Here is a 72,089-nt window from a genome sequence, read left to right as displayed (position 1 = left end):
ATGCGGTACCTTGTCAAAGGCTTTGCTAAAGGCAGAACTCGAGATGGATAAATCACCAGGCCCTAGGCTGGTAAAAGAAATCAGAGAGGAGATGGCAGAGTTTCTGGCTACAATTCTTTAATCTTCAAATATGCAAACGTTGTTATTGGACTGGAGAGTAGCCGATGTAACATTTTTTTCTTCACGAAGGGAGAGAAAGATAGCCGGCTAACTCGGCAAAGACCGGGAATTCAACCTTGGACCTTGTCCTTACTTCTGCATTTCCTTTACCAATGTACACTAGGGTTGGAAGCTGGGCCGGGGGGAGGCTTTAATCTTTTTACACAAACTTGCATTCCTGTATATTTTTTTAAACCTCGAGTTTCAATCCAAATGTGTGTTTTTTTTATTTCTTGTGTCAGACACACTGAGCAACAAAAATCAATGCAATAGCAGACGCACAACAGCATCATTTACATTATCTGTCAATCACTTCGAATACTCCTGGGTCGTGTACACAATAAAATAAAAAAAACAGGCAAAAGTTGCTTTGATTTTCTTTCTTTTTTAAAAAAGGTTAATTTGTTCCATACTGGCTTTCAGGTTTCTGCGATCAGTAATGGCTTGTCAATATTTCATTTCTTCTGTTAATTGCAGACCATCCAGGTGCAATCGCAACCTTAATGAGGCCCATCAATTGTACTTCCGGGTTTCGCACCCGGCAGCCAGCCTGATTGACTGACTGGCTGACTGGCTGGCCGGCTGGCTGTCAGGCAGGAAGGCCTGCAGCAGCATGCCACAGCCGGGGATCAGTGGGAGGGAGGGAGGGAGGGATCGTAGGCCAGGGAGAAAATCGGCGGGGGGCTGGGGAGATGATCGGGGGTGGTGGGGGGGGGGGGTGTCCGGGGAGATGAGGGGGTGGGGGTGCTGAGGAAGAGATCGGGGTCTGAGAAGATCGGGGGGGGGGGGGGGCTGAGAAGATCAGAGGTCGCTGGAGGTCGGGTTTAACAATCGATGGGGGTCCATCATGGGGGGGGTGTCATCGAGAGGTGGGGGGAGGTCAATCGCGGGGGTCCTGTCAGCCAGGTGAGCTTGTTGGGCCTGGATGAAGCACTCCTGCTCCTCCGGGCCACAAGCAGTCACCTCATGGATCCAGCCTTTCCTGCCTGCTTTCACCTGACGTGAATCTGCAGTGATGGCAAACCCAAACTGGTATGGTTAATTTATTTTATTATTCCAATACACAAAATATTAAGTACCTCAAGTATCTCAATGAGGTACAATGCCCTTTTAAGTATTGGCCCACCAGCTTTAAATGGGGGCGGGACTTGCTGGTCTCTGCTCTCCACACGCAGACAAACCTGCCTGGGTTAAATCCAGAAGCAGATGTGTTGGAGCTGGGATGCGGCCCCGGTCTGAAAATGGAGTATTTTTACTCCCCACCCGCATAGAATCCACCCATTCTTGGGCGTTAAAATTTACCCCATCATGTCTGTGCTGGCTCTTTGCTAGAACAATTCTAAACCGATACCATTGCATTACTCTCTCCCTTTAGCCGTGTATCTTTCCTCTGCTTCAATTGTTTATCCACTCCTGTCGCAAAAGATGCAGTGGTCTCTGCCTCACCTGCTCCCTGTAGCAAAGCATTCCGTGCTCTAGCAATTCTCTGCATTAAGAAATTTCTCTTCACCGCTACTTTGCTCTCTTGGTGGCCATTTTAAATTGACGCCTCACTTTGACACTGACTCCCCAACTAGAGGAAGTGGTCTTTCCTTATTCACCCGACCAAAATCCTTCATGACTTTAAAAACTTTCTGGACCAGGTTATGCTTTCGCCCTTTTACATAGGGACTTGACAAGTTCCTGAACAATTAGGGTATTCAAGCCTTTTGGAGAGAGGATTATCCATGTTGCATCACTTGACAAAATGGGAGTCAGTGAATTTCACCGAGCGATGCACCATGGACAATCATGGTTTTCTGGAGGTTGTTTAAAGTTGAGGAGGAATTTCCCAGTGATTCCCTGAAATTGCCCAAGGGGTTGGCATTACTTGTGGGTTGGGTCGTTGGTTCACAAGGTGAGTCAGTATCGATGGGCCTCGTGATCGTTCCCCGCTCTTTTTATGTATGTCTAGTGTCGGGAAATAGAATACTTTCAATATTGGGACGCCCAAAGGGTGAAACTGGTCTGCGGCAGCAGCGCAAAATGATCTGATAGCGAGTCGGCAGCCCGACTGACTTCATTGGAAAAGAAAATTGAGCGCAGACCAATTTCACGTTCCCAGCTCCTTTCCGCGCCCCCCCCCCCCACCCCCATTCCCATTCCAATGTCGGAGTCGACCACACCCGGCTTAGTTGCTTAGTTGCAAAGTGAAGCTCCATCTCCTCTGCCGCAATAATGAACCTCAGCTCTGAGCTCTCAAGACCACCTCCCCTATTGCACCAGTGTGACATTTGGTTTCAGCTTTGTCCCCCTGCCACCGCCCCCCCTCCCCCAGCCATCCTGTGGCCTCTCGATTGCCATGTAGTGCTGAATCAGGGCTAATTTCGAGCCCATGCCCAATAGCAACTGGATTGGGATGTCAATACTCATTTCATGTAGGACCCACCCCCCCCACTGGCCAGCAGAAAGAGAAGATTGCAAATCTACTCACCAGGACAAAGCAGCCCACTTGATTGGCACCCCATCCACCACCCTGAACATTCACTCCCTTCACCACCAGCGCACAGTGGCTGCAGTGTGTACCATCCACAGGATGCACTGCAGCAACTCGCCAAGGCTTCTTTGACAGCACCTCCCAAACCCACGACCTCTACCACCTAGAAAGACAACAGCAGCAGGCACATGGGAACAACACCACCTGCATGTTCCCCTCCAAGTCACACAACATCCCGACTTGGAAATATATCGCCGTTCCTTCATCGTCGCTAGGTCAAAATCCTGGAACTCCCCACCTAACAGCACTGTGGGAGAACCTTCACCACACGGACTGCAGAGGTTCAAGAAGGCGGCTCACCACCACCTTCTCAAGGGCAATTAGGGATGGGGAATAAATGCTGGCCTTGCCAGCGACGCCCACATCCCATGAGCGAATAAAAAAAACGTCAAGTTCTGTAAACAGTGTCTGCAGAGTGTGTCCCTTTGGAAATGTCTGTCATCTGCAAAATAGTACTGATGTTTTCTTTCGGTCAAACTAGGTTTTATGCTGAGTAGAGCATATAATGAAATAGAAAAAGAAAGACTTGCATTTATACAGCACCTTTCACGACCTCAGCACGTCCCAAAGTGCTTTCCAGGTAATGAAGTACTTTTGGAGTGTAGTCGCTGTTGTAATGTAGGAAACGTGGCAACCAATTTGCGCACAGCAAGGTCCCATAAGCAGCAATGACCAGATAATCTGTGGGGTTTTTTGGTGTTGGTTGAGATTTAAATATTAGCCAGGACACTGGGGAACACTCCCCTGCTCTTCTTCGAAATAAGGCCATGGGGTCCTTTAAGTCCAGCTGAGAGGGCAGACAGGGCCTTGGTTTAACATCTCATCTGAAAGATGGCACCTCCAACAGTGCCACACTCCCTCAGTACTGCATTGAAGTATCAGCCTGGATTTTGTGCTTACATTTTTAGAGTGGGACTTGAACCCACAACCTTTTGACTCAGGGTAGAGAGTGAGCCACCGCTGACACCTTACCTATCAAATGAAAATAAATGGACAGTGGCTGATTCAAGAAGCCTCATCACCCCTCGCAGTGGGGAACACCAGGCAGTGTTCTCATCCTGGCCACCCCACCGCAATCCCTTCTGGAAGTGTGCACATGTAGATGTTAAGTGGAGGGTAGGGTTTAACTTTTTTCCAATGCTATTTTCCGTCCCTTTCTCCTTCTCCACTCCTGCTCAGTCTCTAGAGTACAGGTCAACGAGTAGGGGGTGGAGTTACCCTGCAGTGATTCTCCATGAGCCCGACTAGATAAAGTTTTGGGAGTTTGCTAAGTGCAGTTATCTGTGACTTCTTCCCTGCTCAACCAAATTTTTTCAAAATAATAAATGCTTGCTGGAGTCACATTCAGTTTCTCAATAATTGATGGAAGTGGGGATGTTCTGGACACAAATAAGTCATGCCCGGGGACATTGGTTTACAGTGACTGAATAAATCACATTCCATCTGTACTAAATGGCATTCCTGGATTTTTACCAATTTTGGGATTGCATTCTGCAAGTTCATTTCACTTTTTCCATGAAAACTGCTGATCCGTGGCCTTGATTACACCAGAGTCTAAGGCTACATTTACATGGCAATGGTAACATTAGCAGTGGCTTTGAAGCAATGTTGCCATGTCAATGCAACCTTATAAACTCTGCTTTCCCCCTGCATCCCTCCCAGCTGATGCATCAGTTTTTCCACCAGATGTGACAGCGGAATGTAGAATGAATTCGCCCAAATGTGGACAGGTATAATCCTTTGACATGCAAATGATTCTCCACATGGGAGGGGGGGTTAGAAATGCCAGCCCGTTCCTGGCATCCAGGTTTGCCAGAGCAGAAGAAACCTTTTAAATTTTAAAGAGTTACCACAGTCTTTGCAGTCGATCGCAGGGCGATCAGTTAAATAGTCAAACAGAAATTTTGCACATCACCCTGTAGCAGGTGCCTTCACCCCTACCCCCCCACCCCTGCCCCTCACCTAGACATGCTCCCAGACAGAAGTGCGAAGCCCACCGGGAACCCTCCAAAAATATATTAATTACCCTGACCCCAAAAATTCAGCCAGGATAAGAGGCAGGCCATTGAGGATGGGCGGAATTCCCGCCCAAAAGATGGAAAAAGATTCAGCCAGAGTTGGAAAACTCAATCCAGGGGATCAAAGTGGGGACGTTCCGGTCTGTATTATTCTGTGTTTTCTCTTGCTCTGCTTCATACAGTCTGGTCAACCTAGGACTGACCTGTGTCAGAACTGAGCAGGAGCATCTTCATTGCCAGCAACACTTGATTTTTTTTTTGATGGAGCCATTTTTGTAAATTTTCAATATATTAACACATCCTGCATCTCAATGCAGTTTGCCTCATAGGGTGTTACAGGTAAGAAAACATTGAGGAGTTCAAATGACATCCTAAATCAAGAGAGTAAGGCTTGGGGTTTTGTTCTTGAAATACACTTTAGCCTGAGTTTGATATGCAGTGTACAAGTTTAGGTCACACACTGGTCTCATCTTGCATTTGGTCAGAAGTTTGAGGCAATAGATTGTCATTAATAAGATTTAGGGATAATCTAGACGATTGAGGAATGATCTGATCGAGATTTTTAAAATATTTAAAATATTCGATAAGCAGATACAGAGAAACTATTTCCTCTGGTGGGGGAATCATGAATGAGGGGACATAATCTTACAATTAGTGCTGGGCCATTGAGGAGGGAAATCAGGAAGCATTTTTTCACACAAAGGGTAGTAGAAATCTCTCCTCCAAAAGGCTGTGGATGCTGGGACAATTGGAGCTTTCAAGGCTGAGAGCGATAGATTTTTGTTCGGTAAGGGTATCAAAGGATATGGAGCAAAGGCAGGTCAATGGAGTTGAGGTACAGATCAGCCATGATCTAACTGAATGGGAGAGCAGCCTTGAGGGGCTGAACGGCCTCCTCCTGTTCCTATGTTCCTATTAAAGTAACTCACTTTCCAACAGTTCAATTGTGCAATTTGAAGTGATACTTGGCGTTATTTCACCATGTGTAACATGAAAATGACTCTTTACATGCGGTATATTTACCAGCTTACCGCATGGAAGCACATTCACGATTTGTGAGTATACATTAAGTCCGGCGCCCCAGTGGTTCGGTTGGGAAAGACGGCAAGTAGACAAGCCATACAGCTCAGAAAGATCCCTGATTTTAATTCCCAGTGTGTTCTGAGTTAGCTGATCTCTGGCTGAGTGGTGGTGGTGATGGAGGAGGGGTTGCAATTGGCCTCAATGCTCCTCTGTTAGAATACCGGGTAGCGGGGCAGGGGGAGTGGGTGGTGAGGGCAGCAGTCATTCCAGAGTTCCAGGCCCTGATCAGTATCCAGTGGGTGTATGTGGACGAGGGGCAAGCGGACTTAATTTCCACTTCTCCCCACCAACCCCACCCCCCCCACGCCCATCAATAAAATAAAATGGTGTTGCCCTCAAGCCTGATAGCACCAAAACCGGAACTGCCCCCTTGCTCCCCGGAACTGTGTGTAAAGCAGAGCTCAGGCATTGACGTGAGAGCAGTTTTCTTTTCCTGTACTGGGAGCCATGGTTGAATTTGAAAAGGTATTTAAATTTTATGCCTCAGTATTGAGCCATGGAACTAAATATTCATGCCCGGCTGTCTGTCTCTCTGGTGAGCGAAGGTAGCGTTTAGGGCCAAGACGGCCCTATGAATTTAATGCTTAATCCCCATTTAAGAGGATTTTCAAGATGATAGACAGTCATGTCTGCAGAGACAGGCGAGAGAGTACTCGCTTGGAATAATGGGTTGTATTAACTCTGCCCGCTGTCTTTATCCAATAATCTCCATTAAAACTAAAAATTTTTTTAAAAAGTCATATAAGGCCTATTTTATTCTAGGGGAGGAAAAAATCCTCATCAAATCGAATATTCTGGGGAGCGATAGCAAAATGAGAAAGACATGTCACGTACTCCAATAGGGCCAGAAGACATAAATGCAAATTAGTGAAAAGTAAATTTGGTACGGGATCTCAGGGCGGACTTGTGTCGTCAAAGAGTAAATGTTTGCAATCATCTGCCAAGCAGTAGAGGCAACAATACTGGGGTTATTCAAAATACAATTAGATGCGATGATGGTAGAGTTAATGTACTCAAGGGATAAGCTTCTGACTGCTCTTGGGCATTCCATCGCAAATCCTCTCGTTGCACTTTTGAGTAAAAAATTTGTAGCATATCATTAATCATTTTCTTCTCTCTTTTCATCCCTCCTATGTGGTGTACCTCTCTCCCTTTTCATCCCTCCCACATGGTGTACCTCTCTCCCTTTCCATCCCTCCCACATGGTGTACCTCTCTCCCTTTTCATCCCTCCCACATGGTGTACCTCTCTCCCTTTTCATCCCTCCTACATGGTGTACCTCTCTCCCTTTCCATCCCTCCCACATGGTGTACCTCTCTCCCTTTCCATCCCTCCCACATGGTGTACCTCTCTCCCTTTCCATCCCTCCCACATGGTGTACCTCTCTCCCTTTTCATCCCTCCCACATGGTGTACCTCTCTCCCTTTTCATCCCTCCCACATGGTGTACCTCTCTCTCTTTTTGAAACAATATATTTCGGGCCTTTCTTGGCCTATCTTTGCCGCACATCGTTCTGAGGCCGAGAGAATTTCAACAACAACTTTCATTTATATAGCGCCTATAAAGTAGTGAAAACGTCCCAAGACGGTTCATTGGATGGGTGAGCCTCTGCTGTGCTACTCTTTAACGGGCTGTTGGGTGGGACATTGAGGCAGCCAGCTCAGCCTGTCCAATGGTCGTCTTTCGCTTCCTGTGGGGAAGCAACTGACGTCCACTTGCTCTTGACATGTCCAAGAACATCAACAGTTCCTTGTGGAGAGCCTCAAGCATGTCTCCCCACCTCTATTCAACCACCCATTGAACAGCTGCGAAAATAGGAACATGGGAGCAGGAGGAGGCCATGCAGCCCCTGAAGCCTGTTCCACCATTCAATTAGATCATGGCTGATCTGTATCTTAACTCCATCTACCTGCCTTGGTTCCGTAACCCTTAATACTCTTGCCTATCCATCTCAGTTCTGAACTTTTGAATTGACCCCCAGCCTCAACAGCTTTTTGGAGGAGGGTGTTCCAGATTTCCACTCCCCTGTGTGTGTGAAGAAAAACAACATATTTATCATCGATAAAAGTATTTCCCAACCTTTTCATTCGAAATGTTAAACCCAAGATCTTAGTTATGTTTTTGGATTTTCTTTGCTTTTTTTTAATTCTAGCTATTTTTGGCTCCTGTGTTTCCGACTTTGCCCAGATATCCAGGTAAATCCAAAGTGGATCCAGGGAACAAACAAAGATAGTTCTTCAATTTATTTGTTAATGGTTTGATCATATCATTTCACCCCAGTCTTCGGAAGGCAGCAGAATAGTGCAACACCAGATTTCAGGTGCAGTAGCATAGCGGTTATGTTACTCGACTAGTAATCCAGTAACCACTAGTACTCCAGTAAATAGGAACAGGAGTAGGCCATTCAGCCCCTTGAACCTGTTCTGCCATTCAATGAGATCATGGCTGATATGTGACCTAACTCCATGGGATCGATTTTCGGATGGCCCAGCGGGTGCGTTCGTGGCGGGGGGGGGGCTGCTAAAATTCGGGATTCCCGGGGGGGGGTCCGGAGCCCGGCTCCAACCCGCCCACTTCCGAGCTCCCCAATCACGTGCTTAGATGCGTGCGCAGCCCCCACATGCGGGACTCCCACCGGCAATTAAAGCTGGCGGGATCCCACTTAGACCAATTAATTAGATAGTTCAGGTCGTTTGCAGACCTGATTGGGAGGGTGTTTTAGGAGGGGTGGGATTTTCATCTCAACTGAGCGTGTTTCCCATACTGGGGGAAACACTCCTAGTTGAAATGGACGTGTTGCAGCCACCAGCTTGTGGGAGCTGCAAAGGTCCATTTGACAGGTTTGGGGGGGAGACCCTCGCTCATTGCAGGAGGCCACTCTGTCACTTTGGACAAAGTTTAGCCTGCACCACCCTCCTCCTAACGCAAAAATTCACAAACTTGGAACCTCAACTCCGATGTACAGACACATTTACCTACCTTGCGGACCCCCTCAGATGTACATCTTCCAGATGGGGGCCGCCGTAGCTGCAGTCATGACCTCCTCGGAGGACGAACAGCATCACCAGCCTCGCCGGCCATGCCATTCACCTCTGACACGTGGAGCTCCACAACACAGTGCTGTGACACATCCACCTGCACTGCAGAAGGGAGGGCAACTGCAGAGAGAGATGCGTCGCAGAAGGCACTACCCTCGCCACAGGGTCTACAGACCAAGGCTCAGCTTCCTGCACCTCTCTGAGCAGCATTGCACACAGAGATTCAGAGTCACTCGACATGTAGTCGTGGACATCTGCAGCCTCCTTGATGCTGATCTGCTCCCGGCTGGCCCGAGCACCATCTTCTTACCTGTCGCTGTTAAAGTCACCACTGCCCTCAACAACTTCTCCTCCGGATCCTTCCAGGGTGCCACCGGGGACATCACCGGCGTCTCTCAGTCGTCTGCACAAAAGAGCCCTGCAAATACACCTACACCCACTCTGCAGTGACACAATGGGTGTCATCAGGGGTGGGTCTTCATAGTGATCCTCAGGAAAGGGAATGATTGCACAAACCAGACAAGATTTTCAAAGACGTGGCAGTAGTGGTGATAACAAATTTTAATGTGCTTGGCAAAACAAACAAAACTAAATGAAAAACATGACATTCTGTCATACACCCTTGTGCATCCCCTTTGTGCTCACAAAACCTTAGCCTTACATTTACGGGAACCCCTACGTGGTGCTACCCCTGTGGCTTCAGCAGAGGTAGTGGCAGGTTGCTCTTGTCCATGCCCTGACCAATGAGATGCTTTGCGTGGATGCCCTCTGGTTTTCGGTGCCCATGACGCTCCACCTGCACCTGTGCAGGGGCAGACTCGGCCACCTGGAGAGGAGGCAGCATTGAGGGTACTGGTTGAGAGGGGGGGCAACGGGGGAGACGTGGGAGCGCTTTGAGTGGCGTCCCCACTTCCATGTCCCCTTTCACCATCATCCCTCTCCTGGCCCAGGCCCACATCACTCCTTCCACCCTGCTGAACGACAGTTTGGAGGACTTGTGTGACGCCTTGGAAGGCAAGTTGTAATGTATCTGTCAGCCTGTTTAAGACGGCAGAATATTGCTTACCCTGAATCCGAACGGCCATTGTCAGGGCCTGAATGGACTCATTGTTGAGCCGTGCTTGAAGCTCAATGGAGGCTAGCCTTTCCTCCATCACAGACGTTCCCGCACCTACCCGCGACACTATCTCAGAGATGCCTTAACGTCCCTGTGACAGTATTCCACTCATGCAGGAGTTGGACTCCTCCATCCTCTGTGCGATTGTGGGGAGTGCGCGTGGCAACTGTTCCAGTACCTCGGCAATGTGCTGCTAGCCCTCGAAGACTCTCCTTTTCTTGGCTGGCCCCCAGGACTCAGCATCTGGGTCCAGCTGAGCAAAGCCTGGAGAAGAGTGCTCCCACTGATGCGGACGCTCCATGGCTACCCCTGCCACCAGGGTCTGCGCATGCTCACATGTGCGTGGTGACTCACCCTGTGCAAGACCAACTAACTGAGGACGGGGACCCACTGATGTGTGTGTATCTGCGCTGGTGGATGGCTGGCTCAGATGTGACGATGCCCCCTCAGAGGCCGGCAGGTCCTCTGAGGAATCGCCCTCTGCAGTCACGGTGATCGCAGATGGCCCTGCAAGAGAACAGAAAGCAATATTAAGTATGTGGACAGATGTTGAGGTGCTGCAGATGCCAAGTGATGTTAAGATCATTCGCTATCATGAGTGCTGAGTGTTAGCTTTCTGTCACCAGCCGCTTGTGCAATCCCAGTCTCGGCGTCCGCCACGGACAGGCATTCCAGCGTGCGGCTTATTTCCATTGCCTGGTGCTCCACGTCCGTTAGGACCACCTGGTGTGGTGGCCCCCTCCGGTCCTTGCCCTCTCCCAGGCATTGTGGCATCTCTTCTCCTATCAAGGCAAAATACAGGGAGGCGTGATTGAGTGATGGTTGCATGGTGATCCACTGCATGCCTTGGTGTGGGTGGGGGTGAGCGTGAGGGAGATGCATGGGAGGGTGCGTGTGAGACATAGCCATGAGATTGTATGAGGATTGGGTTGCGTGGTAGTGTTCGAATGGGAACTGGGGCGGTGAGTAAGTGCAGGCAAGGTGAGGATGATGGTTGAGTGGATGTGAGGAGTGATGTGAGAGCGTTGTGGTGGCAGTGCAGAAGGAGTTGTGTGGTAGTGGAGGTGATGTGGAAGACGGAGTGTGGGAGAATGTGTAAATATACTCACTTTGGCTGACCTGGTTCGGTCATTAAAGCGCTTCCTGCACTGGGCCCACGTTCGGCCGACATTGCTGCTGCTGCTGACCTCCTCGGCCACCTCGAGCCAGGCCTTCTTGGTGGCAGAGGGAGGCCACCTCCTCCCATCTGATGGGATAAACGTTTCCCTCCTACTCCTCACCCCATCGAGCAGCACCTGGAGTGAGGAGTCAGAGAACCTTGGAGCAGCCTTGCCTCTGGCCTGCACCATTCTGTTATTTTGGTTCTTTGCTGCAGGAGGAGCATTGGAGGACTGCCCCTTTAAATAGGGCTCCCCCTGCTGACAGCCAGTGATGCGGGTGCGCAGTGCGCCCGCTGGGCAGGTCTGCAACGGGAAACCTGGAAGCACGCGTAAGTACCTTCAATTCGGATGCGATCGCTTGCGGAGCACCCTGATTTCACTGGGCACGTTACCCCCCGCTGCCAACCCGCCTCCCTCCGAATATCGGGCCCCATATTCCAGCCTTAGCCTCATATCCCTTAATACTTTTGGTTAACAACAATATAACAATCTCAGATTTAAAATTAACAATTGAGCTAGCATCTACTGCCATTTACGGGAGAGACTTCCAAACTTCTACCACCCTTTACGTGTAAAAGTGTTTCCTAACTTCACTCCTGGCTCCAATTTTTAGGCTATGTTCCCTAGTCTTAGGATTCAAGTATAGGAGATCTCCAAAAACAGATACAAATGCATCAGTAGCCAGAAGCAATAATCCAGCAACGAACCTGTAACTCCTGCATGATCCCTTTAAATAGCGGGGCGGGGGAGGGGGTCCTCCATTGCTGTTAAGACCTGTTCAGCTGTGCGAGGTTAAGACATTGCATTGGCTGGGGCGTGGAGTTCCAAAATAGCAGAGGTCCTTTTAAATCAGCGTTGCACACTTGATTTAGGTCATAATCACCCTACTCTACATGCTGCTGGCATTCGTTAGGCGCAACCACCTTTACCAAGATGGCGTCCTGCGCACGTCACGCCGGAAGACTGCGCGCACATCTCAGTCGCCAATTGCAGGGCTTGGGTGTCGGCGTAGTGCCTACAGAATGGGTGCTACGTGGCCCAATTTAACCCCCCACATCCCCTAATGCTCTTGGCTAGCAAAACTCTATCAATCTCAGATTTTAAATTATTTTTAATTGAGCCAGCATCTACTGCTTTTCTGGGAGAGAGTTCCACACTTCTACCGTCCTTTGCGTGAAAAAGTGTTTCGTAAATTCTCTCCTTAATGGCCTGGCTCTGATTTTAAAATTATGTCCCCTTGTCCTAGACTGCCCCATCAGCGGAAAGCGTTTCTCTCTATCTACCCTATCAATTGCTTTCAAAATCCTGAAATCCTCAATCAAATCACCCCTTAACCTTTTCCAGGGAATACAAGCCTAGTTTATGTAATCTCTCCTCATAATTTAATCATTGAAGCACTGGGAACATTCTGGTGAATCTGCGCTGCACTCCTTCCAAGGCCAATATATCCTTTCGAAGCTGCAGTGACTTCCTCTCCTGTATATTCTCGCCCTCTTGTTATAAAGGCTAACATTCCATTAGCCTTTTAAATTACTTTTTGTACCTGACCACTACATTTTAATGATCTGTGTACATGGACCCCTAAATCTCCTTGGACCTCCACTAGCTTTTCACCATTTAAAAAATATTCGGAACTAGCCTTTTTTGGTCCAAAATGGATGACCTCACGCCTACCTGCGTTGAAATCCATCTGCCACAGTTTTTCCCACTCACTTAATCTATCAATGTCTCTTTGTAATTTTATGCTCCCATCTACACTATTTACTCTGCCACCAATCTTTGTGCCATTGGAAAACTTGGATATATGGCTCTCTATTGTGTTATCTAAGTCATTAATAAATATAGTGAGTAGTTGAGGCCCCAACACAGATCCTTGTGGGAAACCAGTAGTCATTTGCATCCAATTCAAATACATATCTATTCGCCCTATTATCTGTCTTCTGCTGCCTAACCAATCTCCCAACTGGCAATAATTTGCCTTCAATTCCATGAGTGTTAATTTTAGCTAACAGTCTCTTATGGTGAACCTTATTGATAGCCTTCTGGAAGTCCATATAAACGACATCCATAAACATTCCCCTGTCTACTACTTCAGTTACATCCTCAAAAAAATTCAATTAGGTTCGTTACACATGACCTACCCTTTACAAATCCATGTTGGCTGTCTCTAATCAGCTCAAGTTTCTCTAAGTGCTCAGTCACGCTGTCCTTAATTATAGATTCCAATAACTTCCCAGAACAGATGTTAGACTAACAGGTCTATAATTTCCTGGTTTCTCTCTCTCTCATCTTTCTTAAATAATGGAGGTACATTTGCAATTTTCCAATCTAAAAGGACAATTCCTGAATCGAGAGAGCTTTGGAAGATTATGGCTAAAACATTTGCAATTTCCTCACCTACTTCCTTTAAAACCCTGGGGTGGAAACCATCTGATCCTGGGGATTATTTTTTCTAATACTGTTTTCTTGCTTACGTTAATTTTAGTGAGTTCCAGTCCTTGATTTTATTAGTTTCCCTGGAATGTCAGGTATATTATCCTCTTCCTCTACTGTGAAGACTGACACAAAGTAATTATTCAACAAGTCTACCATTTCCTTATTTTCATTTGCAATATTTCCTACTTCTGCTTTTAAAGGGCCCACATTAGCCTTGACTGCCCTTTTTCTTCTAATTGTAAAAACTTTTTGTGTTAATCTTGACATCCCTCGCAAGTTTCTTTTCATATTCTATATTTCGTATTATCGTATTTCGTACATCTGTATAGTTATGTAATAAATGGCTGACATTTAGTGTTAGCCATGGCTCAGTGGTACCACTCTCGCCTCTGTGTCAGAAGGCTCTGGCTTCAAGCCCCAATCCAGAGACTTGACCACAAAATCTAGGCTGACGCTTCAGTGTAGTACCAAGGGAATGCTGCACTATCAGAGGTGCCGTCTTTCGGATGAGACGTTAAACCGAGGACCCGTCTGCCTTCTCAGGTGGACGTAATAGATCAAATGGCACTCTTTTGGAGAAGAGCAGGAGAGCTGACCCTGGTGTCCTGGCCAATATTTATCCCTCAACCAACATCACTAAAACAGATTATCTGGTCATTATCATATTGCTGTTTGAGGGACCTTGCTGTGTACAAATTAGCAGCCGCGTTTCCTACATTACAACAGTGACTACACTTCAAAAAAGTACTTTGTTGGCTGTAAAGCACTTTGGGACATCCTGAGGCCATGAAAGGTAATGTGTAAATGTAAGTTTTTCTTTCTTTTCTTCCTATCTATGTGTGAAATAGCTGGCATATTTGCCTTCATAACCACACTCGCTGCACTTCATTCATTGCATGTGAAGCATTTGAGATGTTTGAGCGACGTGTTAACAATACTACATAAACGCAAGCCTTTATTTTTGGAATGCACTGCCTAAAAGGGTGGTGGAAGCAGACACAATAGTAACTTTCAAATGGGAATTGGGTATATAAGTGAAAAGGAAACATTTGCAGGGCTTTGGGGAAAGAGCAGAGCGAGTGGGACTAATTGGACAGCTCTTTCAAAGAGCCAGCACAGGCACGATGGGCCAAATGGCCTCCTTCTGTGATGTGTGAGTCTATGATTTTATTTCAATTGACATCTTGGTTCATCAACCTCAAAATACCTAACTAGAACCATCCACTTTAAAGTGCAATCATTCTTGTGCACATGGCAACATACGGGATGAATCCAAACTTTTCTACACTCTCTAGAGCTATTGTTTTAAATTGAAGAGTGCACAGCACTCGCTTAGCATTTTAAATGGTTTACCTCAAAAATTCCGGCTTTTTTTTAAAGCTATTTCTTCCTCAAAGCTGTCGGCAACTTCTTCAGTTGAGAAGAAGTAGCGATAACCCGAAGAATCAAAATCTGAATTTCCTTTTTTTGCTTTTCATTTCGCTCTTCTGTTCTCCCAAAGACAGGGTTCCACAAGCGACAAGCACCCTCTAGCACCTCGCCCAATTCTTCATGTACGAGCCCAGACTCCAGACCTTCCCCCATCCCCCCGTCCCCACCACCACCCCTCTGGCCAGCTACTGCTATCCGTCCGAAGCAGGCGAGCAGTTGGCCTGGCAACTGAGGCTTTCAAATGAGGCCTGGCAATTAAAATCTGCTGGGCCTCCGTTGGAGATTCCTACGAGCCCAGAGACTGGAGGGCTGATTTTAACTCACGGCGGGAAGTCAGTGGTAGCGAACGGCAATCCTGAGCAGGATGGGGGAGGGTCTGATGTCTGCCAGCCTGCACCAAGAGAAGGCTGCCAGCGGCAAGGTACATCCGGGAGGTTAGGGTGTTTGTGAGGGTCTCATGGCTGGAGTGATGGGAGCCCGAGGCCGCAGATTTTCCTCGCGGGGCCTGGAGGAAAGTTTTTTGTAACTTCCTTTAGAGGGCCTCGCTGGCTGCCCAACAGCTTTACCTGGTGGGGCGGACACCACGGGTTAAAATGCCACTCGGTGTCCCATATCCGGTGGGAGCTTCGACGGCCGCCAAAACCAATGGGGAATTGGCAGAAACAGAGCCGCTCCATTTTAATTGCTCTGGCCCTTCTGTCCCGCCAATCAGGGAGAGTTAAAATGCCCCCCTCAAGTGTCAACAGGCTATTCAAATGGGAGAGGGAGGGAGACGTCTACTCAGACATGGAGGAACGTCACAGCCCAGTGCTATCCTGTACTCGTGTGGTGTTCGCAAGCATGCACTTTCCAGCAGAGGGGGTTCACACGTTAGTGGTCAGGAGCTGGAATCCTGACCATTCCATCTCGCTTGAGTGAAGGACTGAAGGGTCACCAGCGACAGTAGAATTTACCTCAGCACCTTCAGGAGAGGGTGGAGGAGAGAATGGGAGCGAGGGGAAAACACTAGGAAGCGCTGGTTTATAGAGAGTCAGCTGTCACTTGATTATGGTCCCATTTGTCCCTGAACTGCCATCGTTAAATCTGTTAAGCTGCTCTATCACTGGGAGCAGAACCTTGTTTGTCTGGATCACAACTGATTATGGGAGCTGTCATGTTCTCAACAAGAAAATAAGAGTTGTTGTTGAGTTTTTGATGCTGCAACGAACTCCGCCAAACTGCCATTCCTATTTAGTTTATAATTTAAGACTGTTAAACACGATGGGAGAAATTGTCTCCTGAACCATCAAGGCAAAATGACAGCGGTGAGCTTCAACTCTCATTACAGCGAGTGCTCAAGTTAAGAGACTTGCTTCATGGACTTGAAAGAAAGAACTTGCATTTACTTAGCGATTTTCATGACCTCAGCACGTCCCAAAGTGCATTATAGCCAGTGAAGTACTTTTTTTTTAAAAAGTAGTCGCTGTTGTAATGCAGGAAATGTGGCGGCCAATTTGCACGCCGCAATGTGATAACGACCAGATCATTTGTTTTTTTTGGTGCGTTTGGTAGAGGGCTAAATATTGGCCAAACCCCCTGCTCTTCTTCGAAATCATGCCGAGAGATCTTTTAAGTCCACCTGAAAGGGCAGATGGAGCCCTCGGTTTAACGTCTCATCTGAAAGACGGCACCTCCGACAGCGCAATGCTCCCTCGGTACTGCACTGGGAGCGCGAGCCGAGATTATGTGCTCAAGTCTCTGGAGTGGGACTTTGAACCCACAACTATTCTGACTTAGAGGCGAGAGTGCTACCAACTGAGCCATGGCTCACACATAATTTCAGATCCCCTCTGCGGGAGAGCCGAAGCACTTGGCTTTTCTGGCTGCACCTCTCTTTCCCCCCCCCCCTCCCCCCCAGCTCTGGCATGTAACTCCCGGCCATATTCCCAGTGAATTAGAAACAAATGGAGAAATTTTCAGCCTGATGACAGCTGTGGAAATAACCATTTTGGCTTTTCTTGCATCCCGTTGACTCAAAGATGACTTGCGATGAGTTCAGAATTGTGAGCGAGCTTGGTAATCTCTTGAATGATGAGTCTTTGCACATTGTCAGTAGAGAGGCTGATTGTTGGGTAAAGCGTTAGCTTCATGGGGGGCACATTCTAGTTTCCATCAGTTTTTTTTTATTACTCTCCCAGCACATCTTTGGGATTAACCCTGCGGTGATATTGCTGTACTTTTAAAATCTGGCTCAATCCGTCTGCTAAAATGGATTGATCCCTCTATTGTTTAACATATCTTCTACAAAGGACTGGCAATGAATGGGTTCAGAATCTATCGTTAGGAGACAATGTTGTCCAGCTGGTTTATTCAATAAGGACGCTGAGCCTTACAGAGCAGGAAGGCCCCAGGATTGATTCCTGGTCTGTGTTTGAGTTAGATGATCTCAGCCAGGAAGGCAAAAAAAAAAGGCACTATAGTTCTCTCTCCATATCCTGCATTAGGGAGGTCAAAATGTAGCCAGGGTTCCCAGAGGACACAAATTTACGATAATTGGCAAAAGAGCCAGAGGCAAGTAGAGGAGAATTTTTTTACGCAGCAAGTTGTTACGATCCGGAATGCACTGCCTGAAAGGGCGGTGGAAGCAGATTCAATAGTAACTTTCAAAAGGGAATTGGATAAATACTTGATGGGGGAAAATTTGCAGGGCTATGGGGAAAGAGCAGGGGAGTGAGACTAATTGGATAACTCTTTCAAAGAGCTGGCATAGGCACAATGGGCCGAATGGCCTCCTTCTGTGCTACATCATACTATGATTCTAGGACGCCTGATCGCTAAGCAGTGGTTTCAAACTATGACTTGAACACATAACCCCGGCTCACACTTCAGTACAGTACCGAGGGAGTGCGATTTACTGTCTTTTGGATGAGACGTTAAACCCAGGTCTGTCTGCCTTCTCAGAAGAATGTAAAAGATCCCAATGGCACTATTTCAAAGAAGAGCAGGGGAGTTCTCCTGGTGTACTGTCTAACGATTTATCACCCCCGCCCCCCACCCCCATCCCCATAACAACACCGCTAAAAACAGATTATCTGGTCATTATTCTTTTAGTTGGTGTTTGTGGAACTGGTCATGCGTCAATTGGCTGTCACGTTTGCCTAGTAAACAACAGTGATAACACTTCAAAAGTAATCAATTAGTTGTAAAGAGTTATGTGGCACCCTGAAGATTTAATAGATGTAAGTTTTGTTTGTTAATTCTATCACCCATGCCGGAATTGAATGTGTGTGTGTGAACATCAGCTGAGGATAAGATCAGGCTTGTCTTTTGATCTTTGATGCCTCCACAGTCAGATAGGCTGTTGACACTCGCTGGTAGGCTTGCAGGCAAAGAATGGCCACTTGGTTGGTCAGCATCTGTGTAATTGGACCGCAGCAAGAAGTTAACCTTGAGAAGGAAAGGGGAAGAAATTTAGCAGAATAATGATTGAGGAAGGGAAAAACACAGTCAGAACGCATTAGCAAATCGTTCATCGAACACAAATAGACTGGAGCAGTGGCCTGATTAAACCCAGCTCACCAATTGTTTTCTAGCTTAAATATCAGCATAGTCCACATACGTCATAATGGGATGCTGGTCACTCGGGAAGCTCGACACCATCCAAAACAAAGCAGTCCGTTTGATCGGCAGCCCATCCATCACCTTAAATATTCACTCCCTCTACCATCGGCGCACTGTGGCTGCAGTGTGTACCATCTACAAGAACCACTGCAGCAACTCACCAAGGCTTCTTCGACAGCACCTTCCAAACCTGTGACCTCCGCCACCTAGAAGGACAAGGGCAGCAGGTGCATGGGAACACGAACACCTCCAAGCTCCCCTCCAAGTCACACACCGTTCCTTCATCGTCTCTGGGTCAAAATCCTGGAACTCCCTACCTAACAGCACTGTGGGAGAACCTTCACCACATGGGCTGCAGTGGTTCAAGAAGAAGGCCCACCACCACCTTCTCAAGGACAAGTAGAAGTGGGTAATAAGTGCTGGGCCTTGATAGCGACATCTTTATCCCGAGAATGAATAAAACAAAAAGTAGTTTTATATACTGCTACCCATTGCTTCAGCCATGCGATTGATTTTGGTAATAGCCTCTATGGGCCCTCACAATTGAGCAAGAGAAAAATAGAACTTTTATTTATTTGAGACCTATCATGTCCTTGGGACGAGCGAAAGCATGTGTTAGCCGTGGCTCAGTGGGTAACACTCTCACCTTTTGAGTCAGAAGTCTGTGGGTTCAAGTCCCACTCCAGGGACTTGAACACACAAACTAGGCTGACACTCTAGTGCAATACACTGCACTGTCGGAGGTGCCATCTCTCAGATGAGATGTTAAACCGAAGCCCTGTCTGCCCTCTCAGGTGGACGTAAAAGATCCCACGGCACTATTTCAAAGAAGAATGGGCAGTTCTCCCCGGTATCCTGGGAAAAATGTACTCCTCAAACATTTCTGAAAAAACAGATTATCCAGTCATTATCACATTACTGTTTGTGGGAGCTTGCTGTGCGCAATTAGCTGCCGTGTTTCCTACATTACAACAGTGACTGCACTTCATTGGTTGTAAAGCGCTTTGGGATGTCCTGGGTTGTGAAAGGCGCTGTATAAAAGCAAATCTTTCTTTCACAACCGAGGAATTACTTTTGAAGTGTAGTCACTGTTGCTATGTAGGCAAATAGGATCAGAAGAAAGGGGAGAGGTTACCTCTTTGAAGATATTTACAGTCCAAGAAGCAACAGTCTGAACAACGGTGAAACTGTCTCCATCATTTTTCACATAATCGGAGCCACCTACCTGTCACTGGGAAACCTGTAGCTTGGTCCAGAATATATGTGGGCTCTTGATCCTAGCATAAGTGACCAGATCGGCCTGCTGGAAACCACTGCTGCTGACCCTATCAGAATATCTAGGGCCAGGGGAGGTTCCCTTATCTGAATATCATAGGTGGGCGTCCATGCCACTAGACATGCATCTTGGGTGCCTGCTATAGTGGAAGGATGGCTAATGAAGCATTCGGTAACTGCTGATGGTGGTGCTGGCACCATTGGCACAAAGAATTTATTTTTTTCGTGCACCTCAGCCATCTGTGCAAGGTGGCCAGGTCACCCCCATTTATTTGGGGAGGTATCAGGCCAGGGACTAGGCCTGAACTTCCCAGCGGGCCCCATATCTGCCAGCCAGCAGGACAGTACACCTCCATTCACCTGGGCTACTGGCCACCTGGTGGATGCCAGTCCTGGGCCAAGTAAACCTCTAGCCTGGGATCTCCCTCAGCCACACCCCCCTTGACATAGAAGCCCATGTTTTGTGTGGGCGGGGGTTCTGCCCCAAACAGGCCCCCAAGGAAACTCTCGACCTTACTTACAGTGGGGGTGCTCTGGAAGCCTTGCAGATTTTGCAGAGCCAATAGACCGATTTTCTCCCCTCCGCCCCTTGTTTCTGCTCAGGTACACAGTCCAAGAGCGCCAATCCTCTTGTGTGAGCCTTGCCGGAGTGTGCAAGGCCAAATCCTGTCCATACAGACAAACCTTCCAGCAGGGAATAGGGGTCAATCAGGAACAGCAAACCTGGCTGATAACCTGGCTTGACATTGGGCAAAGCGGATGGTAATAAATGCAGGGTTTAGGCTGACAAATTGCAAAAGTTACAGCATGGCCTAGGCACAGCTCATTTGCCATTTCATGGAAGGAATTGTACCAGCTCTCAGCTTGTTTTCCAAAGGTGTACATTCGGAACTTCACCTGTTTGTCTTAAAGTAGCAAGGACCATTTAAGTTTAGCCTGGTGTCCAGCAGAAAAACCTTACATCTTTGTAATTTAATGGTCAGGTTTTGCGATGTACAGTGTCAACCATTGACACCTGTGTAAAGCAAGAGAGATACCCTCGAAAAACTATTTCAAGGGATGAATAGGGATTGAACCAGGAAAGAAAGAAAAAACTTGCATTTATATAGCGCCTTTCATGACCCCAGGCCGTCCCAAAGGGCTTTACAGCCAATGAGGTACTTTTTTTTTAAGTGTAGTCATTGTTGTAATGTATGAAATGCAGCAGCCAATTGCGCACAGCAAGATCCCACAAAGACCAATGTAATATTGACCAGATGATCTGTTTTTGTGATGTTGGTTGAGGGATAAGTATTGACCAGGACACTGGAGGAACTCCCCTGTTCTTCTTCCAAATATTGCCATGGGATGTTTTATCTGAAAGGGCAGATGGGGCCTCAGTTTAACGTCTCATCCGAAAGACAGCACCTCCAACAGAGCAGCACTCTCTCAGTACTGCACTGGAGTGTCAAACTAGATTTTTGTACTCAAGCCACTGGAGTGGGACTTGAACCCACAACCTTCTGACTTAGAGGCGAGAGTGCTACCAACTTAGTATTAAGGAAATATTTTTGGCAATGCAGAGGCAGTCTGTACCAGAAACAAGGCGAGGATCAAACCGGAAAATAAAAATGTGAGTGATGAATTCTGAGGCAACTTCAGCGATTGGCTGTTTTGGCGGCCACTGTGCGAACAGTATGTACGGGAATCGGGAAAACTGATTATCCAGTTCCAAAAGTGCAGGGTTAGAAACTGTCCAACACGGGCACCCCTAAAAATTATTTGTTAATTCTGCCACTTCCATATCCTCAGACACCACCTCCCACTACCATTGGTAAATAATCCAATGTCCCTCTATACCCTTCTCTTGCTCTTTTTTTAAAATTCATTCTCGGGATATGAGCATTGCTAGCAAGGCCGGCATTTACCACCCATCCCAAGCACCCTTGAGAAGGTGGTGGTGAGCCTTCTTCTTGAGCTGCCGCAGTCCGTGCAGTGAAGGTGCTCCCACAATGCTGTTAGGTATGGAGTTCCAGGATTTTGACCCAGCGACGATGAAGGAACGGTGATCTATGTTCAAGCCAGGATGGTGTGCGATTTGGAGGGGAACTTGGAGGTGGTGGTGCTCCCATGTACCTGCTGCCCTTGTCCTTCTAGGTGGTGGAGGTCACAGGTTTGGGAGGTGCTGTTGAAGAAGCCTTGGTGAGTTGCTACAGTGCGTCCTGTAGATAGTACACACTACAGGCTTGGTGTGCCGATGGTGGATGGGCTGTCTATCAAGAGGACTGCTTTAATCTGGGCACACTTAAAGAATGCTTGGTTAGTGTCCTTTTATATTTTCCATTATAATTCTCCCCATCTTGCTCTTTCTCTGTACCTTTCAGAATTTTGTTATGTCCTTTATCATGCATGTCAGTGTTACTTTCTGGTATAAACTTCCTCGGCAATGCCAAAAAAAATCTCCTTGAAACTCTCCTGTTTCAATCCATATTCATCCCTTTAAATAGTTCCTTTCATTTTAATTCCTTTCATGCAGCATTGCAGAACCTCAAACTCTGCTCTCCTGAAATCCGGTTTCCAGAATGGTTATTATCTGTTCTGTCCTCTTTTCAACCTTAAAATTAATAACTTCATGATTACCAGACCCCCAAATATTCCCTTCCTTTACCATGGCTTATTATATCCCTCCTCATTAGTTTGGAGCAAATCCAATATTGCTCTTCTCCCCGGTGAGTTCCCTCGCCTGCTGTTTAAAACAAGATTCTCGTCGTACTTCAATAAACTCCCTCATGCATACAGATTGTCCCCACTGTAAGTCCCAGTCTATGTCAAGAAGATTGAAATCCCCCATGATTACTTCTGAGGCTTTGTCACTAATCTTTTTATGACCTTCCATGGCAGTACATGCACTTCTGTTTTATATTTGTGTTGCCCTGCGGTCTATTCCCACCACTAACTTTTTCCATCATTGACTATACCCCCAAAGAGACTCTGTCCTAATTCCCAGCTCCCTCCTGTCAGCAATATATAAACCTCCCCTGAAAAACTGTGCCAGCCCTCCGCCTCCTTTCTTCCTTCCTCTTCCTATTGCGAGGCACACATAGCCCTGCAGATTTGTTCCCCACTTAGTCTCTTCCATTAACCACGTTTCAGTAACTCCTACAATATCTATTGACTCCCTATTCACCACTTCCAGCTCATCTATTTTACGTCGTAAGCTCCTGACGTTCGTATAAATACGTTTTAATTAAAAGTATCATTCTCCCCAAGATGCTATTTCTTTTTATCTATTTGTTCTTGGGATGTGGGCAACACTGGCAAGCCAATGATTATTGCCCATCTCTAATTGCCCTGAGTTAACCATGTAGTGTGGAACTGAAGGCACCTTTCCCAAGGGGCATTAATGAACCAGTTGGGTGTTTATGACAGTCCAGCAACTTTCATGATCATTTTTACCTGTGCCAGCACACAATTTATTAATTTGAATTTCACAACTTGCTATGATCGGATTTGACCTCTCACCCTCCGGGTTGCTTATCCAGTATATAATCACTAGGCAGAAAACTGAATAAAGGATGACTGATTGAAAGACTCTAGGACGACACTCCAGTGCAATACTGAGGGTGCACTGCACTGTCGGACGTGCCGTATTTCGCATGAGACATTAGGCGGACGTAAAAGATTGCACGGCACTATTTGAAAAAGAGCTGGGAAGTTCTCCCGGTGTCCTGGCCAACATTTATACCTCAACCAACACCTAAAACTGATTATCTGGTCATTATCACATTGCTGTTTGAGGGACCTTGCTGTGCGCAAATTGGCTACAGTGTTTCCTACATTACAACAGTGACTACACTTCTAAACTACTTAATCGCTTTTGGATGTCCAGAGGTTGCGAAAGGCGCTTTAGAAATCCTGGTTCGTTCTTTCTTTCTATGTGCTTTGTGTATTAGGGAAAGGTAATGCAGTGCCTCAGTTTGTAATGCCACCCAACATTAGTTCCATTGGCACCAAAGGGCCAAGCCTTGGAGAAATGTCAAAAGAAAATTTAGAATACAGCACCCGTCATAAAATCTTAGAAGTTATAGCACAGGAGGAAGCAATTATTCCTTTTTACAATACATATCCAATTTCTTTTTAAATGATGTTACGGGTTTTGCCTCAATAGCCACTTATGGTAAAGAATTCCAAGTTCTAATTATCCTCTTGTGTGAAAATATTTCTTCTATCCTCCCCCTTTGTTCTTGTATTGATAACCCTGAGTCCATGACCCCTCGTTGCTGACTTGCCAAACAGTGGAAAGAAAGTACATGCATTTATATAGTGCCTTTCACGACCTCAGTGTCCCAAAGCGCTTTACAGCCAATGAAGTACTTTTGAAGTGTAGTCACTGTTGTAATGTAGGAAATGTGACTGCTAATTTGTGCACAACAAGGTCCCACAAAGAACAATGTGATAATGAAAAGGATAATTTGTTTTAATGATGTTGGTTGAGGGATAAATCTTGACCAGGACACCGGGGAGAACTTCCATGCTCTTCTTCGAAATAGTGGCGTGGGATCTTTTAAGACTCATTATATTCAAATTGCATTAAAGCCGCATTTCCACCTTCCCAAAGGGTCAGTTGGTAAAAGTGGCATGTAACTGACCACAAGGCCCCAAGTTTGATTACCAGCCTGTGCTGAGTTAACTTTTCTCAGTTGGAACACCATAATTAGCTTCAAGATCCTTGGGTTAGAGAGGGGAATATCAGCCAGGGTTTCTGCTTCTAATCCCTATCCAAAGACCCTTGCTGGAAAGTGCAAGTGTGTGGACTTGGGATGAGACCAGGATCAGCCTTGGTTGTTACATTCTACTTAGTCAAATAGCTTGCGGCACTCATTGTCCAAACTCGTGATATTGTGGGCCGGTTAGATGTGTATCATGTAGCCTCAAGGGCAACATATAAAGTTTAAATGCACTGTCCCCTTAATTTGCATATGCCTCAAGTTACTGACACTAACAGATCTCGGTGCTCTGATTTAGGATTTGTCTATCAATGAGGCATCAGTGCTCAGAACTGCCCTTATGAAACCTCCAGGCCCACAAAATCCAAACAGGGCAAACTAGCCAATAAACGTTCAGATAGAGCAGTGGAGACAGAAACCCCGGAACCATTTAATCGCCTTGTGATCTTGTGAATTGGGAGTGTTTTGTCTGGGTTTTGAGGAACGGATTTGCCAGGGCTCAGGAACTGCATACTGCTATGGGGGCCAAAGGTTGGACAACTCTAGTTGAGGCTCAGGTGAAGAATGAGCACTTGGGTGAGGCACCACAGTTTTGCTGCCACTCGTGAAGCCATCTCTCAACCCAAGTCAGCACCTTGAGGTGCGGTCAGGGTGAGAAATATGAGGGAAGAAAACATTTACCTGATGCCACTGAGTGAGAACAGTTCTACAGACGGTTTGCTGACCCGATGCATTTACTCCCTCTCGGTTGATATCGACTCCGAACCTTGCTAGTTTATTTTCCAATCGCAGACCTGGAGGCTCCAGTTATCTCTGATCTTTTCCTTCAGCTGCTGCCTTTGAAGTTTGTCTCATTGCACTGCTTTATAAAATTGAAAAGCTCTGCAGGCCCACAGCTCCATCTCTCCTCATTGCTGAGTTGGTTGGCCTGCCTGTGGTAGTTATTGGAGCTCAGTCGGAGAATGATGTTAAAAAACTGGTACAAGAGACGTTGCAGGATGAGATTCATCTGATATAACTGCACTTTACTGTAGAGGTAGCAACTCTGAGTAGAATTCGATAACTCTCTGTTCTAAACCTCTCTTGGATGCAGAGGCCAATTACCTTCTGATTGCAGTTATGTGCAAAACAATAGCTGATAACTAGATTTCCCTCCTTCCTCTGAACCTCATCGCAGACTATGAGATTTCAATGACTAAAACTATTCAGCTTACAAACCTAAGAAACGCTCTTTTTCAGCACCTCATCTCTAAAAGTATCAATTGATGTTCTGCACTACCATCTGACTGGCTGACTAAATGTTTGTGCAGTCATGTTGTACCACTGGCAACTATGAGTGAGAGCTAACTGGAGAGTCCAACAGTTTATTCTCAAAGTAACCGTGAACGTGAATAGCATTGGAATGGACTCCTGAATCCCTGTTGTCGAGGGAAAGTGTAATTGAGATGAGCAGCCCAATAACGCCCAGGTTAGATGCTCTGTCTGTGGCTTATTCTGAGTCGGGTCACTATAATTGGCCTCAGCACCCCTAAGTGCGATTCAGCTTCCCCTTTTCCGATGACTCCTGCTGGAAAATGCACGCCTGCAGACATTGGGTGAGGAGATGATCAGGCTTGTTTGTGATGCCCTCTGTGGTCAAATAGCCTTCCGCCACTCACTGCCTTGGCTCACACTCGAGGAACGGTCATTTGGTGGGGTACTGGAGGGCTGCTGATGAACGTGGAACCATACCCGAGCAAGAATCGGCGTCCACAGGAACGATGGGGATGAAAATTGAGGGGGAAAAACACTGTTACCTTTAAAATATTTTTTTAAAACTTCATCACACTACACGTAATGTCATTCGAACAAAAATTACATAGTATCTACTGCACAGAAACAGGCCATTCATCCCAACTGGTCTATGTCGGAGTTTATATTCCACTCGAGCCTGCTCCTGTATCCTTCTATTCCCTCCTCCCTCATGTGTGCATTAAGTCTCCTCTTAAATGCATCCATGCTGTCTGCTTCAACCACTCCTTGTGGCAGCGAGTGCCACATTCTCAGCACTCTCTGTGTAAAGAAAATCACATGTGTCACCCGATTTCCCTGTCTGTTGAAACTAAAAATAGTTTGCCAAGCGCTTTTACTCATGAAAATAGTGCCTCTTTAGGGCACATCTGCGAGTCACTAAGTGGGTTAGCTCAAAACTTTAGTAAAAGGCAGGCACTAGGAAATGGACTGCTTCTCCCAAAGTGCATAGTAAACATGCACGTCTGCAGTACTTTTGCTCTATTGAGCTGATAGTCTCTTATATATACAATCCATTAGTGTACTAGATTTGGTTTCCTTTACACAATCATTTTTTTTATGCAGCGGTAACTGAACCAATTAGTGCCTTTGGCAAAATTCGTTTAGATGTCAAAGTGCTTGGCTGCTATGTGTTTGTAATGACACTGATCAGGACAGATGGCTTGAATTAAATTGATCAGTAACAGATCCCGCAGTGGTCTAGTTGGTAATTGCGGAGTGTAGCTGAGCCATACAGCCCAAAAGGTTCCCAGGTTTGAATCCTGAGGCGGGGAGGGAACGGGGGGGTTGGGGGGTGGGGGGTGCAGTGAGCCTCCACCGGGACACGCTAATCCCGCTCCGTCGCCATTACTTTGGTAGACGTCCGTCAGAAACCCCGTTTACAAGCCCCCTGTTCTCAGTTTGATTGGGGTGGGGGCGAGGGGGAGGTGCGGGAGTGCGGGAGGAGGTCGGGGATGTGGGGAGGTCGTGCGCTACAACTCACCTGAGTGCCCCTGGGTTAGGGAGAGGAAAATCAGCCAGAGTTTCCCAGTCCCGATTGCTGGTCCGGTAACCGAAATGTCCATCCGATGTCAGGTGAGAACGGCTCCTGGATGTGAGGTCCCCCACGGTAGAATGGCATGCCGCCATTTACCATCCAGGCTTGCACGTGAAGAACAGTATCACATACTTGAGGTTAAGGAACTTTCAGAAGAGAAGGGGAGAAAACTAAAAGGGGTGGTGGGGAACGGAGGGGATCTCAGTGCCGTATTACACCACTTAAAGATCGCGCGGTTTGCACACTTTCAATCATTTAACCCCTGCATTGCTCTTAACACTTGGGGCATGATTTTAACAGTGGGTTGGAGATGGGGAGCATGCAAAATTTCAACCATTTCAGACCCGCCTCCAACCCGCCGATAGATTTATGAAAGGGAAATCATGTTTGACAAACCTACTGGAGTTTTTTGAGGATGTAACTGGTAGAATAGATAAGGGAGAATCAGTGGATGGGGTTTATTTGGATTTTCAGAGGGCCTTTAATAAAGTCCCACATAAGAGATTAGTGTGCAAAATTAAAGCACATGGGATTGGGGGTAATATACTGGCATGGATTGAAAATTGGTTAACAGACAGGAAACAGAGAGTAGAAATAAATGGGTCTTTTTCCGGGTGGCAGGTACCGCAGGGATCAGTGCTTGGGCCCCAGCTATTCACAATATGTATCAATGATTTGGATGAGGGAACCAAATGTAATATTTCCAAGTTTGCTGACGACACAAAACTAGCTGGGATCGTGAGTTGTGAGGAGGATACAAAGAGGCTTCAAGGCGATTTAGACAAGTTGAATGAGTGGGCAAATACATGGCAGATGCAGTATAATGTGGATAAATGTGAAGTTATCCATTTCGGAAGGAAAAACAGAAAGGTAGGGTATTATTTAAATGGTGATAGATTGGGGAATGTTGATCTACAAAGGGATCTGGGTGTCCTTGTACACCAGTCACTGAAAGCAAACATGCAGGTGCAGCAAGCAGTTAGGAAGGCAATTGGTATGTTGGCCTTCATTGCAAGAGAATTTGAATACAGAAGCAAGGATGTTTTACTGCAGTTATACAGGGCCTTGGCGAGACCACACCTGGAGTATTGTGTGCAGTTTTGGTCTCCTTACCTAAGAAAGGATATACTTGCCATAGAGGGAGTGCAGCTAAGGTTCACCAGACTGATCCCTGGGATGGCAGGACTGTCATATGAGGAGAGATTGGGTCGACTCGGCCTGTATTCACTTCAGTTTAGAAGAATGAGAAGGGATCTCATTGAAACATATAAAATTCTGACAGGGCTCGACAGACTGGATGCAGGGAGGATATTTCCCCTGGCTGGGGGGTCCAGAACGAGGGGTCACAATCTCAGGATATGGGGTAGGACATTTAGGACTGATATGAGGAGAAATTTCTTCACTCAGAGGGTGGTGAACCTGTGGAATTCGCTACCACAGGAGGCTGTGGAGGCCAAGTCACTGAATATATTTAAGAAGGAGCTGGATAGATTTCTAGACACAAAAGGCATCAAGGGGTATTGGGAGAGAGCGGGAATATGTTATTGAGATAGAGGATCAGCCATGATCATATTGAATGGCGGAGCAGGCTCGAAGGGCCAAATGCCCTACTCCTGCTCCTATTATCTATGTCTCTATGTTTCAGGTTTTCACCGGGGCGAGACAAGGGGCAGGCGATCAACACGCTCCCAGGAAGTGGGTTGGGCCTTAGAACCTTTCAAGGAGGCCTTAGCCTCCATTTTCCCACAGTTTCCGATTTCAACCCCGGGGGTGCCTGGATTCCCGGGCCTTCTCGTTTACCTCTCGTGAAAGGAGGAGAGAAGGCCAGAGACAAACCTAGCACAGTTTGTGGGCTGGGACGGGCAGGAGTGCTTCCCCAGGCCCAACAAGCCTACCTGCAGCGACCCCCGCACCCCCCCCCCCACCGCAACGATCATGGACCCCAGCCCCCCCGATCTCCATCCCCCCCCCCCCCCCCCACAAAAATTGCAGACCCCCAACACCGATCACAGACTCCCGACCCCGATCCTCCCCCCAAACGATTGTGGACCCCCAACCCCGATCGCAGACCCCCGACTCCGATCCCCAATCCTCCCCCCCTCCAGCGATCACGGACCCCCGACCCCGATCCTCCCCACAACGATCGTGGACCCCTGCGATGACCCCGGATCCCGACCCCCCCCACCCCGTGACTGACCCCCGCTCCTCCTCCCCCCATGGCTGATGACTCCCCTGCCAACCTATGCTCCATGCCAACCTATGCCCCTATGCCCACCCATGCCCCCCATGTCTCCCCCCATCCATACAAAGAAAGACTTACCTGAAGACTTACCTGAACACGTCCTCTCCCTGGATGGTCTCCTGTCCGACTGAGACCAGCCTGTCAATCAGGCCGGTCAGTCAGATGGCAAACCAACAAAAAAAATCCTGGCAGCCCGCACTTCCAGGTTTCCCATCCACAATTTGACACCCCCTCCGCCCCCTTCCCAGCTCGGGGTCAAAATCATGCCCTTGATCTCTGGTCGGCTGAATAGAAAAATAAAGTGAAGCTCGATCTATGCAACATCAGTTTATTACATAGAATTACATAGAATTTACAGCACAAAAACAGGCCATTCGGCCCAACTGGTCTATGCTCCCACCCGACTTCATCTATCCCTATCAGCATATCCTTCGATTCCTTTCTCCCTCATGTGTTTATCTAGCTTCCCCTTAAATGCAGCCATGCTAATCACCTCAACTACTCCCTGTGCTAGCGAGTTCCACATTCTAACCACACTCTGGGCAAAGAAGTTTATCCGAAATTCCTTACTGGATTTATTAGAGACTATCGTATTTATGGCCCCTTAGTTTTGGTCTCCCCTCAAGAGGAAACATCTTCTCTACGTCTACCCTATCAAACCCCCTTTCATAATCTTAAAGACCTCTAACAGGTCACCCCTCGGACTATTCTTATCTAGAGAAAAGAGCCTCAGCCTGTTCAATCTTTTAAATCGAAAGCAAAAAAGAACTGCAGATACTGGAAAAGCTAAACAGAAAATGCTGGAAAACACTCAGCTGGTCAGGCAGCATCTGTGGGTCGAGAGAAACAAGAGTTAATGTTTCAGGTCGATGACCTTTCATCAGAACCTAAGGGAATTCACCCCCACCCTCCCCCAAATCTGTGCTGGATTATTTGATCTCAGCCCGCTGAGTGTTTTCCAGCATTTATTAAATAATGTGGGCAAAATGTTTGTGATTTTTATATATATATATTGATTGCAACATTTCCTGCACCGCCCGTGGTGAGGATTCAATTTAGCTATAAATTAAGCTGTGACAAACTCCTGCAGCAACGTGCTAATAAAAAGAAATATCTTATTAAATATATAACTTGAACCGATAACAAATAAGAGGTCATCACTACGCTTGAATAATATTGTTTTAAAAAAGGGACGATTTGACTGTTATTTTCCTATCCTCTTCACACACCAGGGATCAGAGCAACACTCACCTCACATGAAACGGCAGCATTCAGCACACAAAAGGCACCAAAACCAAATGTTCCATCCCATTGTTATCTCAGTTTTTCAAATTTACCAAGGGTAATTTGAAATAGTATCGCCCCGGGTTAACAACACAGGAAACTGCTGCTTTGAGCTGTAACTTTTTGATTTATATTAACAATGAGTATTTGTGACTAGTCTATTAGGTATTATATAAAAAGTGTCGTCTTCAGATTCAGTCAAATCCACTCGCATATGTTAGGATTACTGAGCTCGATTTATGTTTCTTTCTCAATAGGATTTTTCTTTTAAATCCCGATTCTGACGGTTCTGTAAGATTAATTATTGATTCGGACAAAATAGAATAGAAAGCTGATTATGCAGTCAGAAACTTGAAATGTGGGATTGATTATACTGCGATCTGTATTGAATCCAGCAGTGCAGCTTGTAACCGGGAAAGGGAATAAATGGTGACCGTGTCAGAGCAAGGCTTTCCGGAGTGATTTCTGGTGGCTTTCTCGGCATATCGTCATTGAAAGTTTTGCAAAAACTCACAGCCGTGAGGTGAAGCCCGCTTTCATAAACATCTGGATTTGTGTAATCTCTTCGAGGAAAAAGTCTAAACCTGATTTTGATGAGAAGGGGGGAGATGAGGCGAATTTTTTTTTAACGCAGTGGGTTGTTATGATCTGGAATGCGCTGCCTGAAAGGGTGGTGGAAGCAGATTCAATAGTAACTTTCAAAAGGGAATTGGATAAATACCTGAAAAGGAAAAATTTGCAAGGGCTAAGGGGAAAGAGCAGGGGGAGCGGGGACTGATTGGATAGCTCTTTTCAAAGAGCTGGCACATGCACAATGGGCAGAATGGCCTCCTTGCTGTGCTGTGCGGTTCTATGCACTTTTAAGAATGCAGGCTTGTTCCCTGACAATCTATATTTGTATCCATCGATTGTGTTCAACCTGATAATCTGCAGTTTCAGCAGCATGTCCTTGTCTCCACCCATCATGGTTTTATCATCATAATATGATTTCCAAAAAGGACACTCTAGAATGATCAGACAAATTCCTCCTTTACGGGTTGTCTCGCTGTCAGAAAGAAGAATCGGGGGTTTTCATCAGCATGCCAGATTAAAGACAAGACATTACTTAGGTCAGATTACCTGTGGTTTCTCGTTGGCTAAGAATAGATGCCTTCCTGCAGACATCAAATGTCGAAAATCACTCATGGGATTGGCAATGGCTTCTTTCACTAAGCCACTTAATTTCTGTCTCCATATTAATATTTTATTATTCCTCCGAGCACTTGACATGGCTCTTGGTTCCAGTAATATACTGCAGCAGTCGCTTCCATTTGGCAGAAATGCATTGCAAATATCAAGCTGTGCGCTCCAAATGCGCACACAAGCAAAGGTGCGAACAGAGCTCGCTTTATTATCTGCAAAATTAATGACCCACTGAACGCAGGTTTAATAACTTCAGGAGCTGTAAAAAAAATACACTTCTTCTTCTTTTCCAGGAGCTTCTCTTTGTTTCAAATATTTGTCTGCTCAGCAAGACTGGGCTCGAAATCTAGTACGGCATTTCTGTGGCATGGTACCACAACGGCTTTGAAGCACGCTAGTGGTGTATTCACACTACATGTTTAGCAACAACAACTTGCATTTATATAGCGCCTTTAACGGAGTAAAACATCCCCAAGGCGCTGCACAGGAGTTAATCAGACAAAATTTGACACCGAACCACATAAGGAGATATTAGGACAAGTGACAAGGAGGTAGGTTTTAAATAGGAGGAAAGAGAGAGATGGAGAGACAAAGAGGTTTGGGGAAGGAATTCCATACTTTAACGTCTGGACAGCTGAAGGCACGGCCGCCAATGGTGGGGTGAAGGAAAGGGCCAGAACTGGAATAATGCTAAACTTGGAGTGTAATTGGGCATCAAAATCTGAACTGACTCAGAAGTGAAGCAGAGTGAGATGGGCACCGCCAGGGAGTCTCACTCCACTTGGCTCTGGTACCAGATCAGGCCCTGACTTGATTGGGGTGCATTCACACTATGACTGCAGTGTCAATGCGAAGCGAGAGTGTTTCACCCCAACGCTACAGTTAAGAGTTTGAATGCACCCTTATTAACATGAAACAATGGTTCCAGGTTTGTATCGAGACATGATTTGTAAGACACTACCATTTTGGCACAAGGTGCCCTCTCTTCCCTCCTCTTCTCTTGACTCCAGCTGCAACGCAGTTCCCTGGGCATGGGGAGCCCTACAGTATCTAACTCAAGCTGTTAGTATCCACTGCCCCCCACCCCAGCCCGTGTAGCCATGAAATTGATTGTCGTCACAGACTAGTTCATTGCAGTAGGAGGGGTGAGGGAATCATCGCAGCTGAGCCCGAACTTGTACTCAACCCATGTGCACACATGCTGAGATTACTGGAGAACAGTCGGGAGCAGGAATACTTGCAATTTCCCCCCTCCCCCCCAACCCCTGCCTCCTAACCCAGGAGCATTGAGGTCAAGTGTAGCATCTCCATGGTAACCTTTGCCGAGATCGGCTAACTCAACACAAACAAAGGGTTCTTACCTAGGACCTCCAAAGTGTGGATAAACTCACGGAACTTCACATTTTAAATAGGAAGCATTTACAATCTATGAATCATTTCACTGTATCTGTAGTATACATCTTGCTTACATGTTCAAAATGCATAATTCGAATATTTATCTATAATAAGTTAAAAACCTATATCTGCACACATTTCCTGACAACTTTCCCCCATTATAATGAAGATTGCCTATGTAAACTAGTCACGCTGTAATGACACCCTTGCCCAGCGAAGCCGCTGCAATGCCACCACTGGTGGGAGCGTATAATTACAACATGACCAGTTTACACGAGCAATTTCCACAGTTTTCATTGTAAATGTGAAATAGGAATTTATAATGGAAAGATATAGAAATGACAGAATGTCTGACTTTAAAATGGATTACATCTGTGTGCCCTGGTCTTAATTATACCCTTGGCTTAATTATCCCGTGACCTCTAACCTGAAGACCATACTTGGTCGTCACTTCCTGTGTGCAATGGCACAGGAAGTCATCTAATATATATATATCTATATTATTAAAAAAAGCCCAAATATTTCTGGGATGCAGTTTGATCAATGTTTTACATATATATGTTATAGTTTCGAACAGCTGTCATTTTATTTCTGTCTCCTTAAACTGCCATTGTTCATGTACTGAGATGGATGGGGACTGCTGTTGAGTGCAGTAGTGTTAAAATATTGCTCCCAAGAGATAGAGAAGGATCTGCTGGTATTCTGCAGCGCTCGAAGACTGAGGGCATTGCTGCACATTAAAGGTCATTTTAGTAACCCAAAGACAAATAATTAAACACAGTTGCCAAAAAAGCCTGCGATTGCTATTAATTTTCCTGTGCCTCGAAGCCACAGTCACTCGGTTGTACTTGAGCAGGGTAATGCTGTGAGACAGTGCTGTCTCGAGTTGTGTAATGTCAAAGGATCAATGTCAGAGTTGCGCTGTCTCGTGACATCTTCTGCCTCAGAAGATTGCTGGAAATTGGGACGGAAACGAGGAGAATGGATTACGTTCAGAATCGCGCCTCTAGGTTTTGCTTATTTTTCACGCGGCTGTCAGCTGTGCTGGGAGAGGGGTCACGGTCACCTTGAAAGGTGTTCATGCACTTGATTTCCAGCATATATGATAAACCTTTCAATCTGTGATCTGGCAGATTTGATTCCTGAGTTTGTGTCATCTCAATTCCTCTCTAGTCTGGGTGCGAAGTGGAAGATACCATTTTGCATGCCTTTGGACTAGCCCAAAATGATAAAACACACTATGCAATCATTTTTAATTATCCAATCCGCCACCAAAACAGACCCACCATGCTGCAGCAAATGAAGACTCAGGACACATGAGGTTCTGAACCTTTCAAATATCTATCACAGCCCAGCTTATACTGATTGGTTCCCACAAGTCTCCTTCACTTCTGACCTCTGCTCTCTTACCTGGACAGACCTTCCTTTTCCTATTGTGTCCAACCTATCGCTGCAGTCCTTGATCAAATTGTGTTCGTGTCAGATGCAAAACATGGGATGGATCTTGCAGCTGAAGAGGAGGCCACTCAGGTCATCGTGCCTCTGACGGAACCATCCATTCCCTGGCCGAGCTTTTCTTTTTCACATATTTATCCACTTTCCTGTTAAAAGTTGTTATTATGGATTAGGTTTCCACTACTGTTCCTGTCAGCAGTTCCATGTCCTGGAAACATTCTGCACACCATCCTGCCATCCTTTCAACCGCCTGTAAATTAGCCGTCTCTGGCAACTCCTGACAATTGACAATGGTTCATACAAATGTATGAACAATGGCGGATAGGAAAAGACCCTCTGGTCCATCCAGCCTGTCCCAATATATACACTATCCACCCCACAATATATTGTGATACCTTGATCACAATATATACACTATCCACCCCACAATATATTGTGATACCGTGATACCTTGATCACAATATATACACTATCCACCCCACAATATATTGTGATACCTTGATCACAATATATACACATTCCACCCCACCCAGACAATGTTGTTGCTGGGATTTTAGCAAAGCACAATAGTGCACCAGTAGAATTGCTGAATAGCTGCAATGTTCTTTTCATCTACAACTTTTGGAATAAGTCACGGTGGATGTGGCATTTTTCTTGAACTAAAAGGCACCCAACTGTATATTTAGAAAAAATATATGTATCTCAAAGCACTTCAATTACAGTGAATTACTTTGAAGTGCAGCGACTGTTGTTATGTAAGAAAACACGACAGCCATTTTGCACAATGAAAAGAATAATGAGTTATTGTTTCCTGTTGATATTTCTTGAGGGAGGAATGTTGGCCAGGACACCAGGACATCAACTGTGTGATAGGATCTTTAACATCCCTTACATCACCAGAACAGGGAGAAAGATCTATGATTTAATGTCTCATTCAAAGGACAGCATCTCTTGCAATGTCGCACTCCCTCAATACACGTGCTCAAGTCCTGGAACAGGGCATTAACTTAGAACCACCTGACTCCGTAATGAGAGTGCTATCAATTAAGCCTAATCAACAACAAGTATTGGTGAGTATAGGTCTGTCACGAGTGGTGATTTTAACAGAGGCATTTTGACAGTATTGCACAAGAAGCATTTTGACAAGACAAAATGTATTAGCTTAAGTGCAGTTTTTATCCCTGTCGCGCATTAGTACCAATGTGTTAAATAGATCCAGTGATCACAAAATATTGTCTTAAATTAAATAGTTGCACATTCCAGATGCTAAAAACCATGCACTGTGTAGATTTAGATTGCTGCTTTCGAGTTGCCATGTTATATATTGCGTCACCCTGAAGGCAACAGCATTCAACATCCAGCGTTCTAAGCAGCTTTCCGCCCTGTTAATAGTCTCCACTATTAGATGTAATTTTGGGATGCCTCTCAGCTAAAGTAGGTGTTGACTTAAGATGCCATGTTTCAAATTAAAAACAGAAAATGCTGGAAATATACAGCGCGTCCATTGTGGAAAGATGGGTTAACACTTGACTGCAACTTGAAGGCTCTACACTCCAAGTGTTAACCCATCTTTTCTCTCTGCAGATGCTGACAAAATTGCTGCATATTTCCAGAGTTTCCTCTTTTTATGCCAGGACTTTACAAGGGATTTCTTCTTAACTCTACATAACAACATAAGGAACAGGGGTCGGCCATTCAATTAGATCATGGCTGATCTGCACCTCAACTAAATGTTTCCACCTTGGCTCCATATCCCTTGATACCCTTACCTAGCAAACATCTATTGATCTCAGTCTCGAAAGCTCCAACTATCCCCCAGCATCCACAGCCTTTTGGGGGAGGGAGTTCCAAATTTCTTTTTCCCTTTGTGTGAGAAAGCGATTCCTGATTTTCTTAGCTCTAATTTTAAGATTATGTCCCCGTGTTCGTGAATCCCTCACCAAAGGGAGCAGTCTCTTCATATCTAGCCTATAAAATCCACGTTAATTTGTTGGGTAACTAAAGCATTCCAAGATATGAAACCAAGGGTCATGAGGTGGACCAGGTATTTAACATGAGAAAGGCATACAGCATCGGAGTAACTAAGATGTTGGGCCAATGCCACCCTGTATTTCAAAGGAAAGTGTTGGTTGGATATTAGCTACAACATTCGGCGGTGATCTACTCAAAAAATAATCCAAGGTGTAATTACTCAGGAAGAATTTGAAGTTGTGTTAGCAGCCAGCTTAGCCTTTGTAGCCTGGTGCATAGTTGTGAAGTAAAATGTTGGAGCTGGAAAGCTACACACCCAACATTTGGCGGTGATCAAATGAACACTTTCAAAGTTAATGATGTGCACCAGAAAATGATGGTGTCCATCTGGAATTTTTATCTAACAAAATCCAGTTTCAGATTGAAGTGAAATTCACATGGCGTGGAGTTGCATATGAAATGTGGTGCTGAAGGACTGCGTCGTTTCAAAGTTATTGCAGTCGTTGGCAGTTCAAAGTACTGCTGGCTGCCAAGTGGATTTCATCCAATTGGGCTCAGCTTGAAATGAAAGCCAAGTTTTGACAGTAGCATATGCACATTAGATGCAGTCAATGGTGGGATAAAGGTTTTCAGAGATATTGCAATCAAAGATTACGATAGGAATTTAGAACGCGGGGACTTAATCTTAAAATTAGAGCTATGCCGTTTAGGAGGGAGACCGGAAGGAAGCACTTTTTCACACAAAGGGTAGTAGATATCTAGAATTCTCTTGCCCCCAAAAGGCATGGATGCTGGGACAATTGCAGCTTTCAAGACTGAGGTCGCTAGGTTTTTTTTTGGGTGAGGGTATCAAGGGATATGGAGCTAAGGTAGGTATATCGAGTCGAGGTATGGGTCAGCCATGATCTAATTGAATGGCAGAACAGGCTCGAGGGGCTGAATGGCCTATTCCTGTTCTTATGTTCCGACCAGCAAGTACATTCCATCTGTAAATCACTATTTGCGTAAAGAACTTCCTGACATCAGCCTTTTGCCAGTTTAAACCTGTAACCTGCTTATCCTACTGCCTCGGTTTGCTGTAATGTTCCGAGTTTGCCTTTTCTAAACCATCTTGATCACCTCTACGAAAATCAAAAGTAAAACAAAAAAGACCATAACGGTGAATCTCTGAATTATAGGGATGTATGGCTGAAAATGACTGGGATAACTGTCATTGTAGTGCAATTAACAGTAAGCTTTCAAAGCACTTGAATTCATGTCAGCTTCAATGATAGAAATTATGCAGAGTATAAGACCAGTTTGAACACACTAACAGATTATCGTGCTTAGTACGAGTTTTATTTCCAACAGCTGGAATATGATAACGCTTTAGAAAGCATTTGCCTCAATACATAAATCCCATAAGAAGGATAACTAAAAGTAATGTGCAGTTTTGTGTCATGCTTCAGTAATACAATGTATACAGGGGCAAATCAGCGTGATGCACTGCTGAGTGCATGAGATCAGTAAGTAGCAACATAATCTATCTGCACAAGCTCAGTGGCAACACCACTTTATTTTTGACTCCCAAGTAGAGCGAACGCCTTGGAAAGGTACAGAGAAAAGGACTGCTCATCTCTTCTGGATGTTTTTACGGAGGGGCCTAAATACATTCGCCCGCGAAAGGGGCAGCGATCCACGCAGCGGTCAGCAGTGGCGCACCAGAATGGAGAGGGCCCGACCACTGTCCTAAATCGGTCCTTGTGCCTCATCATCATAATAGCGCCAATTGGGCACCGGTCAGGCCCTGACCGATCTCGGCTGACTCAGACGCTGGCCGACGGCTCACAGGCGAGTCCGGGGAGGCGGGAAGGAGGGAGATGGGGGGAGACTTGCACGGGCTGGCAGTGCCTTAACATGGAGGCAGGAGGAGCACTCCTGCTCCCCTGGCGCCTCATTAAGATAACGTTTAAAAAAAAAGCTTACCTCCAGGCTTTTTCCCCGATCTCCAGCGATCCCTTTGAGGACTTCTGTTTTTTTTTTATTCATTCATGGGATGTGGGCATCGCTGGCAAGGCCAGCATTTATTGCCCATCCCTAATTGCCCTTGAGAAGGCTGTGGTGAGCCGCCTTGAACCGCTGCAGTCCGTGTGGTGAAGGTTCTCCCACAACGCTGTTAGGTAGGGAGTTCCAAGATTTTGACCCAGCAACGATGAAGGGACGACGATATATTTCTAAGTCAGAATGTTGTGTGACTTGGAGGGGAACGTGCAGGTGGTGTTGTTCCCATGCGCCTGCTGCCCTTGTCCTTCTAGGTGGGAGAGGTCGCAGGTTTGGGAGGTGCTGTCGAAGAAGCCTTGGCGCATTGCTGCAGTGCATCTTGTAGATGGTACACACTGCAGCCACAGTGCACTGATGGTGGAGGGAGTGAATGTTTAAGATGGTGGATGGGGTGCCAATCAAGTGGGCTGCTTTGTCCTCAATGATGTCGGGCTTCTTGAGTGTTGTTGGAGCTGCATTCATCCAGGCAAGTGGAGAGTATTCCATCACACTCCTGACTTGTGCCTTGTAGATGGTGGAAAGGCTTTGGGGAGTCAGGAGGTGAGTCACTCACCGCAGAATACCCAGCCTCTGACCAGCACTTGTAGCCACAGTATTTATATGGCTGGTCCAGTTAAGTTTATGGTCAATGGCGACACCCAGGATATTGATGGTTCGGGATTCGGCGATGGTAATGCTGTTGAATGTCAAGTGGAGGTGGTTAGACTCTCACTTCTTGGAGATGGTCATTGCCTGGCACATTTCTGGCACGAATGTTACTTGCCACTTATCAGCCCAAGCCTGGATGTTGTCCAGGTCTGCTGCATGCGGGCTCGGACTGCTTCATTATCTGAGGTGTTGCGAATGGAACTGAACACTGTGCAATCATCAGTGAACATCCCCATTTCTGACCTTATGATGGAGGGAAGGTCATTGATGAAGCAGCAGAAGATGGTTGGGCCTAGGACACTGCCCTGAGGAACTCCTGCCGCGATGTCCTGGGGCTGAGATGATTGGCCTCCAACAACCACTACCATCTTCCTTTCTGCTAGGTATGACTCCAGCCACTGGAGAGTTTTCCCCCTGATTCCCATTGACTTCAATTTTACCAGGGCTCCTTGGTGCCACACTCGGCCAAATGCTGCCTTGATGTCAAGGGAAGTCACTCTCATCTCACCTCTGGAATTCAGCTCTTTTGTCCATGTTTGGACCAAGGCTGTGAGGCTACAGATCAGCCATGATCTTAACAAATGGCAGAGCAGGCACGAGGGGCTGAATGGCCTACTCCTGTTCCTATGTTCCTATGTAATGAGGTCTGGGGCCGAGTGGTCCTGGCGGAACCCAAACTGAGCATCGGTGAGCAGGTTATTGGTGAGTAAGTGCCGCTTGATAGCACTGTCGACGGCACCTTCCATCACTTTGCTGATTATTGAGAGTAGACTGATGGGGCGGTAATTGGCCGGATTGGATTTGTCCTGCTTTTTGTGGACGGGACATACCTGGGCAATTTTCCACATTGTCAGGTAGATACCAGTGTTATAGCTGTACTGGAACAGCTTGTCTAGAGGCGTGGCTAGTTCTGGAGCACAAGTCTTCAGCACTACAGCCGGGATGTTATCGAGGCCCATAGCCTTTGCTGCTACAGGCCACTGTCGAGCCTGAAAAAGTAGCCGGGGCTTGCAGCGACACAAGCTCCGACGACCCCTAACCACTTTCACAAACTGGTCTCCGGAAATGGGCGCAGGAGCTGCATCTCAATATTGAAACGAAGCCTTTGCTCATTTTAGATGGACGCGGATCCTCGCCCAAATCGGGCGTGGACCTTCCCACTGCTAAATTAGTCATCGTTTCGCACATTTTACAGGTGTAAAACGGGCGCGACGATGTTGAACTTAGGCCCCAGAGTTTTCTGTGCTGCTCGTGTCTGATCTAACCCAGGGTAGCAGAAGGGGCACTACAATTGACCTTAAAGCTCCAACTCTAGACGAAGGAAAATTGGCATGAGGTTCCTGCTTCTGATTGCTACCCAGTGCCCTCTGCTTGTGTGTATATGTGTATGTGTGTGTGTGTGTGAGAGAGAATGCGACCGGGCTCAACTGTAATGCAGTTCACGGTAAAATAGCCTGCTGTCTAAGCACACACGTGAAGAATGGCTGATGTACCAAAGGGTACCTGGTGCCTGTAGAACCAATACCCTGGCAGCAATCAGCGTCTTCAGAATAGGAGCAAATTGGCACCAAAGAAAGACTATTAGACTAAAGTAACAGTGGCACTGCAAAAATTTGTTTCGGAGGCTACTTTTTGGCCTCAGGCCAAGAAGCAGTCCTGGATGATTCTCAGACAGCAAGCTATTCCTTCATGAAGGGCGTCACAATATGTTTTTTTTCTCTCTCTCGCTCTCACCCACGAACACACACATAAGCCCGCACATTTTCCAGCAGAGGTCACTGGATATGGGGGTATGCTTTCAGATCGTGTGGGTTAACACCTGTCTTAAAGCACACCAGAGGAATTTAGCATGAGTGTTTTAAGCTCACCTTGAAAAAGCACCAGTCAGGATACGTAGTTCACAAAGTCAGACCTTTGTATTCTCACAAATTTGATGGGCTGACCGACGGTCAAACGCCTGATACCTTTTTAAAATCAAGCTATCTCCCCAAGGATCTCAGCCCTGATTGCTGCAATATATAAAGCAGCTTAGCCAGTGCACTCGGTCCTACTCCTTGGAATTCCCCATCTAAACCTCGTCACCTCTCCTTCTCTCTGTCTACCTTTATGGACCTCCTCATGACCCACCTCGTGGCCAAATTTTTGGTCACCCCTCCGATTCGCTCCCTTCTGGCTTGATGTCCGTTTTGCCTTCCACTTCTTTGTGACGCATTTTGGGATGTTTTTGTTGCATTAAGGCCGCCAGATCATAGAATCAATCATACAACACACAAGGAGACCATTCGGCCCAACGTACCTGTGCCGGCTCTTTGAAGGAGATATCCAATTAGCCTCTGTCTCCCTGCTCTTTCCCCATAGTCTTGCAAATTTCTCTTTTTCAAATATTTATCCAGTTCCCTTTTGAAAGTTACTATTGAATCTGTTACCACCACCCTTTCAGGCAGTCCATTCCAGATCATAACAACTCACTACGTAAAAATTTTCACCTCATCTCCCCTCTGATTCTTTTGCCAATTACCTTAAATCTGTGTCCTCTGGTTACCGACCTTCCTGCAAGTGGAAACAGTCCACAAACCCTTCACAATTTTGAACACCTCTATTAAATCTCCCCTTAACCTCGTTGCTACTGCAGTAATATTGCTCCACAGCAGGGCCTGTTCCTGTGGACTAAATTTACTGTGTGTGATGTGGAGATGCCGGTGATGGACTGGGGTGGACAAATGTAAGGAGTCTTACAACACCAGGTGATAGTCCAACAGTTTTATTTGAAAATCACAAGCTTTCGGAGCTTTCCTCCTTCGTCAGGTGAGTGAAGGAAGTGAAGTCACCTGACGAAGGAGGAAAGCTCCGAAAGCTTGTGATTTCAAATAAAGCTGTTGGACTATAACCTGGTGTTGTAAGACTCCTTACATTTTTACTGTGTGTGTTTGTGTGTGTACGCGTATCTCACGCTCACACATTCCGTGTGCCTCTCTGTCTTTCTGTCTGTTGTTCACGCCACTGCGATTCTCTGTGCGAAGCCTCTTCTGCGCAATCATCTCACCTCCATAGACATGCAAATTAACTCCGTCACTGCTGCTGTCGTGACACTGTGTTAACAGGAACTCTTGTTCGCACTGCTGCCATAGCACGACAGGAAGTAGGCAGGTTGTTCAGTGCTGCGACGGAGGTAGACAGATGGGGCAACGTATTAGTCAGTCCTTTCAAGCCTGACTGAAAAGATCAGAGCCTGCAGTAAAACAAGGCTAGAACAAGAGGGGACCATAGTGTTGCACGTTGCGTTTACACATTCCCCTTTTTACCTCGGCAACCTGGGCCTAACTCCAGCCCAGACTGATGGAATGGAAATCACCTCTCTGTGATAATCCAATGCGAAGTGAGTTTGGCAGCCTCAACCTAGTTCCTCCTGGCTGTGAACTGGAGCACGGAACCGCCTCTAATTCAGCAACGATTAATGCTAAACTGTCTGTCTCACTCAGATGGTCAAGAGTGGCCACTGTAAGAAGTGGGACCATTCACTCCAGTATAATTCGAAACGTTCTTCTGCGGGAGGAGTTAGGGTAGGAGCATCCAAACCATTTCTCTTCACGGACCACACTGTTACGTAGCACTGACTCCACACAAGCCACATATAAACCATCGCAATACAAAACACTGAATCTAAAGAACTGCTTCAGCTGAGATGAAACTACTTAGGAACATAGAAACATAGGAACAGGAGTAGGCCATTCAGCCCCTCGTTCCTGCTCCGCCATTTGATAAGATCATGGCTGATCTGTGATCTAACTCCATATACCTGCCTTTGGCCCATATCCCTTAATACCTTTGGTTGCCAAAAAGCTATCCATCTCACATTTAAATTTAGCAATTGAGCTAGTATCAATTGCCATTTACGGAAGAGAGTTCCAAACTTCTACCACCCTTTGTGTGTAGACATGTTTTCTAATCTCGCTCCTGAAAGGTCTGGCTCTAATTTTTAGACTGTGCCCCCTACTCCTAGAATCCCCAACCAGCGGAAATACTTTCTCTCTATCCACCCTATCCGTTCCCCTTAATATCTTATAAACTTCGATCAGATCACCCCTTAACCTTCGAAACTCCAGAGAATACAACCCCAATTTGTGTAATCTCTCCTTGCAACTTAACCCTTGAAGTCCGTTGTGTCATTCATTAGAGGTGGTGAAATTAACGCAGAGAAAAATATACCAATGACTGAGCAGCTCTTTCAAAACCATTAGGCCTAAAGATTCAAACCAATGATATACGAAATCTAAGTGAGTAAATAGAAACTGAGTAGCAGAACTTTAGCCAGGGCTCACAGGCCTCAGTATATGTATATGTGTATGCGTAAATATATGTGTGTATATGTGTGTATATATGCGTATGTATAGAAATATATATGTGTGTATGAGTGTTTCTAAATATATGTGTGTGTATATGTGTATGTATATGAATATATATATGTGTATATATGTGTATGTATATGAATATATATGTGTGTATATATGTGTATGTATATAAATATATATGTGCGTCTATATATGTATGTATATATGTGTATGAGTGTTTCTAAATATATGTGTGCGTGTGTATATATATAAATATATATTTGTGTGCATATGTGTATGTATATAAATATATATGTGGGTGTGTGTATGTATGTGTCTGTGAATATATATGTCTGTATATATATATGTCTGTGTATATACTTGTATGTGTATATACTTGTATGTGTATATCTCTGTGTGTGTATTTGTATATCTATGTGCAGATATATATGTGTATGTATATGTATATGTATATATGTGTGTGTGTGTACATACATGTATGCGTGTATATGTATTTACATGTGTGTATATACATATATGTGTGTCTGTGTGTGTGTATATACGTATACAATAATATTTTCAAGATCAGAATGTGGGCAACACTGGCAAAGCCGCAGTTACTTGAGTTACCCAAGGTCCCTTCACTTATCTGAACTAATGCCTTGAACTTGAACCATCCGAAGTATGGCCCAAGGCTGTAGACGTTGAGCATAGCAGGCTACTTGGCCATGCTCGATCCTGTCCTCACTCAAAGTACACACATGCATGCGCACGTCACACACGCACACACGAGCAAATGTTCCAGCCGTGACTCACTGGATAGTGATAAGGAGCGGGAGCGTTGGCTGAATTTTTTTTCAATGCCCCAAACAGCCATCCCGGCTGAGATCAGCTAATTCAGCACAGGCCAGGATCGATCCTAGTACTGCTCAGCCAAAGAAGACCCAAAGTTAATATTTCTCTCATGCATTCTAATTTTTTTTTGAAAAGTCATTTAAGTAATAGGTACTCCGGGCTACTTCCCTGAATTATGATACTGCCAGCTTTAACGACGGAGTGCCGAAATTCTCTCAGGATTGAGCTGATGTGATTAAATACTATTTACAATATACCACAGCGGGATTGGCAAAGAAATGGATTTTAATCAGAAAAGGGGATTATCAATTCAGCACGTTTAATTCACTACAAATGTAATCTTTGTAATAAACTGTGAAATCATTCATTAAATTGTCGAAAAAAATGGGGTGGGAGGGGGAATAATTACATCATTGCCTTTTATAAGTGAGATCGCCACTGTCTGTAGCTGCTGGGTGTCAAACTACCCAGTTTAAGAGGCGAGTTAATTATTTTATCGTTGCTTCGTTTGCCAGCAGAAAGCGGACGATTTGCTCTCCATTAATTATTCTTTCCCGAAATGGAGTTTGTCGCAGGTTTTGAACCACGGTCAGCTGACCTTTGCTGAGGCCTCGGCATCCTCGGGCTGGGGAGAGGTGTGGGGTGGGGGGTGGTGGAGGGGGGGAGAGAGAGTTCCGCATACGGTCATTGAGTGAGGACGTAATCATGCTTGGCTCTGATCCTGCCTGTGCTCGAATGGCCCACTGAACCTTTGCTCCCCGAGCTTAAAAGGTGGAGGGCTCGCATTGAACTATAACCCCAATAGAAGTCAATGTCTTCCGGAGAGGAGGGCAGAAAGTTGCCGGGGGAATAAAAAAGAAAACACATCAAAAAAAAATTTGGGTGGCTTATATTTCCTCGTGAATCAGCTCTGGAATATCATCGATCTGAAGGATAGATTCAGGCCCTGTAATGCATTCTTCTTATTCTTCACAACCAATCTCACAAATGTGTGAAGTCCATCATCTCTGAGTCAGAAGGTTGTGGGTTCAAGTCCCACTCCAGGGACTTGAGCAGCTATACAGAACCCTGGTTAGACCGCACCTGAAGTACTGTGAGCAGATCTGGGCACCGCACCTTCGGAAGGACATATTGGCCTTGGAGGGAGTGCAGTGTAGGTTTACTAGAATGATACCCGGACTTCAAGCGTGAAGTTACGAGGAGAGATTACACAAATTGGGGTTGTATTCTCTGGAGTTTCGAAGGTTAAGGGGTGATCTGATCGAAGTTCATAAGATATTAAGGGGAACAGATAGGGTGGATAGAGAGAAACTATTTCCGCTGGTTGGGGATTCTAGAAGTAGGGGGCACAGTCTAAAAATTAGAGCCAGACCTTTCAGGAGTGAGATTAGAAAACATTTCTACACACAAAGGTTGGTAGAAGTTTGGAACTCTCTTCCGCAAACGGCAATTGATACTAGTTGAATTGCTAAATTTAAATCTGAGATAAATAGCTTTTTGGCAACTAAAGGTATTAAGGGATATGGGCCAAAGGCAGGTCTATGGAGTTCGATCACAGATCAGCCATGATCTTATCAAATGGCGGAGCAGGCTCGAGGGGCTGAATGGCCTACTCCTATTCCTATATTCCTATGTTCCGATGAGCACATTACCTAGACTGACACTTCACTGCAGTACTGAGGGAGTACCTCACTGCCAGAGGTGCCGTCTTTCGGATGAGATGTTAAACCGTTGCCCCGTCTGCCCTTTCAGATGAATGTAAAAGATCCTGTGACACTATTTTGATGAACAACAGGGGACTTCACCCGTTGTCCTGGCCAATATTTATCCCTCAACCAACGTCACTAAAACAGATGATCTGGTCATTTATTTCATTGCTGTTTGTGGGACCTTGCTGTGTGGAAATTGGCTGCCGCGCTTCCTGCATTGCAACAGTGGCTGCACTTCACATGTACTTCATTGGCTGTAAAGCACTTTGGGAGGTCCTGAGGTCATGAAAGGCGCTATATAAATGCAAGTTCCTTCTGTATCCTAGCGAGAAGGGGAAGTGAGGAAAATTGGGGGGGGGGGGGGGGTGGGGGCGCAGTGAGCAGTGGAGAATCAAAAAATGGTGGCACAAACAGAAAAGGGCGAGTTGAGATGTCAGTCGAGGCTTGGGTTTGAGCCGTAGGCCTTGTGAATAGATATCTGTGTCCTTTGCTGCATTGCTGAGCCACTTGTGTTGCACCATGCTGAGGAAAATTGATGGAACTGATCCAAGCTTTGAGTTCCTGTGTTCTGCTTCTCTTGTTTTATACATATCTCTGGAGATGCTGAGGTGCAGAGGTCATGTTCGGTTCTGTGGCGCTTCTGTGTGTCTTCTATCATTAGCCTCAGTTCCTGTATGTACTGGAAATGTATATAATGGATAGCAGAGTGTGAGAGAAATTGATCTCCAATACTCTCTTACATCAAAAGGGGTACTGTGGAATATTGCTTTGCTGAACAATGCTGTGGTACACAGTGAGCAAGAAGCTGAGAGGAGTCAGGTTTTTAGTCATTTCTTCATATTTTACTGCACAAATAGCCTCATAAACTATTTGTTGCCCAAGAAATGTAGAATAAGGTCAGTTTCCAGGAATGATATTGACTATCTTTGCCGTTACCACAGTTCTTTCTGTATCCTTATGATGTTCAAGGGGAAAATATTATGTCTCACTTGGATATTTTTTGACTTTTACGTTTTCCCAACCTCCTAAATGTGCTGATTCAAGCTGAGTCTGGCTCCATGGGTGCCTGTGTTAGCCTGGACAGTTCTGCAGGCTATTCATCTGCAGGGGCATCGCAGCTGAGCGTTACCCCGTTCTCTCCCGGGATCCACAGGTGGCGCATCGTATCCAAGATCGCTGGATAGTAATTGGGAGAGCACAGCCATCTGGAGCAGGCACCTTGGCTGATCTCTTTAGCCAGGGGTACTGGTGCCAATTGTAACAGTGTTCTGCCACTCTGAGCTTAGCTAATTCAGCACTGACAAGGAATTAAGCCAGGGGTCTTCATGCCCACATGATTCAATTACACACTGCCTTTACCAGGTTAGTTTCATTTCAAAATTATGAGAGGTTTTGATCGAGTAAATAAGGAGAACCTGTCTCCACTGGCTGAAGTGTTGGTAGCTAGAGGTCTCGGATTTAAGGAAATTGGCAAAAGAACCAGATGAGAGATGAGGAGAATTTTTTTTTCGCAGCGAGTTATGATCTGGAAAGCGCTGCCTGAAAGGGTGGTGGAAGCAGATTCAATCGTAGCTTTCAAAAGGGAATTGGATAAGTACTTGAAGGGAAAACATTTGTAGGGCTATGGGGAAAGAGCAGGGGAGTGGGACTAATTGGATAACTTTCAAAGAGCTGGCACAGACACGATGGGCCAAATGGCCTCCTTCTGTGCTGTAAGATTCTATGATCTCATTTAGCGTAAAGGAAGAGCTGTTGGAAACTGGCAAAACTGATAATGCTCAAACATGGCTTTCAAAGTGGGAAAGTTTGCTGTTTCGGGAGCTCTGAGCTTTGAAAAGCCTCTCATCAGCCCCATCATTGGTGTGCAATGATGCAATTGCAATGCAAACGGCATGTTCATTTATCTGAGTGATGGCATCGCATCATGTGATCATCGCATCATAAGCTCTTCTACGTTTAAAAAATTAAAGCAGAAAATGTGAATCACTCAGCAGGTTGGGCAGCAGCTGCGGAGAGAGAGAAACAGAGTTAACGCTTCAGGTCGATGACCTTTCATCAGAAGTGGAAGATGCTGGCAATGAACAGTTTTTAAGCAAGTACAGAGCCAGGGAAAAGGTTGGGGGGGAGGAACAAAAGGGGAAAGCCTGTGTTAGAGTGGAGGGCGGGTGTGATTTTTTTTTTTATTCGTTCACAGGATGTGGGCGTCGCTGGCAAGGCCGGCATTTATTGCCCATCCCTAAGAGGGCTATTAAGAATCAACCACATTGCTGTGGGTCTGGAGTCACATATAGGCCAGACTGGGTAAGGACAGCAGGTTTCCTTCCCGAAAGGACATTAGTGAACCAGATGGGTTTTTACGACAATCTGGTAGTTTCATGGCTATCATTACTGATACTAGTATTTTAATTCCAGATTATTATTTTTTTATTTAATTAATTGAATTTAAATTTGCCAGCCGCCGTGGTGGGATTTGAACTTGTGACTCTGGATTTTAGTCCAGGCCTCTGGATTACCAGCCCAGTAACATAACCACTACGCTACCGTACCCTAAATGACAAAAGGGATGATGGTGCCAAGGCAAACAGAGCTGATCAATGGGACAAACGTGGCAACAAAAGGTGGGTCCAGAGGAGGTACAAATGGTTACCATTCAGTATAAATCAAAGGACACCATTTGGACGCTGTACAGCTTACTGATCAGACCACATCTGTGCCCAGTTTTGGTCCCCCCCACATGGTGGGTGATAGAGCAGCTTTGGAAAAGCTCCAGAGGTGAACTACAAGAATGATTCCTAGCTTAAAGATCCTCAGCTATTCCGAGGTATAATGGTCTATTTACTTCAAAAGAAAGAAAGAAAGACTTGCATTTATATGACCTCGGGACATCCCAAAGCGATTTACAACCTATTAAGTACTTTTAAGGTGCAGTCACTGTTGTAATGTAGGAAACGCGGCAGCCAATTTGCGCACAGCAAGGTCGCACAAACAGCAATGAGCAGATAATCTGTTTTTTTAGTGATGTTGGTTGAGGGATAAATATTGACCAGGACACACCACACTTTAGAGCAGCGTAGACTTAGAGGTGACCTTAAAGAGGCCTATACAATAATTAAAGGGCTGGATAGTGTCTCTATTGATAGATTATTCCAGTTCAACAGATTGGGGAAGACCAGGGGGACACGGGTTTAAACTATGGAAGAGTAGGAATAGACTGGATGTTGGGCAGTTCTTCTTTTCCCAGAGAATTGTGAGCCTCTGGAATACATTGCCGGCTGGTGCGGTGGGTGCTGAATCTTTGCCTTCAAGAGGGAGCTGGACCAGTTGCTGACTGGGGCAGAGGTCGCATCATGTAGAAGGTAAGTGTCTTTATAGATAACACTTGGTCCATGAGATCTCCTGGACTGGTTTCACTCGCCTGAGGGGGTCGGAGAAGAATTTTTCAGTGTATTTTTTCCCTTGTTGGCCCTGGGTTTTTTCTGGGTTTTTTGCCTCTCCCAGAAAATTACATGGCTACGGGGGGTGGGTGTGAGGTGGGGGAGGGAAGAAGTGTTTCGCCATGATGGCCTGACCATCATGTTGTGGGGCAGGTTTGAAGGACCAGCTGGTCTTTTCCTGTCTGTCAATTTTATGTGTTCATACGTTACAGAATGTCCAAGAGAAAATGGAATGATTAAGATCATTTTTTAACTTCTTCTCAGGAGGTGGGTGACGTCAGCAAGTGATGGCCCATCGCTGGTCATTGGTGGTAGTGATTGATTTTACAACTGAGCTCGGCTGCTTGAGAGGAGGGTAAGAATCAATCACATGGTCATGTGTCAGCCAGGCCACACAGGGATGGCAGGTTCTCCTCCGATCCAGTTGCATTTTTGCAACAGTTCACCAATTTTTGCGGCCATCTTTTGCCTGGTGCCCGCCCACAAATTTCTAGCCTCTTGCGCATCCCCGATTCCCAGCGTCCCACCATTGGAGGCCGTGCCTTCAGTCGCCTAGGCCGTAAGCTCTCTACCTCTCTCTCCTCCTTTAAGACGCTTGTTAAAACCTCGCTCTTTGACCAAGCTTTTAGCCACCTGTACTAATATCTCCTTAGATGGCTCGGTGTCAAATTTTGACTGATAATCACTCCTCTGAGGCGCCTTCGGACGGTTTGCCACGTTAAAGGTGCTATATAAATATAAGTTGTTGTTGGATATCTCAAATTTTTAAAAAAAAAATTTTTTTTTAAATTCGTTCACGGGATGTGGGCGTCGCTGGCGAGGCCAGCATTTATTGCCCATCCCTAATTGCCCTCGAGAAGGTGGTGGTGAGCCGCCTTCTTGAACCGCTGCAGTCCGTGTGGTGACGGTTCTCCCACAGTGCTGTTAGGAAGGGAGTTCCAGGATTTTGACCCAGCGACGATGAAGGAACGGCGATATATTTCCAAGTCGGGATGGTGTGTGACTTGGAGGGGAACGTGCAGGTGGTGTTGTTCCCATGTGCCTGCTGCTCTTGTCCTTCTAGGTGGTAGAGGTCGCGGGTTTGGGAGGTGCTGTCGAAGAAGCCTTGGCGAGTTGCTGCAGTGCATCCTGTGGATGGTACACACTGCAGCCACAGTGCGCCGGTGGTGAAGGGAGTGAATGTTTAGGGTGATGGATGGGGTGCCAATCAAGCGGGCTGCTTTATCTTGGATGGTGTCGAGCTTCTTGAGTGTTGTTGGAGCTGCACTCATCCAGGCAAGTGGAGAGTATTCCATCACACTCCTGACTTGTGCCTTGGAGATGGTGGAAAGGCTTTGGGGAGTCAGGAGGTGAGTCACTCGCCGCAGAACACCCAGCCTCTGACCTGCTCTCGTAGCCACAGTATTTATATGGCTGGTCCAGTTCAGTTTCTGGTCAATGGTGACCCCCAGGATGTTGATGGTGGGGGATTCGGCGATGGTAATGCCGTTGAATGTCAAGGGGAGGTGGTTAGACTTTCTCTTGTTGGAGATGGTCATTGCCTGGCACTTATCTGGCGCGAATGTTACTTGCCACTTATGAGCCCAAGCCTGGATGTTGTCCAGGTCTTGCTGCATGCGGGCTCGGACTGCTTCATTATCTGAGGGGTTGTGAATGGAACTGAACACTGTGCAGTCATCAGCGAACATCCCCATTTCTGACCTTATGATGGAGGGAAGGTCATTGATGAAGCAGCTGAAGATGGTTGGGCCTAGGACACTGCCCTGAGGAACTCCTGCAGCAATGCCCTGGGGCTGAGATGATTGGCCTCCAACAACCACTACCATCTTCCTTTGTGCTAGGTATGACTCCAGCCACTGGAGAGTTTTCCCCCTGATTCCCATTGACTTCAATTTTACTAGGACTCCTTGGTGCCACACTCGGTCAAATGCTGCCTTGATGTCAAGGGCAGTCACTCTCACCTCACCTCTGGAATTCAGCTCTTTTGTCCATGTTTGGACCAAGGCTGTAATGAGGTCTGGAGCCGAGTGGTCCTGGCGGAACCCAAACTGAGCATCGGTGAGCAGGTTATTGGTGAGTAAGTGCCGCTTGATAGCACTGTCGACGACACCTTCCATCACTTTGCTGATGATTGAGAGTAGACTGATGGGGCGGTAATTGGCCGGATTGGATTTGTCCTGCTTTTTGTGGACAGGACATACCTGGGCAATTTTCCACATTGTCGGGTAGATGCCAGTGTTGTAGCTGTACTGGAACAGCTTGGCTGGAGGCGCAGCTAGTTCTGGAGCACAAGTCTTCAGCACTACAGCTGGGATGTTGTCGGGGCCCATAGCCTTTGCTGTATCCAGTGCACTCAGCCGTTTCTTGATATCACGTGGAGTGAATCGAATTGGCCGAAGACTGGCTTCCGTGATGGTGGGGATATCGGGAGGAGGCTGAGATGGATCATCCACTCGGCACTTCTGGCTGAAGATGGTTGCAAACGCTTCAGCCTTGTCTTTTGCACTCACGTGCTGGACTCCGCCATCATTGAGAATGGGGATGTTTGCAGAGCCTCCTCCTCCCGTTAGTTGTTTAATTGTCCACCACCATTCACGACTGGATGTGGCAGGACTGCAGAGCTTTGATCTGATCCGTTGGTTGTGGAATCGCTTAGCTCTGTCTATAGCATGTTGCTTCCGCTGTTTAGCATGCATGTAGTCCTGAGTTGTAGCTTCACCAGGTTGGTACCTCATTTTTAGGTACGCCTGGTGCTGCTCCTGGCATGCTCTTCTACACTCCTCATTGAACCAGGGTTGATTCCCTGGCTTGTTGGTAATGGTAGAGTGAGGAATATGCCGGGCCATGAGGTTACAGATTGTGCTGGAATACAATTCTGCTGCTGCTGATGGCCCACAGCGCCTCATGGATGCCCAATTTTGAGCTGCTAGATCCGTTCTGAATCTATCCCATTTAGCACGGTGGTAGTGCCACACAACACGTTGGATGGTGTCCTCAGTGCGAAGACGGGACTTCATCTCCACGAGGACTGTGCGGTGGTCACTCCTACCAATACTGTCATGGACAGATGCATTTGCGACAGGGAGATTGGTGAGGACAAGGTCAAGTAAGTTTTTCCCTCGTGTTGGTTCGCTCACCACCTGCCGCAGGCCCAGTGTAGCAGCTATGTCCTTCAGGACTCGGCCAGCTCGGTCAGTAGTGGTGCTACCGAGCCACTCTTGGTGATGGACATTGAAGTCCCCCACCCAGAGTACATTTTGTGCCCTTGCTACCCTCAGTGCTTCCTCCAAGTGGTGCTCAACATGGAGGAGGACTGATTCATCAGCTGAGGGAGGACGGTAGGTGGTAATCAGCAGGAGGTTTCCTTGCCCATGTTTGACCTGATGCCATGAGATTTCATGGGGTCCAGAGTCAATGTTGAGGACTCCCAGGGCCACTCCCTCCTGACTGTATATCACTGTACCGCCACCTCTGGTGGGTCTGTCCTGCCGGTGGGACAGGACATACCCAGGGATGGTGATGGAAGAGTCTGGGACGTTGGCTGAAAGATATGATTCTGTAAGTATGGCTATGTCAGGCTGTTGCTTGACTAGTCTGTGGGACAGCTCTCCCAATTTTGGCACAAGTCCCCAGATGTTCGTAAGGAGGACCTTGCAGGGTCGACTGGGCTTGGTGTTTTGCCGTTGTCGTGTCCGGTGCCTAGTGGTCCGATGCCGGGTGTGATTTCACAACTTTCAATGGTTACAAGTCTAACACCATAACCACTTCATTACCGTACCTTGTAACTCGGACCATCTCTAGTAGAAACCCCCACCCCACCTCCCCCCCCCTCCAACACCGAAAGTAAATTTGCCCGATTTATAAGAGCAGGAAGACCTGTTTTTCTTAAAAAATGTTTTTTCCCGGTGGCTGGGCCCCACTACCCTCCTTACTAAGCTCAACATTCAAGGAACTTTGTTTTTCTTTTATAGGCCTTATGAACTGCTAGGTTTACCAGCTGTACTTATGCCTGTTGGCTGATGAGACCGGGTGGGTTTGCGGGGGGGGGTGGTGTGGAGAGGGCTGAAGGGCAGCACCAGGAGACTAGTACAGGCAATCTCGCCTGAAACCATCATCAGACATGTAAAATGACTTACAGGCCTTCCCAGAACTCTTTGAGGTAACCGTATCAACGTTAAACAGTTAAAATGGAAACAGAGTCTGTAGACTGGGAAGATTGGGTTTGTTTTCCTTGGAGCAGAGGAGGCTGAGGGGGGACATGATTGAGGTGTACAAAATTATGAGGGGCACAGATAGGATGGATACTAAGGAGCTTTTTCCCTTCGTTGAGGGTTCTATAACAAGGGGACATAGATTCAAGGGAAAAGGCGGGAGGTTTAGAGGGGATTTGAGAAAGAACTTTTTCACCCAGAGGGTGGTTGGAGTCTGGAACTCACTGCCTGAAAGGGTTGTGGAGGCAGGAACCCTCACAACATTCAAGAAGCATTTGGATGAGCACTTGAAATGCCATAGCATACAAGGCTACGGACCAAATGCTGGAATATGGGATTAGAGTAGACAGGGCTTGATGGCCGGCGCGGACACGATGGGCCGAAGGGCCTCTATCCGTGCTGTATAACTCTATGACTCTATGACTAGTTAGAATCATAAAATCTTGCAGCACAGAAGGAGGCCATTCGGCCCTTTGTGCCTGTGCCGGCTCTTTGAAAGAGCTGTCCGATTTAGTCCCACACCCCAGCTGTATCCCCAGAACTCTGCAAATTAGCCCTCTTCCAGTACATGTCCAATTATCTCTTATAGCATCTATAGCATAGGAATATCCTCTTTGGGGGGTGATTTGAACGTGAAAGAGTCTGGCGAGCTGTATCTGTGTAGTGTTCCCCAAAGAACACGAGGTTGTACAATCCCAGCATAATTGATGAATCTGATTCCACCACCCTTTCAGGTTGTGCGTTTCAGATCTTGATAAACCTCTGTGTGAAAAAATTTCTCCCCATTTCCCCTGTTGTTCTTTTGCCAATTATTTTAAATCTGTGACCTCTGGTTACCGACCCACTTGCCAGAGGTAACAGTTTTTCCCTACTTGCTCTATCAAAACCCCTCATACTTTTGAATGCCTCTATGAGGTCTCCCCATGAACTTCTATGTTCTAAGGAGAACAACAACAACAACAACAACTTGCATTTATATAGCGCCTTTAAGGTCGTAAAACGTCCCAAGGCACTTCACATGAGCGTTATCAAACAAAATTCGACAATCCCAGCTTCTCCAATCTCGCCACATAACTGAAGTCCCTCATCGCTGGTATCATCCTGGTTCAAAGAGAATGTTTCACGAGCATTATTTACATAAAAAATATTCTGTTATTTTTGATGAAAAGGATAAGTATTATTTGACTACATAATTAGTGATTTTTTTTTTTTACAAACTTGTATTTTGTTTGAAGTGATTTGACTGTTACTATTAAAAACCAGTTAGATATCATGGTTACATACACAGATGGTATGGAAATGTTCTGCTTCATGACATTAAACATTAAATTTGCTATTTATGAACGAGAAAGCCCCTCAGAACCTTCCGGAGATCACACGCTTCACAACTAGAGACAGATAAAGAAAGACTTGTGTTTATAAAGGACCTTATCACATCTCTCAGAAACATGCCAAAGGGCTTCACATACAGTGAATTTTTTTTTTAAAAACTGCACTGACTATTATCTGGACAAATGCTACAGCCACTCTGGGTACAGAAAGATCCCATAAACAGTTGAATGATTCAACTCATGAAGATGTTAGCTGTGGCTCAGTTGGTAGTACTCTTGCCTCTAAGTCAGAAAGTTGTGGGTTCAAACCCCACTCCCTGACACTTGAGTATAAAATCTAGACTGACACTCTAGTGCAGTACTGATGGGAGTCAGCACTGTCTGTTGGATGAGAAATTAAACCAAGGCCCTGTCTGCCCTCTCAGTTGGATGTTAAATGATCCCATGGTGCTATTTTGAAGAAGAGCAGAGGAGTCCTCCCCGATGTCCTGGCCAATATTTATCCCTCAACCAACATCACTAAAACAGATTACCTGGTCATTATCTCATTGCTGTTTGTGGGATCTTGCTGTGCAAAAATTGGCTACCATGTTTCCTACATTACAACAGTGACTACATTTTAAAAGTACTTCATTGGCCGTAAAGCCCTTTGAGACGTCCCGAGGTCATGAAAGGTACTTTATAAATCCAGGTCTTTCTTTTCTCTATGACTAGTTAATCTGTTTTGGTGGTGTAGGTTGAGGGATAAATGTTGGCCAGGACACCAGGAGATCTCTGCTCCTCTTGGAATAGTACCATGGGAGCTTTTACAGCCATCTGAACAGACAGACTTTGGTTCAACGTTTCATCCAAAAACACAGCACTTCCTTAAACTGTGAAATAAGATTCAAAGACAAACACACTGAGGTTTTATTTACTCTTGTGGAGCACTGATTAACACTTTCAAGTAAAATTCCTTGTGCGCTATTTAATGTACCTATTATAAATTGAAGCAGAGGTCAATATAGGGCTGTCGGGAGAGAAGTGTGGCAGCGGGATTAGTTTTAGGTTGCTCCAGCAAAGAGCTAGGCACAGACATGCTGGGCAAATGGTCTTCTGCACTATAAACATCTGTGGTTCTAAAGGAACACAAAAGCATCTTACAGAATCATCTAATCTGTGACCTAGCTAAGCAAATTGGACTCCATTGTTAGAATTTACTATCCACTGTGTGGAAAATGGTCTTTCCTGTAGAATGTCTAAATAATTACTATCATTACAAATGACTTTAATTAATGCTTTAATTGTCAAGTCTATTTGAAACACTGTGTTCCAAATAGTACCATTTGGAAGGAATATTCTTGCTTTTAACTTTTTTTTTAGACGCTGGAGGTAGAATTTCCATTGGGTTTCACCCGATCTCTGACCGTAACTTTGGTGGAAGATCGGCAGAAACCTTGGAGAAACGGCACAAACAGCGGCAGATCGGGAGAATTCAACCACCCCCCGAATATTTTACGTCTCATTGTCTCTGAGAGCCACTTCCACTCCTTTGCTGCTGAACCTGCTCCGTTTCTTCTTGTGGTGTGGACTTGTCAATGGCGGGTAAGTGGGCGTCTGTGAGATTAGCCCGTGCATCTGCTCCAAAGTCACGTGCAGAACTTCAAGGCACCAGTGTGATGTCAGTCTCACCACGGATCTCACTCAATGTGAAAGAAAGAAAGACTTGCATTTTTATAGCGCCTTTCATGACCTCAGGACGCCCCGAAGCGCTTTACAGCCCATGAGAACTTTTGAAATGTAGTCACTGTTGTAAGAAGCACAGCAGCCAATTGGTGCACAGCAAGGTCCAACAGACAACAATGTGATAATGGCCAGATAATCTGTTTTTAGTGATGTTGGTTGAGGGATAAATGTTGGCCAGGACACTGGGGAGAACTCGCCAACTCTTCTTCGAATATCGATCTTTTAACTCCACCTGAGAGGGCAGACTTGGCCTCGATTTAGTGTCTCATCCAAAAGACAAGACCTCCGACAGTGTAGCACTCCCTCAGTACTGCACTGGAGTATTAACCTGGATTTTGTGCTCAAGTCCCTGGAGTGGGACTAGAACCCACAACCTTGTACCACAGAGGCAAGAGTACTACCCACTAAGCCACAGCTGACACCCTATTGAGCATAAGGCGGAGAGAGAGGGAGAAAAACCTACGGTGAATGGGGAGTTGACACCTCTGACTCTGTTGACAGTGGTGCTGTCAGGGCTCAGCGGACCCATGTTATTAAACAACGTCCCCTCCGACTCAAGATAAGCAGCACCACAGGAGATCCACTTGTGTATAATTGCCAACCAACGGTCAGAGGCTCCAGGTGTAGCTCCTTGTTATTTTGATTATATATTTACGATACTTGCGAAAAATAAATCTCCCAAGTTTGAAGAAGATACCAAAATTGTATGCAGTGCAAATAATGAGGAAGAGTGAAACTGGATTCTGGAGGCTCTAAAAGTTTAAGCTAACCTTGGGCCAATAGATGACAGCTGCAATTCCATGTGTGCCAGTCTACAGTAATGAGTACGGAAGCAAGGAGTAAGAAAGACCTTATCACATCGCTCAGAAATGCCTCAATAGCACTGCACATGCAATGAATTACTTTGAAATGCCCGTTATGTGTGCCAATTTATGCGCACAGCAAACATCAGCGAGGTGAATGACTTGTAAGGAAGGCTTGTGTTTATGTAATGCATTATCCTATCTGAAACATCTCAAAACATTTCACATACAGTGAATTACTTTGCAGTAACTGTTTTGTAGGCAAATGTGGCAGCCATTTTGTGCACAGCTGAATCCCACAAGCAACACTAAGAAAAATGACCAGCTAATCTATCTTTGGCAGTGTTGGTTGAGAAAGCAATGTCAGACAGGAGTGTCCTGGTGCCACCGATGGCTCTGGTGTTGCTTTGCTCACTCCTATTTTTGACCAGCCGAGTATCTCGACACATGGAACATGAGCTTAAAAGTCTTTAAACCAAGCTAATGAGAAATCAAGACAGATAAGTTTCTGCTTGCCTGATAAGGACTACACAATCGTTACCTTTAGGAGCGCAACCTAAATTTAGAGACCTTCGGCACAGTTGGGCAATAGCCAAGTCTTAGGGACCCCAATGCGACAAAAAAGCCAGTGGGGAGATGGAGAATAATTTTTTTACTCAGCGAGTTGTTATGATCTGGAATGCACTGCCTGAAACGGTGGTGGAAGCAGATTCAAATCGTAACTTTCAAAAGGGAATTGGCTATATACTTAAAAAGGAAAAGTTTTGCAAGGCTACGGAGAAAGAGCAGGGGAGTGGGACTAATTGGATAGCTCTTTCAAAGAGCCAGTATGTGCACTATGGGCCGAATGGCCACCTCCTGTGCTGTATAACTCTATGAGATTAAATGTAACCAGCTAAAGCACTATTAGAGCTTGCCACTGCTTGTCCAGCCTTGACTGCCCTATGCATTGGCTTGCGGGATTATCTGGAGCTAATTGGGAAGAATCTCATCCCCCAGCGACAGGTCTACTCCTCCAGTTACCCATTTAATAAGCCCAGGCTGGCTGGTCATTCATTAGATGGAGCCCTGTACACAGTAAATGGGGCATTAAACAAATTCTCCCCTTTAAGTGGCCCGTTAAGCACAAAGACAAGCAGCAAGGAGAGAAAGAAAGTTGTATCATTAATTCGGTTGCATTGTCATTTGTCAATCTATGCATGAAATCGCCAAGAAAAAGGGAAAATTTAAATCTGAAGTTTAACACTTAGCTTCATTATATTTTCTCCCCAGTAGTTTCTGATTTAAAAATTAGGAAGAGGTTAAAAAAAGAACATCATCCTGCGTCTCCGTGCTCCGTCCCGGGACCCGATTCGAATGTAGTTGTAATGTATGTGGCTCCTTAGCATCAGTGGCTCGCGGACTGAATTTACACGCGGCTCAGTTTAATTGGTGCAAATAATTTCCAAAACCTTGCACGTGCATAAACCTGACTATGAGGCGATTTGCATAATAGTCTTAATTGTGTGCAGACGTTCCCAAGTCAAGCCAGGCCCCCGGGTAACTGAACAGCACAGTGCGGTTAATGACTCCACTGCACCGACCCCTCTCGTTCCCAGCCACTCCATGATCTCTAATGCGTTTCTCTATCTTATATGCATCACCGGACCCCCTCATTAAATTGGAAAAAAAGCAACGGGCTCTCGTGAAAAATTAAGAGCTATGTTTTGTTTTGATTTTTGCGGAGATGTGCACTGAGCCTAATGGTCATTAATGTCGTTTTGGAAAATGTAGCATGCCAATTATTTGCTTTCATTGAAAACTAAAGTATGGGGCTCGCGGAATGGCCTAATTGGCCCAGGCAGCACCTGGTTAGGATTTTAATGCCTTCCAAACCAGAAGGTCCTGGGTTTGATTATGGTCTCAGTTGGTTCACCTCAGCTTGGGGTAATGGTTGAGGTGCTGCAGCGGGAGAGGAATCAGGGAGAAGGAAAAAAAAATGCAGCCAGGGTTTCCGGCGCAGAGAAGTGCACATGCAAAGAAATTGATTGAGAACGACCATCAGGCTCTGCTCTGATGCCCCTTTCCACCTCCCTGCAGGGCTGGTGTTGGGAGCGTGTGACCCGTGCCAGTCAGAGGCCCCGAGTAGATCCAGTGGAAGGACACCTACCCGGTGGTAATAGCCGAGCCCTGATCACGTGACATCGCCCATCTCTGCCTCTGCCTCGGTCCATCGGTTGCTGAAACCCTCATCCGTGCCTTTGTTACCTCCAGTCTCGATTATCCCAATGCTCTCCTGCCGGTCTCCCACCTTCCACCCTCCTGTAAACTTCAGCTCATCCAAAACTCTGCTGCCCATATCTTAACTAGCAGCAAATCCTGTTCACCCATCACCACTGTGCTCGCTGATGCCTCAATTTTAAAATTTTCATTCTTGTTTTCAAATCCCTTCCCCTCCCCTCCCTTTCTCTGAAACCTCCTCCTGCCCTACAACCCTCCAAGTTCTGTGCGCTCCTCCAATTCTGGACTCTTGCACATTCCCGATTTTCTTGGCTCCATCATTGGTGGCCGTGCCTTCAGATGCCTAGGCCCTAAACTCTGGAATTCCCTCCCTCAACCTCTCCACCTCTCTCCCTCTCTTTTCTCCTTTAAGACGCTCCTTAAAACCTACTTCTTTGACCGAGCTTTTGGTCACCTGTCCTAATATCTCCTTATGTGGATCGGTGTCAAATTTTGTTTGATAATCGCTCCAGTGAAGCGCCTTGGGACGTTTTACGATGTTAAAGGTGCTGTATAAATGCAAGTTGTTGTTGTATAAAGTAAATATGCCTTTTCACGATCATGTGTGTACTGATTGGGCACCAGATTAAGTAGATAGTATTTAATATCATTGTCTAGTAAAATGTAGAGCCACCCAAACCGAATCTTTACACGGGACCCCTGCAAGGCAAATGCTGCTCCTGCTTCCCTTTATCACCCCCATGACTGAATAGCCTGCCACCAACACTCACTGTCTACTCAGGTGCTGGGGACTGCTTGAGCTGTTACCTATGGAACTGTACTCCGACATAGGAGAGGATGGGGAAGGGGAGAAAAGGTCAAATGTTCTGTCTCGCACCCCCCTCTTGCTCTCACTCTTACACTCTTTTTGATCTGACCCTTGCACTCTTCCTATCTCACTCTCTTGTTCTGATTCTGACATTTTCTCTCGCTCTCATTTTCACACTCCCCTTCTCTTGCTCATTCTTTCACTTCTTTCACTCTCATTTTTAAATTCTTTCACTTCCTTTCACCTTCACAGTTTCTCCCTTGCGCTCACCTCTTCTTGCCCTAATTTTCTTGATCTCACACTCGCAGTCTCCTGCTCTCACTTTTGCACTTGTCTCTTGTTCTCACGCTCACTTTCATTCTTTCGCTCTTGCATTCTCTCGCTCGCTCCCACCTTTACGCTCTCTCCAGCCTTGGCTCAGTTGGTAGCACTTTCATCTCTGAGTCTGCAGGTTGTGGGTTCAAGCCACCGTCTGGAGACTTGAACGTGTAATCCAGGCTGACACTTCAGCGCAGCACTGAGGGAATGCTACAGTCAGAGGTGCCGTCTTTCAGATGAGACACGAAAGCAGTGCCCTGTTCACATAGATGTATAAGATCCCTTGGCACTAATCTAAGAAGAGCAGGGAAGTTTTCTCGGTGTCCTAGCCAACATATATTCGTCAATCAAAATCAGATTATATGATCATTCATATCACTGCTGTTTGTGGGACCTTGCTGTGCAGAAATTGCTTACCATGTTTGCCTATATAACGACAATGACTCATTGTAAAAATGTGGTTAATGGTCTCGGGCATGTTCTCACTGGTAAAGAGATGGTTGAGAGATAATATGATTGCAGTTTTTGGGAGTCTAAAGGGACTAGATATTGGAGACCACGACAAGCTGTTTCACTGTATCCATAACAGTAGAACCGGAGGACAAGGCCTGCGTTTGAAGGGAGGTAAATTCAAAACAAATCTGCAGAAACAATGGGGCAGAAAGCACTCGTAAAATAACGGAGAGCTCAACAGCGTTCTCCGTTGTTAGTGGCGAAATGGAGAAGCAAGTTCCAGCGTTCGCACGTGCGCAGTAAAACGCGGAAATCCGGAACTTGCTCCTAGTGGTTCGCTGGCGATATGACAGCTTCGAATTAAAGGGACCTTGCACACTGTGATCAGAGAAATAATTAATGAAGTGCAAACTTGCTTATCTGCCCAGCTGGAAAGTAAGCAATATCGCCACCAAACAGGCATGCTTAAAAATACAGGTCTAAACTAAGTTTTAACAGTGCAGTAAGTCTTGATGACTGCCAAACAACTAAAAATTTACTTTTTAAAAATGTGGACTCTCATTACTCCTTGTTTTAATAACTTTTGGTCATTAAAAAGAAAATGTTTTTAAATTTAAAAATATTTTTTTTTCTTTACTTTTCCCTTCTGATTCTTATTATTCAGTTATTTCTTGCTCTCTTTTTTCTAACTGTTTTTACATTGATTTAATATGTTGTATCTTTCATTTCCTGGTTTAACGCTGCAAGCCTGCAGAGACAGTGAATGCAGCTGTCAAAAATGCTGCGATTTGATTGACTGAGGGGAGAGCTAGCTCCTTTCGCTTTTCCCAGGGTCCAAGCTTCGCCTGAACTGACGCTGGGCTCTTCTCCACTTCCTGTTCGAGGAAGTGGCCAAAGAAAAGACCGCAGTAGCTTTGTGGGTTAGTATAACTCTATGAAGCGGTGAGGAGTGTTGGTTCACTGCTCCAAGTGATTTCTACCCCCTTATTTCAGTGGGCGAGTGGTCAATCTATGGAGTTACATTACATAGAACTACATAGAATATACAGCACAGGAACTGGTCATTCAGCCCAACAGGTCCACCCGGTGTTTATAGTCCAGACGAGCCTCCTCCCACCCTACTTCATCTCACCCTATCAGCGTATCCTTCTATTCCTTTCTCCCTCATGTTTATCTAGCTTCCCCTTAAATGCATCTATGTCATTCGCCTCAACTACTCCTTGTGGTAATGATTTCCACATTCTTACCACTCTCTGGGTAAAGAAGTTTCGCCTGAATTCCCAATTGGATTTATTAGTGACCGTCTTATATTTATGGCCCCTAGTTCCAGTCTCCCCCCGCAAATGGAAACAACATCTCTACGTCTAAGCTATCGAACCCTTTCATAATCTTAAAAACTTCTATTAGGTCACCCCTCAGCCTTCTAAAAGAGCCCCAGCCTGTTCAATCTGTCCGGATAGGTATAACCACTCAGTTCTGGTATGATCCTTGTAAATCTTATTTGCACCTTCTCCAGTGCCTCTATATCCTTCATATAATATGGAGACCAGAACTGTGCACAGTACTTTAAGTGTGGTCCAATCAAGGTTCTATATATTTAACATAACTTCTCTGCACAAGGATCTAGAAATGATCCCCAGTGCTTGGTTTGCTTTTTTTAAAATGGTCTTATTAACCTGTGTCGCTACTTTTAGTGGTTTGTGTATCTGTACCCCCAGATCCCTCTGCTCCTCTACCCCATTTAGGCTCTTATTTTCCGAGGAGTATGTGGACTCTTTATGCTTCCTATCAAGATGTACCACCTCATCACTTATCTATATTGAAATTCATTTGCGAATTACATACCAGTTAAAAGATAAATGTTGAATGTATATAAACACGAGCTTTCAAATGACTATTTCACATTGGTATTTACGGTTGAGAAAGGCATGGATGTTAGGGAACTTGGGGAAATAAATAGTGATGTCTTGAGGAGTGTACATATTACAGAGAGGGAGGTGCTGGAAGTCTTAACGCGCATCAAGGTAGATAAATCTCTGGGACCTGATGAAATGTATCCCAGGACGTTATGGGAGGTTAGGGAGGAAATTGCGGGTCCCCTAGCAGAGATATTTGAATCATCCACCGCTACAGGTGAGGTGCCTGAAGATTGGAGGGTAGCAAATGTTGTGCCTTTGTTTAAGAAGGGCGGCAGGGAAAAGCCTGGGAACTACAGACCAGTGAGCCTGACATCTGTAGTGGGTAAGTTGTTAGAGGGTATTCTGAGAGACAGGATCTACGGGCATTTGGAGAGGCAGGGACTGATTATGAACAGTCAGCATGGTTTTGTGAGAGGAAAATCATGTCTCACGAATTTGATTGAGTTTTTTGAAGGGGTAACCAAGAAGATAGATGAGGGCTGTGCAGTAGACGTGGTCTACATGGACTTTAGCAAAGCCTTTGACAAGGTACCGCATGGTAGGTTGTTACATAAGGTTAAATCTCACGGGATCCAAGGTGAGGTAGCCAATTGGATACAAAATTGGATTGACGACAGAAGACAGAGGGTGGTTGTAGAGGGTTGTTTTTCAAACTGGAGGCCTATGACCAGTGGTGTGCCTCAGGGATCGGTGCTGGGTCCGCTGTTATTTGTTATTTATATTAATGATTTGGATGAGAATTTAGGAGGCATGGTTAGTAAGTTTGCAGATGACACCAAGATTGGTGGCATTGTGGACAGTGAAGAAGGTTATCTAGGATTGCAACGGGATCTTGATAAATTGGGCCAGTGGGCCAATGAATGGCAGATGGAGTTTAATTTAGATAAATGTGAGGTGATGCATTTTGGTAGATCAAATCGGGCCAGGACCTACTCCGTTAATGGTAGGGCATTGGGGAGAGATATAGAACAAAGAGATCTAGGAGTACAGGTTCATAGCTCCTTGAAAGTGGAGTCACAGGTGGATAGGATGGTGAAGAAGGCATTCAGCATGCTTGGTTTCATTGGTCAGAACATTGAATACAGGAGTTGGGATGTCTTGTTGAAGTTGTACAAGACATTAGTTAGGCCACACTTGGAATACTGTGTACAGTTCTGGTCACCCTATTATAGAAAGGATATTATTAAACTAGAAAGAGTGCAGAAAAGATTTACTAGGATGCTACCGGGACTTGATGGTTTGACTTATAGGGAGAGGTTGGATAGGCTGAGACTTTTTTCCCTGGAGAGTAGGAGGTTTAGGGGTGATCTTATAGAAGTCTATAAAATAATGAGGGGCATAGATAAGGTAGATAGCCAAAATCTTTTCCCAAAGGTAGGGGAGTCTATAACGAGGGGGCATAGATTTAAGGTGAGAGGGGAGAGATACAAAAGGGTCCAGAGGGGCAATTTTTTCACTCAAAGGGTGGTGAGTGTCTGGAACGAGCTGCCAGAGGCAGTAGTAGAGGCGGGTACAATTTTGTCTTTTAAAAAGCATTTGGACAGTTACATGGGTAAGATGGGTATAGAGGGATATGGGCCAAGTGCAGGCAATTGGGACTAGCTTAGTGGTATAAACTGGGCGACATGGACATGTTGGGCCGAAGGGCCTGTTTCCATGTTGTAAACTTCTATGATTCTATGATTCTAAAATAAAAATTAAACTGAAGTTACTGGTCAAAAGTGAATTTGATAAGAAATGTTCTGCCTCACTATGGATCAGGCTCCCTATGGAGGTAGTATTGATTCATTTAAATGCAAATTGGATAGATTTCTTTCAGAAAATAATATTTTGGGTACAGTATATGAGTAATTTGAGACATGACATGGTGAGTGCAGCATGCTTGAGAGGAACAGGCGACTTTGGACCTATGATTCCCAAAGCTCCCCACCCCACCACTGGGGTTTTCCTCGCCCCATGTCTGGGTCTGTTGTAGACTCATTGTTCGAGATTGATTGCCATGATTAGTCAACAACTTCATTATTGTTGTATCAAGCTATGATCAGGATGGTAGAAGGCGAACTAGATGGACCTTTCTCTTTTTTCATCTTGCAATTCCTAAGTCCGATATTCCCAATTCTTTGGTGGTGAAGTGCTTTGGGACATCCTGAGGATGTGAAAGGTGCTATATAAATGCAAGTTATTTTCTTTTTTGCTCTCACTCGTTCCCTTACTTTTCATTATCTCACTGTTTCTTTTACCTTTTCTTTGCGGTTGCTGTCTTTCTAACTCACTTAGGTTGCTGAGAATATCCTTTCTGTGAAATTACAGTTTTGGGACATAGTAAATCATAAAATTATTTCCAGTGTTGAGGTACAAAGATGCTGTAAACAATCTCTTTCCGTTCTGCAGTAGGGTATTTTCTGATTTCCTGTGTTAAGTGAGATTGTGTAGGCCATTATTTTAGGGAGTGCATTTCTAAATCATAAATCAGTGGCAAAGGCCATGGTACTTCCTGAGCTCCATAAGCAACAAGGATTAGTTGGTGATTATAGTGATATGAAGTAAATCAAGTCCAGATATTAAAGGCTGACTGTGCATATATATAAACCCACAGAACAAACACATAGAAGTGCATGATGACTAAACAATTGACTAAACCAATTAGTGTGGTTCCACAAGATGTACCCCCCAAGGCAGTGATTTCTAAGCTTTTTGCCTTCATAGGTTGCATAGCTATGTAGCATGGAGACTCAGAGGCCAGGCTTTCCACCTCTCCCACGGACTGATATTTTTTTTTAATGGACCTAAGGCAGGCAGGTGAAAAGCTGCTCAGGGATGGGCTCCTCAGTGTCCACGTCTCCCCGCCATTTTTCAGCGGGTGCCTCTGGGGAACAAAATAGCTATCTGTACGTGGGCGTGCGCCTGTTAGCAACGTGCACGTGACAGAAACACCATGGTCCCCACCATGCTTACCGCCATTCGCACTCTTCAAACGATGGGCATTGGGGCCGCTTATTAGGTCCTGTCCATCAGAGGTCAGCGGATGAAAATGAGAGGGGCCAATAGGCCAGTCATCTCAGACTACTGCTGGGGCTGTTCATTGATTTAAGAACAACTTTATCAGGCAGCTCACCAGCTCTTCTTCATCCCTCGAGGGCCTGCCGCAGCATGTCTCTGCCCCAGAACAGGGCAACTTCCTGGCCCAGGCCAAGAAGCCCGTCCCCCATATGTAAGTGAACCCATGATCCGGAATTAAGGCCTAGATCAACGAGGCAGCTCCAGGGTGAGTGGAATTCTCGCCCCAGTAGGTATGTGCCTCAGTCAAATGGTTGTTGGGGAGGGGGGTGGCCGTTGGAGAGCCTAAACCATAAAGTTCCAATCCATGTTCCGATTAATTCATCATACATCTCCAGATACTACCGGACCTGGCTGTTCTGATTTCGGGCTTCTCCAGCAAAGAGGCAACAGTGCTAAGAACAGTGCTCAAAATTTGAACAGGACAAACCAATGAATAGGAAACATAAGCATTAATAGCTTTGAGGACCGGATGGTTAGGGCTCAGCGGCTGTAAATTGGACACCCCTGCACTAGAGGAACTGAGTCCCATCATTGCAGTTCATTTGTTGTTTGCATCTCACTCCCTCTCCTGTTTAGGAACAGAGGAACAGGAGTAGGCCATTCAGCCCCTCGTGCCTGCTCCGCCATTTGATAAGATCATGGTTGATCTGTGATCGAACTCCATATACCTGCCTATGGCCCATATCCCTTAATACCTTTGGTTGCCAAAATGCTATCCATCTCAGATTTAAATTTAGTAATTGAGCTAGTATCAATTGCCGTTTGCGGAAGAGAGTTCCAAACTTCTACCACCCTTTGTGTGTAGAAATGTTTTCTTATCTCGCTCCTGAAAGGTCTGGCTCTAATTTTTAGACTGTGCCCCCGACTCCTAAAATCCCCAACCAGCGGAAATAGTTTCTCTCTATCCACCCTATCTGTTCCCCTTAATATCTTATAAACTTCAATCAGATCACCCCTTAACCTTCAAAACTCCAGAGAATACAACCCCAATTTGTGTAATCTCTCCTCGTAACTTCACCCTTGAAGTCCGGGTATCATTCCAGTAAACCTACGCTGCACTCCCTCCAAGGCCAATATGTCCTTCCGAAGGTGCGGTGCCCAGAACTGCTCACAGTACTCCAGGTGCGGTCTAACCAGGGTTTTGTATAGCTGCAGCATAACTTCTGCCCCCTTGTATTCTAGTCCTCTAGATATAAAGGCCAGCATTCCATTTGCCTTCTTGATTATTTTCTGCACCTGTTCATGAGCTATGTACCTGAACCCCTAGGTCCCTTTGGACATCCACTGTTTTTAACTTTTTACCATTTAGAAAATACCCTGTTCTATCCTTTTTTGATCCAAAGTGAATGACCTCACATTTGTCAACATTGAATTCCATTTGCCACAGTTTTGCCCATTCGCCTAATCTATCAATATCGCTTTGTAATTTTATGTTTTCATCCACACTGCTTACAATGCCACCAATCTTTGTGTCATCAGCAAACTTTGATATGAGATTTTCTATGCCTTCATCTAAGTCGTTAATAAATATTGTGAATTTACTCAAGGTAGTCACTCTCTACTACTTCATCAACGTGACCTTCACATGTGAATCTTGACAGAATATTTGAACAAGGAAGCCATCGAAGAGAAGGCCAACTCACCTAACATGTGTGTCCACACACACACACACCCCAACCCCTCAGGGATGCTGAGGCCAATTGTAGAACCACCCTGGCTAAGACTGACTATCAGAACTAAGAATTCAACCTGGGACCTTTTTGGCCGATATGGGTGTTTGCTGCTGGCTTTACCACTGAGCTATTGAGGGATTTCTTTGTCTATCGTCTGCAACAAATTAACAAGCAACCAAAGAGTTGTAGAAGTTACAAATAACATGCAAGAAATAATTGTGAATCAAGAGGTGAAAGGGAGGGAGGAACTTAAAACATTTACAATCACCAGGGAAAGGTTTTTGAAAAAAATATTAGAACTAAAAGCTGACAAGTCCCCATTCTAAAAGAAGTGATTGCAGAGATAGTAGATGCATTGGTATTAATTTTCCAAAATTCCCTAGACTCTGGAAGGGTCCCATCAGATTGGAAAATAGCAAATGTAACTCCTCTATTCAAGAAAGGAGGGAGACTACAGGCCAGTTATCTTAACATCTGTCATAGGGAAAATGCTGGAATCTATTATTAAGGAAGTTATAGCAGGGCACTTAGAAAATCTCAATGCAATCAGGCAGCATCAACATGGCTTTGTGAAAGGGAAATCTTGTTTGACTAATTTATTAGAGTTCTTTGAGGAAGTAACAAGCAACGTGGATAATGGGGATCCTGTGGCTGTGGTGTACTTGGATTTCCAGAAGGCTTTTGACAAGGTGTCACATCAAAGGCTACGACACAAAATAAGAGCTCATGGTATGGGGGTAACATTTTAGCATGGATAAAGGATTGGTTAGCTAACAGGAAACAGAGAGAGTAGACATAAATGGGTCATTTTCAGGTTGGCAAAATGTAACGAGTGGAGTGCCACAGGGATCAGTACTGGGGCCTCAACTATTTACAATCCATATCAATGACTTGGATGAAGGGACCGAATGTATGGTTGCTAAATTTGCTGATGACACAAAGGTAGGTAGGAAAGTAAGTTGTGAAAAGGACATAAGGAGTCTGCAAAGCGATATAGATAGGTTTAGTGAGTGGTCAAAAATTTGGCAGATGGAGTATAATGTGGGAAAATGTGAACTTGTCCACTTTGGCAGGAAGAATAGAAAAGCAGTATATTATTTAAATGGAGTGAGATTGCAGAACTCTGAGGTACAGAGGGATCTGTGTGTCCTAGTACATGAATCACAAAAAATTAGTATGCAGGTACAGTAAGTGATTAGGAAGGCAAATGGAATGTTGTCATTTATTGCAAGGGGAATGGAATATAAAAGTAGAGATGTTTTGCTACAGTTGTACATCGCATTGGTGAGACCACATCTAGAATACTGTGTGCAGTTTTGGTCTCCTTATTTAAGAAAGGACATAATTGCTTTGGAGGCGGTTCAGAGAAGGTTCACTTGACTGATTCCTGGGAGGGGGTTATCTTATGAAGAAAGGTTGGACAAGTTGGGCCTGTATACACTGGAGTTTAGAAGAATGAGAGGTGATCTTATTGAAACATATAAGATCCTGAGGGGACTTGAAGGGGTAGATGCTGAGAGGATGTTTCCCCTTGTGGGAGAGACTAGAACTAGGGGCCACAGTTTAAAAATAAGGGGTTTTTCCTTTAAGACGGAGATGAGGAGAATTTTTTTCTCTCAGAGGGTCGTGAGTCTGTGGAACTCCCTTCCCCAGAGAGCGGTGGAGGCAGGGTCATTGAATATTTTTAAGGCTGAGTTAGATAGATTCCTGATTAACAAGGGAGTCAAAGGTTATAGTAGGTAGACTGCAAAGTAGGGTTAGGGTCGCAATCAGATCAGCCATGATCTTATCAAATGGCAGAGCAGGCTCGAGGGGCCGAATGGCCTACTCCTGCTTTTAATTTGTATGTTCATATGTACGCAAACTGACAACTAACCAACAAACATTTAAATAGCGCCTTTAACATAGAAAAATCCCCCAATGTTCTTCACAAAGGTTTATTCAAAAAAAATGGTGCCAAGCCATAGAAGGATATTTTAGTTGGGGTGACCAAAAGCTTGATCAAAAAAATGGGCTTTAAGCAGAAGAGGGAGGTGGAGGGGTTTAGGGAGGAACAAATGGCTGAAGGCATTGTCAGCAATGGTGAGGGGGATGTATAAGAGGCCAGAGTCCGAGGAACGGACTGTTCAGGGAAGGTGTGGTCGGGCTGGAGGAGGTTTGCAGAGAGGCACAAGGCCTTGTGTGGATTTAAGCAAGAGGATGAGAGTTTTAAAGTTGAGGCATTGGGAGGTCGGGAGCCAATGGAGGTCAGCGAGGACAGGGATGTTAGTTGAGCTTGGTACTTGGCACGGGGATAAGATACAGGCAGCATGGTTTTGGATGAGCTGAGGTTCACGCAGAGCGGCAACAAGTTTGTTTTTGCAACACTGGCTCACTGGGTCCCTACACACACACACACACACAGTACGGTACTGAGGCACAGGAAGCTCTCGGGTTCAATCTCAGATCTGTGTTAGTTGATCTTACCCAAGTGGTAGTGCAACAGCTGCCCCAGACTAATAAAGCGAGGGGGGGAGGAGGAGGGGGCAGGGCAATAATCAGCCCAGGTTGATTCTCCTGGGCAATCTCCTTAGATTTGCGAATACCAGACAAGGAGAGTGTCGCATTTTGCTTCAGTTGAAAAAACTCGTTGACACTCACAAGAAAGGGGAAAGGAAAAAAAAAATGGAGGAATATTATTTTTACCTCAGTTGCCCGATCCAAAACATTAGCACCGTATTTATGGCCCTTATCATCCCTTATTTATGAACTAGCATGTGATGTAGTGCAGTGCAGTGCAGATCAGAAAGGTCCCAAGTTTCAACCCTGCTCTATACTGAATTAGCCAATCACAGTTAGGGTGCGACAATGAAGTTGGTACGATTGGACAGATTAGTGGATTGGATCAAAAAGTGTCGGGGGGGAGGGTCATTTTAACGTGGAGAAAGTCAAAGTCATGATGCTGAGGAAGAGAAACAGACGGTGAAAGTACAAAACAAATAAGAAGGAAAAACAGCAAAGGATCTGCTAATTTTTTTTTATTCGTTCATGGGATGTGGGCGTCATTGGCGAGGCCAGCATTTATCGCCCATCCCTAATTGCCCTTGAGAAGGTGGTGGTGAGCCGCCTTCTTGAACCGTTCCAGTCCGTGTGGTGAAGGTTCTCCCACAGTGCTGTTAGGAAGGGAGTTCCAGGATTTTGACCCAGCGATTGAAGGAACGGCGATATATTTCCAAGTCGGGATGGTGTGTGACTTGGAGGGGAACGTGCAGGTGGTGTTGTTCCCATGTGCCTGCTGCTCTTGTCCTTCTAGGTGGTAGAGGTCGTGGGTTTGGGAGGTGCTGTTGAAGAAGCCTTGGCGAGTTGCTGCAGTGCATCCTGTGGATGGTACACACTTCAGTCATGGTGCGCCGGTGGTGAAGGGAGTGAATGTTTAGGGTGGTGGATGGGGTGCCAATCAAGCGGGCTGCTTTGTCTTGGATGGTGTCGAGCTTCTTGAGTGTTTTTGGAGCTGCACTCATCCAGGCAAGTGGAGAGTATTCTATCACACTCCTGACTTGTGCCTTGTAGATGGTGGAAAGGCTATGGGGAGTCAGGAGGTGAGTCACTCGCCACAGAATACCCGGCCTCTGACCTGCTCTTGTAGCCACAGTATTTATA

This window comes from Heptranchias perlo, chromosome 9 (assembly GCF_035084215.1).
Source record: "Heptranchias perlo isolate sHepPer1 chromosome 9, sHepPer1.hap1, whole genome shotgun sequence".
NCBI classification, from domain to species: Eukaryota; Metazoa; Chordata; class Chondrichthyes; order Hexanchiformes; family Hexanchidae; genus Heptranchias; species Heptranchias perlo.
The sequence above is the reverse complement of the archived record's forward strand: the minus strand, read 5'-3'. Positions refer to the sequence as shown.